General features: G+C 33.5%; 5 protein-coding genes and 1 pseudogene across 6 annotated transcripts; all 6 read right to left on the reverse strand.

Annotated features, from left to right (window-relative positions):
- Positions 1-3,047: 3,047 nt before the first annotated feature.
- LOC140871760 (1,4-dihydroxy-2-naphthoyl-CoA synthase, peroxisomal-like) lies at positions 3,048-4,944 on the reverse strand. The gene is made up of 7 exons (XM_073274449.1): positions 4,578-4,944; positions 4,309-4,431; positions 4,125-4,226; positions 3,853-4,038; positions 3,641-3,736; positions 3,429-3,551; positions 3,048-3,328 (listed from the first exon to the last, which is right to left on the reverse strand). The coding sequence occupies exons 1-7, from the start codon at positions 4,830-4,832 to the stop codon at positions 3,212-3,214; spliced, it is 1,002 nt and encodes a 333-aa protein (XP_073130550.1). The 5' UTR covers positions 4,833-4,944; the 3' UTR covers positions 3,048-3,211.
- A 6,054-nt stretch (positions 4,945-10,998) lies between these two features.
- Positions 10,999-12,833, reverse strand: LOC140871795 (1,4-dihydroxy-2-naphthoyl-CoA synthase, peroxisomal-like). The gene is made up of 7 exons (XM_073274505.1): positions 12,490-12,833; positions 12,219-12,341; positions 12,035-12,136; positions 11,766-11,951; positions 11,554-11,649; positions 11,337-11,459; positions 10,999-11,227 (listed from the first exon to the last, which is right to left on the reverse strand). The coding sequence occupies exons 1-7, from the start codon at positions 12,742-12,744 to the stop codon at positions 11,111-11,113; spliced, it is 1,002 nt and encodes a 333-aa protein (XP_073130606.1). The 5' UTR covers positions 12,745-12,833; the 3' UTR covers positions 10,999-11,110.
- Positions 12,834-18,926: 6,093 nt separating this feature from the next.
- LOC140871965 (uncharacterized) lies at positions 18,927-19,804 on the reverse strand. Its single transcript, XM_073274703.1, has 2 exons — positions 19,750-19,804; positions 18,927-19,657 (listed from the first exon to the last, which is right to left on the reverse strand). The coding sequence occupies exons 1-2, from the start codon at positions 19,802-19,804 to the stop codon at positions 18,927-18,929; spliced, it is 786 nt and encodes a 261-aa protein (XP_073130804.1).
- Positions 19,805-22,581: 2,777 nt separating this feature from the next.
- Positions 22,582-25,763, reverse strand: LOC140872123 (polygalacturonase At1g48100-like). 2 transcript variants are annotated; one of them, XM_073274882.1, is made up of 7 exons: positions 25,140-25,763; positions 24,397-24,528; positions 24,055-24,288; positions 23,766-23,810; positions 23,434-23,587; positions 23,157-23,347; positions 22,582-23,054 (listed from the first exon to the last, which is right to left on the reverse strand). In XM_073274882.1, exons 1-7 carry the CDS (start codon positions 25,620-25,622, stop codon positions 22,659-22,661), a joined length of 1,635 nt encoding a protein of 544 aa, XP_073130983.1. In that variant the 5' UTR covers positions 25,623-25,763; the 3' UTR covers positions 22,582-22,658. The 2 variants fall into 2 exon arrangements, with proteins under 2 accessions (XP_073130983.1, XP_073130982.1); XM_073274881.1 differs by having other exon boundaries at positions 23,434-23,641.
- Positions 25,764-28,181: 2,418 nt separating this feature from the next.
- Positions 28,182-30,360, reverse strand: LOC140872250 (putative pentatricopeptide repeat-containing protein At3g47840). The gene has a single exon (XM_073275063.1). The coding sequence runs from the start codon at positions 30,340-30,342 to the stop codon at positions 28,339-28,341; it is 2,004 nt and encodes a 667-aa protein (XP_073131164.1). The 5' UTR covers positions 30,343-30,360; the 3' UTR covers positions 28,182-28,338.
- Positions 30,361-32,250: 1,890 nt separating this feature from the next.
- On the reverse strand, positions 32,251-33,877 carry LOC140871879 (E3 ubiquitin-protein ligase BOI-like; annotated as a pseudogene).
- Between the last annotated feature and the right edge of the window lie 32,443 nt (positions 33,878-66,320).

Genomic DNA, 66,320 nt, shown 5'->3' on the forward strand with positions numbered 1-66,320 from the left:
TCATTAATTTATATTCCTCATGCTTTCTGAGGCATGTTCGGATGACTGAAAGTCATAAAATAATTCATATTTCTGAATATAAATCTCATTTCATCAATTTATATTCCCAATGCTTTCTGAGGCATGTTCGGATGACTCACAGTCATTTTCTGGATCACTTAGGATCTCCTTTATTATTCCGTTACTACGAATAGTATAGTTTGGATGAAGTTCTCTGGTTAATGCATCGGGTAATGAATTATCCGTTCCTTTGACATGTTGGATCTCGAACTGATAATGGTTCAATTCCAATTGCCATCTAATTAGCCTTGCTGCATTTCTCCCTGCATTTCTTGATATTTTCTTTGTTTTGAAATATGTTAAATTCATATTATCTGTTCTTACTAAAAACGGTTTAGAAATAAGATAAATTTCATAAGTTCTAATTGTGAATATTAAAGCTAATAATTCTTTTTCATTCGAATGATAATTTAATTGTGCACCTTGAAAAGTTCCTGATGTATAGTTGCATAATTCTTCATTATTTCTAGTAGCTGTTTTAGTAAGTTCTTCTAAATTTCTTTCTCCAGTATAAGCTTTTAAACATGCTCCCCAGTATTCATCTGAAGCGTCTGTTTCAATTATTATTATATCTTTATTTGAAGGAAAATATAATTCAGGAAGATTACTAATTATTTTCTTTTTAATAGTGTCTATGTAATTAGTATCTTCTTTCGACCATTTCCACTTATAATCCTGTTTAAGTTTTACCTGAAAAGGTTTTCTGATTTCTGCAAGTTTCTTAATGTAATTTTCAGAATAAGTTAATAATCCTAAAAATCTTCTTAATTGATCTTTATCCTTGATTTCACTAGGAAAATCATGAATTTTCTTAAGTATATGCGGTTGTAAACAATGTTTTCCATCTTCTATTTGTAATCCTAAATAATTTATTTTTGTTTTGAATAATTGTGCTTTCTTTTCAGAAAGTATAATTCCATCTTTATGACAAATATCTAAAACTGTCATGAGATCTTTATAATGTTGATCTAGTGTTTTTGAATAAATTAATATGTCATCTATATAAACGCAACAAAAATATATATATGATTTAAAAGATTCATCCATATATCTTTGAAAGATGCATGGTGCTTGTTTAAGTCCGAAAGGTAATACAGTCCATTGACACTGTCCTTTTGGACAACTGAATGCTGTAAGTAATTGTGTTTGTGGTTCTAGTTGAATTTGCCAGAATCCTGATTTACAATCTAAACTGGAAAAATATTTCATTTCTCCTATATAAGATAGTAAATCATTCTTATTTGGGATATAATATCCATCCATAATTGTTGCTTTATTCATCTTTCGATAATCAATTACAATTCTTTTTTTATCAGTATCTTTCTTACTGACATAAAAGGCTGGTGAAGAGTGTGGACTTTTACTAGGGATGATTATCTTAAGTTTTAATAATTCTTGAACTTCTTTTTCAAATATTTTTCCATCATCCATGTTAAATCTTCTTGGTGCTTCACGGATTGTGATATTAGGGTCTTTGAGTTTTATTGAAGCAATGAATTGTTTTCTTTTCTTAATTTTGTCCTGAGGATTTTCAGAACATATATCATGAAATTTCCTCATGATTTCTTTTTCAGGATTAATCGTTAAAATATTTTCTATTTTTAGTTCTATTGGATTTGTATTTCGTTTATGAAAATTCTTTGTAAATCCTTCATTTCCTACGCGAAATGCTGTTCGTATTTTGGGAATGTAAATCATTGATGATCATTTGTTTAAAGTTATGTGATCTTCAAATTGTGTAAAGGGAAGATATTCTCTTAAAAAGTTATTTCCTATTATAATGTCCATTCCTGGTTCTATTTGATATATAATGGGTATTACTAATTTTGTTTCTTCTATTTCTATTTTTAATTTTTCTGCTACTGTATTAAGCATGATTATTGATCCATCTCCTATTCGAACTTTTAATCCTTTATCATATTTCTTCCAATAATGATTTGGAAGTATATGCTTGCTTCCTAAACACATACTTGCTCCTGTATCAACATAAGCATGTATATGATATGGTTTATGTTCTTTGATTTTAATTTGAATTTTTATATATATATATTATTTGGATTAGTTTTGTTTTTATTATCGATTCTCATTTTTTATTTTATTTTAAGAGATAAGGGTAAAATTGATATTTAGAAACAAAAGTTTCTCTCTCCAGGGAGTTGAAAGTAAGTTTTATTTATGTAGGGATTTATAAATAAGTTATAAAGTGTTTTAGGGAGTGATTGACAATTAACCCTTGATTCAATCAAATATTTGTGATTTACTGCTTATAAAAATGTATTTAAAAATAATTACACTGAGAATGAAGAAATTTGTAACGTTTCCAATTTCAATAATAATAATTTATGAATTTATAAAAAATAAAGTAATATATCATGCTAATACGTGTATATATAATATATTAACTAAAATAACTTCATTAATTTTTAATTCTTTCTATTTGAAAAATCAATATTCTTTAAAATAGTACATTTTTCAAGTTGAATCCACAATTCGAGTCATGCATGTTAGACTAATTAGATGAGTAATTAAACCAAATATGTTTTTTTAAGAACGAATGATGGCTTTCGCTCTTTCAGTTTTTTCAAGTAATTAATTTTTCTAATCATACACTAATCCAAATATTAATTGATTAATAAATAATTCAAATATCATAAAAAAGTTTTTCGTTTCGGTTAATTGCAGGAAAAAACCGAACCAAAATCCGAAAATCTAAAAATCGAACCGAATTAACGTTTCGATTTTCAATTCAAACCGAATTTTCGGTTTTGGTTTAGGTGGTTATCCGAAATGTGAAAATTTTTCAATTCAAACCGAATTTTCGGTTTCGAGTTGTGCGGTTATCCGAAATGTGAACATCCCCAAGCGGGGTTGGATGATTTTACTTTAACAAATGATTTATGTATAATTGTAATTTAACAAATTCAGTTTCCTTATTCTATCCAAGATTTGGCAAATGCCCAAAGGAACTCCAACGAGCTAGCCTAGTATAATAGTAACATAAAACAATTTTAATTTGGTAAAATCGGAAAATTTTACATAACTCAAAACATATAACAAAGATAATTGAATTTATTGCTAAGAAGACAGAACGAACATCTTTGTTCCCTTCTTCATAGTACAAATTTATTGTTTGCCAAATCTAACGTGAAAATCAAGGAAGACGGGGGAATTTGGAGAAGTCGGGCTTCCTGTGTTGCAAGTACGAGTTCTTCCCCTCTGCACCTTCCTCAGTTCCATAAAACAGAAGAGTTCCATCTCCACCAAGTTGCTGTCACACAAGAAACAACAATATAATGTTATATTCTGACTGATGATTGAATTTTTAAAGAAGATTATCCGACGTGCTTTCAATAAAAAAAGTTTAATACCTGAAGTCCAGAGTGACCATCATCGACTGCGTTAAGAGCCGATTTCAGGACGCGAATTGCCATCGGACTGTTCCTCATGATCTCTCTGCACCATTTGATTGTCTCCTCTTCCAAATTTTCCAGCTGCAAAATACATATACATAGTTTCTTGTAAATCAATCATATATATATGTGCATCAAAAGGGAGTTTTATTACAATGTGGAGCACTTACTGGGACAACTTTATTGATGAGTCCCATTTTATCAGCTTCAGCGGCATTGTAAAATCTTGCCATGAACCACATTTCACGAGCTTTTTTTGGTCCAACCTATTCAGATTCAAACCATTTGTTAGGGAATGAAGGATCCCACAACTACTTTTTCTTGTAAAAATTTGATCTTGAATTCAAATTGAAGCTAGCATTCGAGTTTCAAAACTAATTACCAAACGATCCATAACAGAAGCTCCGTAGCCAGCATCAAAGCTTCCAACCTTTGGTCCTGTCTGGCCAAAAACAGCATTATCTGCTGCAATTGTCATGTCGCAAACCATATGGAGCACATGTCCACCCCCGACAGCATATCCAGCAACCATAGCAATCACCGGCTTTGGGAGACGACGAATTTGCACCTGATCAGTATTAATTCACAACTTCTTTTAGCAATCTATATATGCTTGTGTTAAACAGCAGATTCATAACTCATTGGGATTCAAACCTGCAAATCGAGGACATTCAGACGTCCGAAATTGTCGTAGTCGGCGTACCCATTTTTGCCTCTGAACGATTGATCACCTCCACTGCAAAAGGCTTGTGTGCCCTGTAATTTTTTGCGAGTTTCAAAATAAACATTAACTGACTATTACACAATAAATTGCGTTATATTTGCTATTTCTTTATACCTTTCCGGTGAAAATAATGACCCCGATAGTGTTATCGTCCCGGGCATCATTGAATGCCCGCATGAGCTCTTTCACCGTGTGAGGCCTGAATGCATTCCTCCTCTCTGGCCTGTTGATTGTTATCTGTTGCCCACAAAATATAATATTACACATTCAACAAGGTAATAACTTTACCAATCAGCAAAAAACTCCCCCATCTTTTGGGCTCTAGTTATAATTAACTCAAAAGTCTTGATCTTTCGTATATATATTTCAAGAAAAAAAAATACCTTGGCAATGCCTTCTCCGATGGATTTTTCGTAGATGATATCGGTGAACGGCTTCCCGGACTCATCGGGCACCTGCCTCCATTCCGGAATAAAGCCCGGAACTTCTCCGTGCACACGATGATAGGAATCGTTCAATCTTCCGCTGCAGTTGGACATGGCAATGCCCCCGCTTTCTGCAGATGGAGTGAAATGCCCTGAAACAGAGGCCATTCTCCTGTTAACAAGGTCGATATCCTTCTGCGTCATCCCTGCCATTGCTCTGTATCCCTTGAAATGTTTTGTTTCCAAATGATTCTGAATGCCGCCGGGGAATTTGACAAGTGGAGGACTGGAAGTTTGGAAGATTTGTGTTTGTGTTGTGTTCAGTCTCAAGTGTTGGAAGGTTTATATAGAGGTTGAGGAGAAGATAAGATAATTAGATTATTTAGATAAGCCTGCGATGTAATGCATGTGAAATTCCCAAATTGCCCATCCCTACTTTTGTTCGATGAATAAATTATTTTATAACTTTCATGACAATAATGTAAAATAAGGTAGGGTCAATATTCTTATATGGTGTTCTTTTATTTTTTACATTTAAAAATTAATAATATACAGAAGCGTGCTCCTTGTTGCAACACAACACTCTCTAGTCAAAATAGGAAGCACAAGCATGCTAAGTTTGAAACTTATTTAGTCAAGTATTATAACATAAATATTGCCTTTAGTCCTCTTTCTAATCTAAGCACATAAATATCTAATTACTCGACTCGCCCAAGTGAAATCCTGATTCAAGACTTCTTGAATATTGAGGTCTCATATTTGCCATAATTAGATCAATTATAGATATATATATATATATATATATGAAACTCGTAAAATAATGTTTACATTGAATTTATTCAATGTTTTTAATGTATAATATACTGCAATTGAATTTAATACATATAACTTGAAAATGCAACTACTTGGTTTAGCGTACCCCAAAAAAAAAAAAGTATTTTACAATTAAATTTTCTAGTTCTGTATTCCGCTTTTTGGCTTTGATTGTTGAATACGTACATTTTTATATTCCATGTCACGTAATCTTAACTATGATCGGTCAAGAATGGCGTTGCCTTATATTTATTTCTTATTGTGGCATTACAAGAATCATGTTGGTATAATGTTTTCTTGACTAGAATAGTGTCTCCATTCAAAAATGGCGTTTGAATAGATTAATTCATGGAATTTTTTTCATGCTTCGTGGTGTATCGGGATTAAAATTTTATATTTGCACGAAAATTTTCTGTAGTTTTTAGAAAAATAAAATTGGAGAGTCCAGATAGAGGCTGCTGCATTGACCGTTGGTGGTAGTCAGGAGCCATATTTCCAATTCCATATATTTAATTATTTATTATTATTACCATGAATTTATTTATGAATAGACGAATAGAAAGATTAAAATTAAATACGAAATTCAACCGGACTTGCAATGTATATTTTTTTTTCATTGATTTCTTAATTTAATGGGACAATAATTTTTTTGATTCAGCAATCTGCTTTATTTTGGGTTTTTGTTTATTAAGAGAGTGTTTGGCTAAGCTTATTAAAAAGAATTTATAAGCTCTTAGAGTTTAAAAATACGAGTTTATAAGCTGTTAGAACTTATTTTAAAAATAAGTTATTAAAGTGTTTGGGTAAACTTATTTTAAACAACTTAAAGATGTGATATGTTTGGTATTATAAGATCTTTTATTGTCAAAATTACCAAGAAGGGTATAAATTCTATGAAATAATGTTTCGAGTTATACATATACAAAAATAGTTTTAGAATAAACCTATATTAAAAAATAATTTTTTTTAATATTTTACTTTTAGAAAAATTTATGTGATTTGTAATTTTTTTTAAAAATAATTTTTAATATTTAATGAGTGGAGGATAAGATGGAGATTTATTAAAATAAGATTTTTTTTAAAAAAAGTACATTCCCCCTTACTTTTTTTAAAACACCTTATAAACTGTCAAACAACTTATTTTGATAGCTTATAAGCTGTTTTTTAAAAAAATTTACCAAACAAATTTTCAGAGCTTAAAAGCTCTAAAACAGCTTATAAGCTGTTTGAAAGAGCTTTTAATATCAGATGCACTAAATTTTAATTTACAACTATTTTGGTGTAATTGTTGTTATTGTCCCGATCATCTCAATGATTTCTCATGTCATACTCATATAAGCAATTTTCAGCGCAAATTAACATTTTTATAGTGCATGTCATATCAGTATTTCGGGTGAAATAAGATTAAAATAAAAAATATTATATTATTTAGTGAACCAAATCCCGAAGATTAAAAAAGTTATATTTTCCTAATATAAGTGGGGCAAAACTGGAAAAAAGATGGAGACTCTATGTTATGATGAATTTCAAGCTATTGATGGTCTTCATCTTGCTATCGATCATCGGATATGAGATATATATGTGTTTGATGTGCAAGATTGGATTAATCCAATCTCATCTTATGTTGGTTTCAATAATTATTTATCCTAAATCAATCAAAATCATTAATTACTTATTTCACATCAATCATATCATTAATATAAAATTACAATATTATCTTCACATATATTCTTTTATTTATATTTATTAATCCTTAAAAAGGTTAAAAATAAAATTTTCTATTTAATTTTAAATTTAATCATTTAAACCAAACATATTATTTGTAGTAACACAACTCTTGTTTTAAGTAATTAAAATGTTTAAGAATGTTTAAAGTATTAAAGCATGATTAAAAAATCCTTATTTGATAAAAATAAGTAGAAAATCAACTTCAGAACGCCCGAAAATGAACATGAGGACCCCAAGGACTCGAGTTCTTCGAAAGATTCGAACTACAAGCATGATAAGTTCGGAAGAAGAAAATGAGTTCGGAAGCAAAGGATTTTCGTAATATAAAAATTATAATATGTAACTATACTTTTCCCATTGGCGCTCTGAAAAAATTTCATAAAGAAAGATAAAATACATAACGATTCTTGAGCATGTTCGGGGATTAGGCTGCAGTTGAAAGAGCGAAATTCATCGGTTAAGTGCTCAAAAAATGGGGTGGGTTCGGACCTATTGAACGTGAGATCGGAGCATCCGAAGAGTTAGGGCATGCGCACTAATAAGGTGTGTGTTTAGACAAGTGAGATTTCATGCAAGATCGGAACATTCTAAATAGGGATCGGACCTTCCGAAGGTGTTCGGACCCACCAAACTCGGGATTGGAGCTTTCGAAGACAGGTGTCCAGAGAGGTGGTATGCATGGAGGTTCAACCTTCAGAACCTAGGATAAGCTTCCGAACATGCTCTATAAATAGGGGCCGAGACTTCTCATAGTGGTGTGTGTTTGGAGGTGAAGTTGTGTGATTCAGTATATGTTTCTTAGTGTTTTAGCTTTATTCTCGAGGGTCGGGCGATAGCGAGATGCTACGGGACTGTAACGTAGTTGTGCTTGGGTCAAGACCTTCGATATCAGCCGGCTTGACGACAGAAGCATGTATAAATAAGTTTAGACTCTTAGTAGCTTTTGGGAGTAGCAATTAGCCTAGTTAAGACTTTTAGACGAGTTATAGTGATATGATATTATCTTGGCTTGTAGGTCTGGACTATAGACATTTGTTCAACTAGACCAATAGTTGAGGTATGTAAGTACAAAATGAGATAGTCAGCTGAATATGCATGCTTATGCATGTGTTGCAATATTATATGTCATATGATGCATAATTATTGTTCATGATTTTGTATGCGACATTGACATTTTAGTGACCCGCTCCGGAATCACCTAATTACAGAGGCTTAAATAAGTAATTAAAACTTAAATAATAATAATTTGATAAAACTACGGAAACTAATTAAAACAAATGATAACCCGGCAGAATACAACCGATAAATAACTGCAATCCAAAATAATAATACAACCAAAAACACAGGAGGGTCAATCCTAACTAGCTCTGTTGGCACCAACTAAGTTCAAAATTCCCTGGTCACCAACTACAAACTGGTCCTCTAACCCGGGAACCTGCAACTGTCCCGTCGAATGGGGTATTTAATAAGATACACGGACGTGAGCTAACAACGCTCAGTACAGATGTATGAGTATATACATACTATGAATGGATAATGCAAGTGAAGGGTACCGAAAATCTATCATCGATAGAATACTACTCAGTCAAAGGTGTCATGGTATGTAGCACACTGGGCCGTCGCATCAGGAAGTACTCCCATACCATAAAACCGTGGACATATCTGGATCCAAAACTATGGTATCCATCCACAAAATATAATGAGGCTGAACGACCTCTCTATTGATTATATCAATGATAAAGACTCAACGTGATAATGCATACATCATAATATTCGTGATATAAACAATGCACATAAAATAAAATCACATTACAATCATATAACATGCATACTCAACCAGGATATCTCGGATAGTACGTCCGTACCTCAAATCATGCAACTCAAGCAACCTAGCCACCCGGGTACCCGAGTCGAAGCCTATAAACATATAATCACTATATCACTTATAGATTATTAAAAGCCTTAACTAGACTAATAGCTATTCACATATGCTAATCAGAGTCTAGTAATGATCCTGCATTCGTCGTTAGCCCTTTGATGACGATGACCTCAAAACCTAGACACAACTCCGCTACGATCCCAATAACGCCTCGTTATCGTTCGGCCTCCGAAAATTAAGTTTTAACCTCTGTTTAGTAGTGAATCCGGATTGGGTCAATACAAGTTACATAACTGAAAATATAAATTTACTATTAATATGACCAAAATTGGGAAACTTGCAAATAATAATAAGATCAAAAATGCAGTTCTCTCTACATATATATAAATATATAGGAAAATAAGTTTTTTGGTCCATTAACTTGTACATGTTTTGGTTTTGGTCCATTAACTTTTTCGATGTGGGTTTTGGTACATTAACTTTGCATTTTCAATGTTTTTGGTCCAACTGCATACGTGTCAACTTCTGATTGGTCCAAAATGATGATGTGGACCAATCAGAAGTTGGACGTATGCAGTTGGACCAAAAAACACTGAAAATACAAAGTTAATGTATCAAAACTTATATCGAAAAAGTTATTGGACCAAAACCCAAAGAAAGTAAAGTTACTAGACTAAAAAACTCATTTTTTCTATATAGGAATTATATATATGTATATATACATCTATATGTATTATACTATATTTTTTTTATTCATATATAATATAATAGTAACAATTTAATCAAGTCATTGGGTCGAGTATGAATATTGAATAGGACGTTACTAGATCTATCTTCATATCTAAACACGAAAATCTTTATACCTCATTATCCATATCCTCGTCCATTCGAATTGTGCATAAGATCATTTAATAGTTAGGAGAAAATAGTTGTCTCTAGGTTCAACATTATAAGATCAGTAAATTTTATCATTTTTTCATAATTTTCTCAACTAAGTTTTAGATATTAAGATAAATAAATTTTTGATTTATTTATTTATAATTTTAGATGTAAAATATCTTTAATAAAATAATTATTTTAAAAACAAAAAATAGTATTCATAAAAAACATGATATTAATATATTACATTATATTATGTACTAATTTTTTCAAATAATTTTAAATATAATTTTTGTTGTTTAAATGATGGTTTAAATAGTAAAAAAAAAAGAGGAAAAGAGATTTACTAAATATGTTGGAATTAGTTGAGAGAAATGCGAAGAAAGGTCGGTTAGATGTGTTAAAAGTATGAATAATTACATAAAATGAAATTTCTATTTATATAAAGTGTTAGGGTAAAATAGGTAGGATATTTGGTGTGATAGCCTAATAGTTATTACCAAAGTGAGATTAGTCTGCCATTTAACTATATATTAAATTTAGATTGCCCAATCCAAAATCTTATTTAAGGATTAATCATATCATATATGTTTGTGTTACTTGCTTATATAGTTATTATTATTATTTTACTGAATTTTGTAAGTTGGCGCGAGCATTAAACCAAGAAAAGTTATAACTAATTAACTGGAAAAAAATTCTTCAATAATTCTAAAATATGAGAGAGTTTCTCAAATATTTTTTTCTCTCTTTGGTGGATACGATAAGATATAAAAGGAAAACCAGAAAAAATAGTGGAAGAATGTGATAGAGAAATTTTAGGAAATTACAAGACTCCAAAACATGTTTAATCTATTGTGTCAATTCTTTATAAATGGTGTGCATATAATAAATATTTATTATAACCGAAACCAACATATATTAGTCGGCTGACAAACTGTTTAATCATTAAAAAATATGATTTTACAAAGTTTGCAAAGGCGCAAAAGTACGTGAATTTATTGTTTAAGAAGATGATATTAAGTTACAACAACACAAATGATGAAACAATTAATTTGGTGAAATCGGAAAATATAAATAACAAAATGCGAATTTATTAATTTATTGCTTAAGAAGACGGAACGAACATCTTTGTTTTGTTCTGTCTTAACTTATTGCTAATTCCCAATATAATGTCAAAATCAAGATAAACGAATCAAGGAAGACGGGGGAATTTGGAGAAGTCGGGCTTCCTGTGTTGCAAGTATGAGTTCTTCCCCTCCGCACCTTCCTCAGTTCCATAAAACAGAAGAGTTCCATCTCCACCAAGTTGCTGTCACACAAGAAATTAAACCACAATATATTATTATATTTTGATTGATGATTGAATTTTAAAGAAGATTATCCGACGTCCTTTCTATAAAAATTAAAAAGTTTAGTACCTGAAGTCCAGAGTGACCATCATCGACTGCGTTAAGAGCCGATTTCAAGACGCGAATTGCCATCGGGCTGTTCCTCATGATCTCTCTACACCATTTGATTGTCTCCTCTTCCAAATTTTCCAGCTGCAAAATACATATACATAGTTTCTTGTAAATCAATCATATATATATGTGCATGAAATGGAGGCCGGGTTTTATTACAATGTGGAGCACTTACTGGGACAACTTTATTGATGAGTCCCATTTTATCAGCTTCCTCGGCATTGTAAAATCTTGCCATGAACCACATTTCACGAGCTTTTTTTGGTCCAACCTATTCAGATTCAAACCATTTGTTAGGGAATGAAGGATCCCACAACTACTTCTTCTTGTAAAAATTTGATCTTGAATTCAAATTGAAGCTAGCATTCGAGTTTCAAAACTAATTACCAAACGATCCATAACAGAAGCTCCGTAGCCAGCATCAAAGCTTCCAACCTTTGGTCCTGTCTGGCCAAAAACAGCATTATCTGCTGCAATTGTCATGTCGCAAACCATATGGAGCACATGTCCACCCCCGACAGCGTATCCAGCAACCATAGCAATCACCGGCTTCGGGAGACGACGAATTTGCACCTGATCAATATTAATTCACAACTTCTTTTAGCAACCTAAGCAGAAGATTATGAATTCAACACTCAACATATGGGGATTCAAACCTGCAAATCGAGGACATTCAGACGTCCGAAATTGTCGTAGTCGGCGTACCCATTTTTGCCTCTGAACGATTGATCACCTCCACTGCAAAAGGCTTGTGTGCCCTGTAATTTTTTGCGAGTTTCAAAATAAACATTAACTGACTATTACACAATAAATTGCATTATATTTGCTATTTCTTTATACCTTTCCGGTGAAAATAATGACCCCGATAGTGTTATCGTCCCTGGCATCATTGAATGCCCGCATGAGCTCTTTCACCGTGTGAGGCCTGAATGCATTCCTCCTCTCTGGCCTGTTGATTGTTATCTGTTGCCCACAAAATATAATATTACGTACACATTCAACAAGGTAATAACTTTACCAATCAGCAAAAACTCCTCCATCTTTTGGGCTCTAGTTATAATTAACTCAAAAGTCTTGATCTTTCGTATATATATTTCCAGAAAAAAAATACCTTGGCAATGCCTTCTCCGACGGATTTTTCGTAGATGATATCGGTGAACGGCTTCCCGGACTCATCGGGCACCTGCCTCCATTCCGGGATAAAGCCCGGAACTTCTCCGTGCACACGATGATAGGAATCGTTCAATCTTCCGCTGCAGTTGGACATGGCAATGCCCCCGCTTTCTGCAGATGGAGTGAAATGCCCTGAAACAGAGGCCATTCTCCTGTTAACAAGGTCGATATCCTTCTGCGTCATCCCTGCCATTGCTCTGTATCCCTGGAAAACTTTGGTTTCCAAATGATTCTGAATGCCGCCGGGGAATTTGACAAGTGGAGGACTGGAAGTTCTGAAAATTTGTGTTGTGCTTGAGTTAAAGTGTTTGAAGGTTTATATAGAGGTTGAAGAGAAGATGAGATGAATAGATAAGCCTACAGTAATTCAGGCGAAACTCCAAAATTGCCCATCCCTGCTTTCGTTTGAAGAAATACTTTATTTTATAATTCTCATTTTAATAATTAAAATATACTAGGGTCAATATTCTCACTTTATATATATATTTTTTATAATTTTATAATTCTCAGTTGAAACTCCAAAAATGCCCATCCCTGCTTTCATATGAATATGTATAAAAAAAAATACATCAAAAATGTTGAAATAATACTCTCGGCCGTGTGGCATGGAACACGATTATTTTTAGATATAAAACCATAATCTTTGGTGCATTAACACAAAACACTCTCAAGTCAAATATAGGTAGCACAGGCTTGCCAAGTTTGAAACATAAATTGTATCAAGAAACAATATATATATTTTTGAAACTCTTAAAATAAAATTTAAATTCGATTTATTTGCTTTATATTATTTTTATGTAGTCACTGCAAATTAGAATTTAATACGCAGATTTTGAAAATGTAACTCCTACGTTTAACATAGTGAGAAATTATCTTAAAAAAAACATAGTGAGAAATTATTTCTTTAAGTGCCAATAAGAAATGCATACATTAAATTAATAATATTCATCAATATAGCTAGGGTGATTTTATGTTACACCGGGTGAAATACTTATTATTTTTTTTCACATGTCCGCATGAACATCACGATGTTTGCATGAACATTACACTAAATGACAAAAATAAAAAAAAAATTACAGACAGATCCGCATGATTTTTTTTCACCGTGATGTTCGCGCGAATATCTCAACAAAAACAAAAAAAAAAATATATTTCAACCAATGTAACATAGAATCATCGGTATAGCTACCATAACCTTCAACCGTTCTCAATTATTCAATATTCATTGTCTAGTTCCGTATTAATTTTTTTTTTCTTTTGTGGCTTTGATAGTTGAATATATTCAATTTTATATTCCATGGCTCGTTATCTTAAGTCTAATAATCAGTCAAGATCGGCGTTGCCTTTTATTCATTTTCTTATCATGACACCAAACAAAATGGAACAAGAATCATGCTGGTTTTATGTTTTCTTGAATTAAATAATTTTTCCATTCATAAACGGCGACTGGTTAAATCAAATTAATGGTTTAATTCTTTATATATTCCCTAAGATTTGCATAACTAATTAACTATGACTATAAATACATTCAACTAACTTTGAAATTTAAACTAACATACTTTTTATATTTTTTGTATCCATTAACTTTAAAAATTACATACAATTTTTCTCGTGGTATATATATATATATATATATATATATATATTCATTTTTGAATTTAAAGTGACAATCGTAATAAAAATAAAATATCATGGAGTTTGCATGTAATTTTCAAATTTAACGATAATAAGTTTTTCAAAATTGTTATAATTTTTTAAATTAAAATATATGTTGGGTGTAATAATTGTCCTTACCGAATACTGTGTTTTAACCAATGTTCTAAAAAGCGGTAGACGGTAGGCGGACGGTCACGCACCGCCTAGCGTCTAGACGCTTAGGCGGCGTCTAGGCGATTTTTTTAGCCTAAATATCTAATTATTCTAGTATAACCCATCTTAATATTTCTTCAATAATTTTTTTTTATCTAATTCTCCTGCCTAAGTGGTGTTTTTTTAAGTCTAAACATTTAATTATTCTTGTTCATCTTAATATTTTTCAATTAATTTTTCGTTATCGAATTCAACTCGAAATACATGACATATTTCACGTTTTCATCCGATACAAAATTGATAGACAAATATGTCAAATAATTTTTTTAAAAAAAATTAAAATTAAAAAATATATAAAATATTAATTATATGTTAATCTACGCGGCCGCCTAGACGAATTTTGAGGCGTCTAGGCGACGATTAGGCGGCCTAGACCGTCAATTAATGTAATAACTCTCAGAATCTTCAACTGTCTAAAAATCGAGGCGGTGGACAACCGCCTAACGTCTAAACGTCGCCTTTTAGAACACTGAAAAATACTGGTTTTAAGAGTTGCACCGACTATAACTTTAAGCGTTAAAGTATTCGTTCCTACCGTATATATTTAGTACAATATCTACCATAAATTATTTCATGGAAACTTGTCCATGCTTCATGTTGTATTGTGCTTTAAATATTAATTGTTTCAAGCATTTTTTTCGAGAGAGAATTGTTTCAAGCATTTTCAATAGAATTTAGAAAAACAAAAATTGGAGGGTCAAGTTAAAGGCTTAAGTTGACCATTGGTAGTACTCGGGAGCCACATTCCCGATTCTAAATCTTTTTCTTGAATTTTATTTATGGATGGGTGTATCTTACAATAAATAAATGAATAAAATTACACGATCAAATTATAATTAACGCGTGTGATTTATTTATAAATATATTTTCCGAAAATAAGTTTCAATTATAAAATTACAGCTAACACAATAACATTTTTTTTTGTTATATTAATATTATTTCAAATATTTTCTTTCAAAAAAATATTATTTCAAATATTATAACTATTAGTTTCACCTAATTTTTTTAAATTAAAAACTAGGCTAACATCCAAAACATGAATTCCATTTTTTGTTTTGATGGTCTTCACTTTATATTAGTTTTTTCTTACGAGTTTTAGATGATATATTTTGTCTATATTTTATTTCTAGAATTCATGTTATTTATATCATTATATTTATTGATGAAAAAAATATATATAAATCAATGTTTAAAAAGAGGTAGGCGGACGGTGACTCACCGCCTAGTGCCTAACCACTTAGGCGAGATCTAGGCGGTTTTTTTAAAAAACTTAAATAATAAATAACTTGGAATGTTAATGAGTTTTACTATAAAATATAATTTTTATGTCTTATATTTTTCAGTTTTTGTATGAAACTCTTATAAAATTTTAATAATAAATTAATAATAATAGCAACAACATAAATATTAATAGATATCAAGTCTTCATATGTAATATGAAATTTAATTTTTTGCTTGACTTTCTTTTCTGCGTTTCTTCTTTCTTTTTGTATATGTTTCTCGCTTCGCGTCTCTCTTTTAGTTTTTGATTTTTAATTTTTTTAATAAAAAATAGTAATCGCCTAGACGAATTTCTGCCAGCTAACCGCCTAGCGCCTAGGCGGTGCTTTTTAGAACACTGATATAAATATTACGCTTCAAGGGAAAAAATTATTTGTGCTTGACTTATGCCGAGCACCTAAAAAACTCAGATCCGACACTGGTTAACACAATACCTTACAAACGCATTGGATAATGTTGTCAATTAGAAAATATGTTGGTATGAAAAATCGAAATAAAAAAAATCACGAGTTTTAACTAACATTTACTTATTCCACAAACTCGGATTCCCCTTTTAAGTTATTACTTTAATTTAATTTTTTTTAATGAGTGTATTACTTTCACCTATATTTCATCTATGTTACCGTGGAGTTAGCATATTACTGACCGAAACACATTTTGTTCCTTAAAACTTCTTGATTAATCACTAAATTACTAAAAGTTTAATAAGAAATTATTATAAAATGAATTAAATAATTTAAATTTTATCTTAAATATTAATTTTACTATTTTTCCACACAAAAAATTTCATTGGTTTTTTTTTTTTTTTTTTTTTACTTTCGTTTCAAAATACCCCCGATTCCATTATTTTAAAACGTTATTAAATTTAACATATTAATTTTAGTTTATATAGAGGAGATAATAATAATAATAATAATAATAATAATAATAATAATAATAATAATAAGGTTACAGGGAAAAAGTAAATTTATTATACGACACAATACAAGAAGAAAAAAGACAAAACATTATAACAATATTTAACTAAAATAAAATTGGAATTTTTAAGACCACTTTTTGGGATAAAATTCAATTTATCTTACAAGCAATTGTCAAACAATTGTGAAGATGTCGAAATTCTCCTCCGAGTTCGGTCTGGTAGAGTGAATCTCCAAATCTTCAATAAACCGGGTCGGGTCGGGCACGATGGATTTCTGCACAGACACAAGCCAAGTTAGGGGGCGCCGAAGGTGTTTTCGGCGTGACCCCTCCGATGCCTAAGTCAGTACTCGAAAGTGAAAGAGCTTGACTAAAAGTAAGAACAAGAGAATATGCGTGCGTGAGTGTGTGAACAAGAAGTGAATAGAAGAGATGAATATAATGAATCCATAAACCATGAACCATACCTGTATTTATAGGGGCTTGGAGGGGTAGGTTACCTTGTCAAGGTAGAACATGTGTTAGAGTAGGACTCTAATTGATGAGTCTGAAATCATATCAAATCTTGGATTCATAAGATATTTTCCTTATCTGTTGCAGATCTTCATGTATCCGAGAGTACTGAAAGGTTCTAGATATTGGACCCTTCCTGGGTCCGGTTCGGGCTCCAACCATACCAGTTAGGGCTCAAGCCCATGAATTTATGATCATGAGCACATTCCCTAACAGGGCCATCCCAAACCGGGCTTCTCATAAAATAAGACTAGATGTGCCTCAAAGTATATTTCCAAAAATATGGATTATTGAGCTCGGGTTTGGCTTTTACTATGCCTAGACAGGGCTCGGCCCAGTGAGCTCAGCAGCTAGGGCTTGAGTCAAGGGCTCTTTCCTTTGTCTTGAATAGGTCCATCTAACTTGAATTGGTACATGGGGCATGATCGAATGAGCTTTGTATTGTCTTAAATCCTGTCTCATAACAATAATAGGTGATTTTTGAACCACGTTCTCTGATTATGGGTTGTCGGGTTCGGATCGGACCAGACCCAATTATTTATGGGGGCATCAATAGTACCTCCCTTTCTGGTCTAAAAGAAGTATGAATTTTAGACCAAGTGGTCTGGTTGGATCCCGAACCGAGTAGAAAAAATTTTCTCCGTACAGATCATATCTCGAATAGGAGTACTCTGTGAGTTTTCTATATGACAAAATATGACAAAATTTTGCAGAGTACTAAACATATTCCCGAGCTGGAATATAGCAAAATTTTGCTTAAGCATTAAACATATTCCCTAACTGGAAACATGATTTAAAGATCCACCAAGTGCAAAGTATATTCCCGAGCTGGAATAAGATTATGAAATTTTAACAAGTGTAAAGCATACTTCGAGCTGGAATTTTGCTAAAATTCAACCACAAATCGCATGATGCACGCCGAGCTGATTGGGCTTTTAAGTTTGATCATGAATTCCGTGTTGTATACGGAGTTGGTCGGGCTTTGCGTTTGACAACGAAGTGCGTGATAGGTGCCGAGCTTGGTCGAAGATTTTGAGATAACCACGAGTGGTGTGGGTTTACATATTGCCGAGCTGGTCGGGATTTTGAGATAACCATGAGTGACATAGATTTACATATTGCCGAGCTGGTCGGGCTTTCGAGATAGCCATGAGTGGCGTGGGTTTACATATTGCCGAGCTGGTCGGGCTTTTAAGATAGCCACGAGTGGCATGGGTTTACATATTGCCGAGCTGATCGGGCTTTTGAGATAACCACGAGTGGCGTGGGTTTAAATATTGCCGAGCTGGTCGGGCTTTTGAGATAACCACGTGTGGCGTGAGTTTATATATTTCCGAGCTGGTCGGGCTTTAGAGATAACCGCGAGTGGCGTGGGTTTACATATTTCCGAGCTGGTCGGGCTTTTGAGATAACCACGAGTGGCGTGAGTTCACATATTGCCGAGTTGTCGGGCTTTTGAGATAACCACGAGTGGCGTGGGTTTAAATATTGTTGAGCTGGTCGGGCTTTTGAGATAACCACGAGTGGCATGAGTTTATATATTGCCGAGCTGGTCGGGCTTTAGAATTCTTCGCGTTTGACAAAAAAACATGTCTTTTTCATTAATAACTCAAAAAGATATTTCCAAAATTTGAAAAATAACAAAATAACTTGGCTACTATTGTTAACAAAATTAAAAATAAAATTAATGAAATAACTCATAACCCATTGTGTTATGAGGCTCGGTAGTGGAGTAGGATTGTTCAGGCACCTATGCATAATATTTCTTCAAGTGTTGGGCGTTTCATGACCTCTTCACTTTTGCTCAGAATGGTCTGGACCATCTCGATCCTTTTTTCCGGGCCGATACCTTCCTCCTTGTCGCACTACCAATATATCTTTCATCACCTCATCTTGTTGAATTATCCTCTCAATCTCTTGTTCCAATTGTCGACAGTCATTGGTGAGGTGCCCATATTCATTGTGAAAATCACAATACTTATCAGATTTTGGCCTGCGAGGCCCCTGCTCACTCCATGGGGGTCTTTGTAGAAGTCTTTTTTCTTCGCATATTCGCAGGGCCTGAGTCTTACTCATCCTTAGAGGGGTGAAGGATGAGAATTGTCCAAGAAGCTCGGGTCGAGGAGTTGGTCCCATCTTCCGAGGCGTGTTAGGGATCATGGTGTCCTTTGGGCTTGGAGGCTTGTCTATCCCCCCATTCAACCGAGAAACTTGTATCTCCTCTAAAATCACGTATTTTTCGGCCCGAGTAAGCAACTCATCGTATGTAGACGCCGGTTTTTTGATCAAGGATTTAAGGAAATCCCTTGTAGTAAGTCCTTGGGTGAAAGCGCTGATGAGCAGATCAGTAGTGGCAGTAGGTACTTCAAGGGCCAAAGCACTAAATTGACGAATATATGCTCGCAAATCTTCTTGACCTTGCTGTTTGACAGCGAAAAGACTAAGAGTTGCCGTGGGGTGCTTTTTGCTACTAGCAAAATAGTGTAGAAAGGCCTTGCTGAAATCCTTGAATTCCTTGATGTCCCCTGGACGCAATAGGTTGAACCATTGTTGTGTTGGCCCTATCAGAGTATTGAGGAAGACCCGTCACTTGATCGGGTCAGAATATTTGTGCAACAGCGCAACATTCTCAAAACGGGACAGGTGCTCTTCCGGATCCCCTTTTCCATCATATTCCCCAACATGTGGAAACTTAAAGTTTTTGGGGAGTTCGGACTCCAGTATTTAAGCAGAGAAATGAATATTCCGGACCGGCGTGGCTAGGTATCCGGACTGCTTCTTCTTCAAGAGCTACATCTCTTCTTTCAATTTCTTGATCTCCTCCAATTGTGCGTTCTGATCTGGTGGGGGGATATTGGCTTCCCCCCTTGCAGCTGACGCTCGTTAGACAGCGGTAGTGACAAGTTGATTTATTTATGCGTTGACTCCGTTCGCATCAGCCATCTTAATTCTTTTTCTTGAAATTCCCATAGACGGCGCCAATTGATGATGTCGAAATTTTCCTCCGGGTTCGGTTTGGTAGAGTGGATCTCCAAATCTTCAATAAACCGGGTCGGGTCGGGCACGATGAATTTCTGCACAGACAGAAGCCAAGTTAGGGGGCGCCGAAGGTGTTTTCGGCGTGACCCATCCGATGCCTAAGTCAGTGCTCGAAAGTGAAAGAGCTTGACTAAAAGTAAGAACAAGAGAATATGCGTGCGTGAGTGTGTGAACAAGAAGTGAATAGAAGAGATGAATATAATGAATCCATAAACCATGAACCATACCTGTATTTATAGGGGTTTGGAGGGGTAGGTTACCTTGTCAAGGTAGAACATGTGTTAGAGTAGGACTCTAATTGATGAGTCTGAAATCATATCAAATCTTGGATTCATAAGATATTGTACTTATCTGTTGCAGATCTTCATGTATCCGAGAGTACTGGAATATCTAGATATTGAACCCTTCCTGGGCCCGGTTCGGGCTCCAACCATACCAGTTAGGGCTCAAGCCCATGAATTTATGATCATGAGCCCATTCCTTAACAAGGCCATCCCAGACCGGGCTTCTCATAAAATAAGACTAGATGTGCCTCAAAGTATATTTCCAAAAATATGGATTATTGAGCTCGGATCTGGCTTTTACTATGCCTAGATAGGGCTCGGCCCAGTGAGCTCAGCAGCTAGGGCTTGAGTCAAGGGTTCTTTCCTTTGTCTTGAATAGGTCCATCTAACTTGAATTGGTACATGGGGCATGATCGAATGAGCTTTGTATTGTCTTAAATTCTGTCTCATAACAATAATAGGTGATTTTTGAACCACGTTCCCTGATTATGGGTTGTCGGGTTCGGGTCGGACCAGAGCCAATTATTTATGGGGCATCAAATTGCTTCTAATAAACTATGATGTAATTTAAAGGCAAAAAAAATATATTTTAAAGAAAATTTCCGTAGTATTATGATATAATAATAATTTATTCCATATTCAGATAATGATATATATATGCCTCCATTTTGTGGCTGTGCTGTGCAGTGGCAGGCGCATGGCGGCATTATGGAATTTGAGTTTGGAGACGAATTGAAGACTGCCAATTTTGACATTCAAACATAATACTTTAAATAATTCGTGGTCATTATTTCTATTTTCTAATCCATCCCCGATTTTCGCCGCCACTTCGCCTTTCCTCGATCTAGCTATTCTTTAATTCAATTCTATGTTTATTTTGATGGATAAATTTTTTGATTGAAATTATGATCAAATGACGACTTACAATTTTGTCTTTTGATCATAATATATAATCTTATTTTTAGTTTGTATTTGTATAATTGAAATTATGATTTTATTGAAGAATGTAATTAATAATTATTAAATCACATGTAAATTATTTTCATTCACCAAAATTATTGAGTATAAATATTATTTAGATTTTAAAACAAAAATTAATAAATTGGGTAAAAAAAATTCCTTGAATAGGATAAAATTTAATGAAATGTATTAATCATATCTTAAATTATTAAATTTTTATTCATGTTTATAATTTCTAAATGAATTTTTCATATGTTATAATCAAATGAAATGTATTAAATATATATTAAAGTTTCATGTTTTATAATTTTTTAAATCGGGTTTTCATGATTATTTTTTGGGAAGTTAAGGATATTAATGTAATTTTTCTCAAATAAAAAAAATTAGCTAAAAATGATTATTTATAACACCTTTTATTTGTTAAAAATATTCAAGTTTTAAAGTTTAAATTCGATAAATATGGATGAGTTTATAAATTAATACATGCCCTAAAAAAACAAGTAAACATGAGACTGATAAGATTATTAATATAATCATATGCTTATCATAACTAGGGGTTGTTTTTTGGTATACCGTAACAAAAATATCAGTATGAAAAAAATTCATAACGGTACCAATACCGATATCGAAATTTCAAAATTTTGGTATGAAAAAAAAATCTATATTGATACTGTATATATACCAAAAAAATTCGATATACAAAAAAAATATCTTTATATCAAAAATATTTCGGTACGGTATCGGTATAATTCGGTATTTTTGTAAGGTATGTCGACCCTAATCATAACAGTAAACGTAATCTAAACATCCATGCACCATGAGATTCATCCTATACTTACTTTATGGGTAGCTTGAAATTTCCTCATATATACATGATTCTTGAATTTTGATGGGATCCGATTTGATGAATTATTCAATATAAATGCTTTCATTGTTTAATTATTTGAATTCGAATTTTAAATAATCGTTAGATGACAACATATAATTGTACAAAAAAAAAAAATTCTATCTTGAATTATTTTCACAATAATTAATTCGATTCTTGCATGAACAAACAAAAACTCACGTAATCTTAGGAAACGATAATTCCTATACTCACTAATAATAATAAATATAAAATAAAAAAAAAATCCTCACTAATCTCTTCACTAACTAATGGAAGAAATCAAGGGGCCAGCTAAGTAGCTAGTATAAATATATTGAAGCTAATTGTGATCTGTATATAAGCTAACTAGCTAGCCAGTTAGCAAGAATCATTATCCCCCGGATTAATGTTGCTGCTAGCTGGCTTTCCAATTTGCAAGCAATTCACCGGAGGACTTGTGGGAGACAAGAGCTTTCCGAATGCTTGCCAACAATAAGGATCATACATGTGATGCTGTTGTTTCTGAGGCTGAAGCTCTATTCCCGTCAATGTCACATCCGTGCACGGCGTGCTATCGCTGCACGCGAAGTAGACGGGGCTCACGGTGTATGTTCCCCGTATATTTTCGTAACTTATGCCCGATAGAGCCACTGCAGACGTTTGGTTCTTGCAGCTTCGCGCGTCGCAATAATATTGGTCGATGATGATAGGGAGTTGGACTTGGGATACTTGAATGTTTGAGAATTGTATCCCTTGCACAGATCCTAATCCACCCTGGAAACATATATATAATATATAATATATTGTTTAATTAATTTTCTTCGGGAATCATGACTTGTATTGCTACTTGCTAGCTAGCGCTATGTAATATTTTACCTGCCATGTTTTGATTCGGACACCATTGGTGGTGTCCCGCAAGATTACGTCTCTAACGGTGACGTTCGATACACAAGCCTTGGTGTTATCTTTTCCTAGGCCTCCGATGCTGATGCCATGTCCTGGTCCGCAGTTGACGTCATGTACGTATACATTGTTGCATCCAGTTTGTATGGATACACAATCATCCCCTGATTAACATGGCCAACACTTTACTTAATTAGTACTTTCACATACGAATAGTGAAAAATTAGGTAGTGCGTGCTTATTTACGTACCACAAGCAAGATTGGAATTACGAATAAGCACATCTTTGGAGTTCTGGAGATGTATCCCGTCCGTATTCGGGCTGTCACCGGGGGACGAGACGCTAAAATTATAGACGGATACTCCAATGCAATTGTCGAATTTTAGATGGCATTGAGGGCTGTTCTGTATTCTTATTCCGGTTACCGTCACATTGAAACTTCCATAGAATCTAAGTGCCTAATCAAGCATTAAGAATCATGCATGTTGTTCTCTTTTAGTTCCAATGGAATGAGAAATGACATTTTCTTTTTTAAAAAAAAAAAGGGGACACAATTAATATAATGTCAATGTTGGTTCTCACCGTAGGCTTTATGTGTGGCATTTTCTCTCCAGATGAGCTTGCCAACTGCAATTTTTGGCCCAAAAAATAAAAAAAAGTTGTGACAATTAGAAGGATAATTAAGCGACTCATTGTAAAGTACCCGGCCAATGTAGTTAAAGATATACTTGTAAATATGTAGTTTTTCAACATGTGTTGTTATAAAATATACTATTGCCACTTTAGTATATATATAAATTCTTGCTAACTTTAGGCATATGGGAATTAATTAATTAAACCAACTAACGAATTAAAAGATAAAGAATCATACTGAAATAGGAGGACTTTGCTGCATTAATGTTCCATTTGATGGGTTTATAAGTGTTGATGGACCATCCAAGGGATCATCTTCATACGAAGAACCTTGCCACCAAACTGCCCCGTTTCCGTCTATCGTGCCGCTTCCCGTTACCCTAAGTCCTACCAATTTTGTGAATTCAAGCCACTGAAGAAGACCAGAGCCCCATGCCTTTGAGCTTGTTGGGGCAACAATTTTACCATCTAACTGCCAAAAGTTAACAAACACATCACCTTGATCAACCAACTTTTTGGATAACATATATATGCTTAAAATAAAAGCATTTAATTTATAGTTTTTGTGTTTGTAGTTTACCTGAAAAACAATGTTGTGTTGACAATTTGGACCAGAAAATGAAATTGGTCCCACTAGAAATACATATTCTGCTGGGACATTGACGATGGAGGCTTCAACCTTGCAAGCAGCAGCCCATGCAGCTTCAAATGCCTGCATTAATGAATTTACCCATATGAACTCGATTGATCTTTTTCATTACTTTTAATCAATTCCTATAGTTTTCTATTTTATTACAACTTTATTATATATATATATATATATATATATATATATATTATTAAAGTAGTAATGTCAATTAAAGTTTTCAGGGGAATTGTCTTTTAATTAGTTTATGTCACAATTAGCACCTAATTTTTGTCCCGACCACCAAAATTCACCTTTTAACAGTTGTCTCGTGACAAGAGGAAACGTGATAATTATGTATTGATATTATTAAATCACTTTCGGGTTTACTATAGCGACTGAATATGACAATATGCATGCATCCAAAATGAAACGTAACATAATATTTGGATTGATCCAGTTGCTGCTGTCAGTGAGCTAACTTCTAGGGGAATTGGGGTCTACGAATCCGGACAATATTCTTGAAATTTCACATGATCAATTGTTAATGAATGTCAAACTAATTCTTATGAGAAAATGGAGCATGGACAATAATGTAATCTATTTAAAATAGTTGGTGCAGGGTTGATCTTGAAGTTAGGAGGTAATTAATTACCAAATTTTTGTACGCACTACAGATGTATATCAATTTTACGTACCTTTGTGTCGTCTGTGGTTCCATCACCTTTGGCTCCAAATTCCAACACATTATAAACAGTGGAACCTGCAGGTGGTTTTTCACCTTTGCTGGGTGGAGGAGGGCTAATTCCTTTATGTCCTCCGGTTGGTGGTGGCGGAATCATTGGCGGGGGACTTGTTGTTTTATGCCCTTCAGTTGGTGGTGGCACTAGTGGCAGTGGCAGTGGCGGCGGGGGCGGCGGCAGTGTCATAGCTAGTGGTGGTGGTGGTGGTGGTGAATGAGCTTCATGTGCTGATTTACCGGCATGGCCATGATGAAGATAATTGGAGCCATGTTTTCTGTCTTTCTTCTTGGATAGAGAAGCGGAGCTACTTATTGTATTTTGCCTCCAATGACTGCCTACCGATCTCCTTGCATTACAAATGCTTTCCATGCAAGAAAGCCATAAAAGAAGAGACACGGTAAGCGAAAATATGATGTTCTTCAAGCAAAAAGCACCCATTTTTTGTCTGTCGAAGTGCGTGGCTGCGTCGTGGCGGCTATGGTACTGGTGATGGTGGTGGTGGAGGGAGGTAATGTGTACTGTAAAGATGCATGGTTCTGTTGTTAGTATATATAAGGAGAGGATGTGTTTGAAGGTGTTGTATGTGGAAACGAGGACAAGAAACTAAGTTAGTTGATAAATGTTAAAAATTAAAGCTCTATTCTCTTGTTTTTTATCACTTGGAATTCCTTGTGGCCAATATTTTTGTTTAGGACCTCGATTTCTTATAGTCTGTCCAATTGAGCATGTTTTTATATTAACGTGATTACTCTAAATGTCATATATATGTTGTTAATGAAAAACTTCTGATAAAAAAGACAAGAGGAGTAGATAAATAAATAGGAATATTGTATTTTTGGTGTATTTGCTTCTTTGTCTTTTTGTTCTTGTGTGTATATTTCGGTTTTAGTTTTCTCTATTTTGATATTTGGTAATTTTAGTTATTTTGCATCGAAAATGATGACGTCGGTGTGAAGAAATCATTGTCCTATTTGGTATCACATCAGCGTTATGTCATAATAATAATCAAATTGTTAAAAAAAATAGCAGATTATGATCGAAATTAGACAATATAGAAGATTAAAATTGTAAATAGACGATACAAGACCAAATATATTGCATTTTCCCTAAATAAATTAATTACACACTTCATAATTATAATATATATAGTTCATGAGTCACGAAATCAATTTTTGGAGGATAGAGCTGATAAATATGTGCAAGCTAAGTTACGTTGTAATTACAAGATCAAGATTTAATAATTGGACAAGAGGAGCTGAATATATATAGGTGTGTTTGAAGAGACCATGTGTGATGCAATAGGAGTACTTTGAAATATTTACCTCACAAATTCACTATCCAGTCGTCAAAATAGAATGATCTTATATTCTTTTATAATTATGACAAATATCTACAATTAGTCGTATCTAATTAAAGGGAAATTCGACGCAACTGTCTCTATGTAGTATCAATGATCATGATTTGTCCACCCATGATATTCCATGTGAGACCCAGATAAAAAAAAAGTTGGCCGTAAAAATGGTCAAATCTTGATAATTGATGTTGTACATGGATAATACCCCTAATTAAAGTACATTGCACCATATCTGATCATAAGATGATGAAAAATGCTTGCAAAAACTCTGCTCGTACACACTTTGATATATCGAACATATCTCTCCTGTGCTATTAAATTCAACTGTTTATGATTATCTTAGTCTATAAATCCGGACAGCCAACGACCCGAAACGTCCCGATCGCCGGTTCTTGCGTCTCGGGTCATTTCTGCCGTACTTCTTAAAAAAAAAAATAACAGCAGTCTGTTAATTTTATGGCCGTCCGAAACCACATTAATTATAAATGGGATTATGTTGTGATATCATTGTTTGACGTAAAAGGCGAAAGCAGACATGTGAGCATGATCGATGTTTGGGTTGTATAAGTTAAAAATAACATGTATATATATATATATTTGGTCACATGCGACCCCATCACGGGTTTGATCAGTTTTTTATTCATGTTTTGTAACGATTTATTTATAAAATGCAACTTCAATAATATTACAACTTCGATTTTTTTTTTTAAAAAGAAAAACGACATAAATTAAACTTTTATAATATTTGATCGATGTACAAACGAGTACGTACGGAATTATACTTTAATGTTGTTAACTGATTGTGATTATGTTTTCTGGAATATGCCGATATATATATATATATAAGACAATCGATACGAGTAAACCGAATTCAGTTAATTTAGTTGTGTTTCTGAGTCCTCAACACTTGTTTCTTCTCTCCAATTGTTTATTAATTAATTAATGCATGTAAGGTACAAAAGAACAAAAATTTTAGAATCTTTTGACCAACAAATTCATGTTAAAGACATCCTGATACAAGTGATGTTAGGCTCCATGCATAGGGGAATTTTTAAAAATCTTCCATGTCTTGCGACCACATTTATATTGTTTGTATCATTGGCTTGTAGCTCAAATGGTACCTGAATTCATTCTAGAGAAACATATCCTTACCATATATTAAAAACATAAAAATTCTTATAAAAGCATCACATGAGTTAATTTTATATATGGATCTCTAATTCGACCTAATTTATATATTATGTTTTACGTCAAAATTATTATTATTTTTATTATAGATAGAATCTTTAAAGCACTGCATGCACGTTATTAATTTTGTAATTTATATCAAATTAATTGTGCATAATTTCTATGTTTTCAAAATAAATTATTTTAGTAAGGCGCCATAGGCCGGCCACTTAATTACATTGTCTGGTACCAACAAGATACGTGAAGACGAATCATACCAAGGCTTACGTTAGCAAAAAAAATATAAATACTTCTTTTTCCCATTATTAAATTTTAAACCTAAGTTAAATTTAATATTATTGGACGAGAATCAAGCGTGCGTCCATTTTTTGGCAGTAATAATAAAGAATGCTGCTAACCTTTGTGCTTGAGATATTCAAATAGTACTAAAAGTTATTTTAAATTATTAAAATTTTTGGGTTATATTCCAATAAATGAATACAAAACGGAAACCGTGAATGGCACTGGAAATGCAGCGATCCACCATGGCTAAAGTTTAGCATTTATGAAACATGTAACCATCGCTAGGTGTTCTCGCACGAACCCGAGCTCGGTATGGATGTTTCTGAAGTGCTAGCCATGATCAAGAACCTCGATAAAACTTTGACCTATATCCCTACTCATCTTTCTTGCCACCGCAACCTCCCGGAACTCTCTCGAAGTCTCAAAATCACCAATTTCATGATAGAAGTTTGATGCTTGTAACCAGAGAGCAGGATCCTCTGGCTCAAGGTCAATCAAGATTTCAGCAGCCCTTTTTCCTGTTTGTTCATTGTGATGAATCGCGCAACTCCTCAAGATCGAACTCCAAATTATGGAGTCACCCTGCCAAGGTGTATCTTTGAGTAGTTTTTCTGCTTCGTTTACCAAACCCGCACGGCCAAGAAGATCAACCATACAGGAGTAATGCTGCCTCTCTGGATGTAGGCCACATCGACTTTGCATCGCATGGAATACAGATCTTCCCTCGTCAACAAGTCCTGAATGGCTGCAACCCGTTAATACACTCAAAAATGTTACTTTGTCCGGTTTAAGGCCATTTTGGATCATTGTATCAAACATTTCAAGGCACTCGACTCCAAATCCATTTCGTGCCAGTGCGCTGATTATTGATGTAAAACAGATAACATTTGGGGAAGCAATTTGATTGAAAACCTGCCGAGAGAATTGAACACCACCTAATCTAGAATATGCATCAATCAAAGAGCAAGAGATGGTACTGTCATATTCGAAACCCGACTTTATAGAGCAACAATGCAGCAAAGTGCATCTTGCCGTGCTAGCAAATGTTGATACTGACAGTGCTTTCAAAGTTGTAGAAAGACTAGCCTCATCATATCCAATTTTTTCATCAACCATCAAACCAAACAATTCAATCACATCCTCTGTGAGACCAAATCTCAGTAAAGACGACATAAGACAGTTGCAACACTCGAGAGTTCTCACAGGAACACTCTCAAACATAGCAACCGAGCTCTCAATATCTCCACATTTTCCATACATATCGATTAAAGAAGACTGAACGAGTGTGCTATACAAATTTAACTTCAAAACGGAACCATGAATTTGTTTCCCCAAAATCATACTCTTTGTCGCACTTGATAACTTCAAGAATCCTAAGAATGAAGAAGCTGATGGCTTCTTACCAAAAAACTGCATTTCCCGAAAGATTTCAATAGCATCAACGGAGTAACCATTCCCTGCACAAACAGAAACCATGGAATTCCAGGAAATCACATCTTCGGGCGGGATGCAATTGAATGATTTCCATGCATCGATGAAACTCCCACAGGCAGAGTAAAAGTCAACCAAAGAATTGGCTACAAACAAATTTGAATTCACCAGTCCATTTCTGATAGCCAAACAATGCAGCTGCATTCCTTCATCAATAAACCTCTCACACCCACACCCCCGAATCAAATAACAAAACGTGAGCCCATTCGGTTCCACATTATCTATTTTCATTTCATCATACAATCTGAACAACTCTTTCGATCTCCCTGTATCACAAAACCCTCGTAACACAACATTCCAAGTAGCCAAATTTCTCTCTTGTAACTTACCAAACAATCTTAAACCGATATCAAAACGACCCATTTTCATATAAAGATCCACAAGGGCGGAGCCTATGTACAAGTTCATACTAAACCCAAGAACAATAACTCTACAATGAACTACAAGTCCATCTACATAGAACCCCTCTGAGCTACACAAACTTAGGACAGTTGAAAATGTCGATGAACTCTCTAACATGCCAGACCTAACCATTCGTTTATAAAGAATCAAAGATTCCTTCGAGAATCCAAAACGATAGTACCCTGAAATCATAATGTTCCAAGTGATTACATCACGTTCCCGCATTTCATCAAACATCTCGTGTGCAATATCTAACGATCCGGATTTCACTAAACCCGTGATGATTTTGTTATTGGCGCAAATATTCAAATTTCCATTACTACTGTGAGGAAGTGTGTGCAATCGTAGATAAGAATGGACGGATTCGACTGGCTTGAGTTTGTAAGAGCATTTACTTATTATTACTCTGCCAAAGGAAAACACCCATTTTTGGCATTTCATCGGTCATCAAATTAGCTGCAAAATGAAAAGTTCCTTTGTGGGATTGCAAACTAAAAAACAAATTATGAATTTATTCAAAAAAAAAAAAATCATGGTGTTATAAGATTGAGTGTTTTAGATGAATCCAAAATTATTTCCATGATTTCATATATTAGTATAAGTTGTTCTTATATTATATTATATTATATATTAGATTATTTATATATATTATGTAAAAAAAAATTCAAATGTATATATAAACTTTTTAGATTTATTATTATTAATTTTTTAATCAAAAGCTTTGTTTTCTCATTATCTATTAAATTGTTATTTCGCAACTTCGTCACAATGAATCAAGCCCTCGATTGCCAGATGTTAGCGGAAGTTGGTTCATATTTATCCGATATATTTGATATTTTATATTATCAAATTTTGTTTGATTTGAGTGATTTTTAGGGAGTGTTTGCAAAAGATTATGCAACGCAAGTGATTAAATTTTTAGATTATAAAAAAAGTTAAGAAAAATAAAAAGTTGGTAGTGTTTGGAAATAAATATGAAAATCTAAAAATCAAAGTTGGGTAGTGTTTGATAAATAAATTATTATAGTGATTTTAACTTTGACTTTTTTTTTATTAGAATCACTTTTGAAGAATCATAATCACCATATGACTAGCTTTTGGATTTTAATTAAGTTAAACATAAGCTAACATATAATTTGGGTTTAAGAAACACATAAAAGTAAATTTTGAAGTTATTGCAAACAATCCCTTAATCATGTTCGTTATTTTTTTTAATGAAAATATTGATGTGATACTGTGTTAGTATTAAGTTAACTTCATGTCGTATTTGCGTGGCGACTTTAAAAGGAAGAATTAAAATTATAAAAAAAAAATGATTAAAATTTGACATATAATGAATCGCAACCACTTTTAAAAGAGAGAAGCAAATGTGAACATCGAGAGAGAAGCAAATGTGATCATCTCTCGATGTTTATTTTATCACGTAGCTCCCATTTTTGGATCCATTCCTTGTTTATTTGCGCGTTCCATTGTTGCTGTCTTATAGTCGTATAGATCTCTTTAGTGGCTATGCATTTATTTTCTTATTTAATGTCGTAATAAATTACTTACCAATTCATCTCAATTCGTAAAACTTATCTTTCAAAATCTTACATATTCAACAAGCACAAACTCCTAAGATGATTTTACATGTCAATTTTGTTTGACAAATTTTCTAATCATCCGATTTATGAAAAATTATTATTTTTTTATGTCAAAATATTAATTTTTATTATATACATGGACCGAATTAACCCATTTCATGAATATAGATTCATGACACCAAGTCGTTTTTTTAATCATATATTTTTAATGATTTCGACTCGATTGCATGCGGACAACTCGAGGCGTGAGACTTAGAGAGTGTTTGCAAAAGATTATACTTTTGTAGAGTTGATTAAATTTTTAGATTATAAAAATGTTAAGAAAAATCAAAAGTTGGTAGTGTTTGAAAAATCAAGGTGAAAATCTAAAAATCGAAATTGAGTTGTGTTTGATAAATAAGTGATTAGAATGATTTTAACATTGACTTTTTTTATTAAAATCACTTTTGGAGAATCATAATCATCATATGTCTAGCTTTTGGATTTCAATTAAGTTAAACATAAGCTAACACATAATTTGAGTTAAGAAACACACAAAAGTGATTTTTTAAAGCCAAAATCTAACAAATCATTTTTTTTTAGTGATTGCAAACACTCGTTTAGTACTGATGAGCAAATCTTCAACACTTTGTGCTACATTTCCTACTATATCGTCCGGATCTATAACGTGTATCATGTTACTGGACAAAAGGAAGATAAATGGCAAATATCATATGGTATAGAAGATCGATAGCTCGAGATATAAAGTGAAAAATAGATATTTTAATGTAAAGTAGGCTTTTATATAACTTATGTGATTAATTGTTTAGGACAGATGCACCTCAAAGCTAGCATTTGTTACCATTCTGCACACAGGACAAGCACCCACAAAGCCTTCACACTCTTTACACAGACAAAGATGTCTGCAAGGCATTAACACTACAGATACCTGCTTTGATTTACAATATCTACAAATCAGAGCATCAACATATGCTGAACCAGATCTTTTACGCTCACCCGAATTGCTGAGAAAATTGTTCGGATCAATACAGGAGGCAGCATCATCAATATCATTCTCTCCAACTCTGTCTCCTCGGTTAGAAACTTGCTGCATTGCTTGCTCGAGACTGGTTTTCAAAGCTTTAGCCACTGATTCATTATACTTTGCCATGTCGCACCAACTCTGAGCTTCGGCTGTTAACTGTTTTGTACGTTCGACAAGCTCATTGTTCTTGCAAGTTGCGGCCTCCAACTCGAGGTTTTTCTGATGCAACTTCTTTCTACAGCTGTTCTCTAAATAAGTCAAGCATGAAGTGAAGTGTCTCTGCCTTATTTCTCTTAGCCCTTTTAACAGACTCTCTTCCTGTTCATGATGCAATATGATGGGCTCAAAATATGTGTACTTTTAGTAGAAACTGAAAAACAGAATGAGCTTTCTTTCAAGATTAGCAAAGAGTTCATTTTCTGTTGAGGAAAGACAAGTACATTTGGGACGTTTAGGTGAAAGGAAATGGACATATTAATGCGCGGAGTAGATTTCGACTACCTGGGTTCTCACATAATGTTCAAGTTCTTTTCTATTCTGATCAAGTTCTCTCTCGATATCAACGTGCAGAGACGAAAGTACCGATGATCCAATGGCCATGCTTCCACTTGCGGAAGAAAGTGTGGAGTTCCGTTCATCTTCATCGTAGGACAGCCTTAAACCAGTAGACACTGGATTCTTGTTGAAAATGTTGACCTTTTTATCAACTTCATCGAGACAGATTAGATTCGATTACAAGAAATATTCCAAGAAACGAACATATTGACCATATATGATCGCACAAACCAGTCAATCGGTCTTGAATTTGATTGATGAAACTTACCATTTACACACAACTGGAGCTGATTTGGGGAATCATCAGGAAACTGGAAATGATTGCTACCAAGAATAGGAGGCACTGCTGCATTGGTGTTATTTCTGAACATCGTGGAGTGCGTATAGTGTATACCTACAAAAGATTCACCTCTGAAGAGGGAAACATGATTTTTTAAGCACAATTTAATGACTTAATTGAACCAGATAGAAGTGTTAAAAACAGAAGAAAGATGCCCATTCTCCATACTCTTACCCCTCTTATGATTATAACACAGTTTACACTCAAGATGCATCACATTAGATTATCCATTCTTACTATTTCTTACATATTATTATTACGAATCCGAACAGGGATCCTATCAAACTGAAATTCAAAGAATTAATCAGCAGAGTTGAGATTGATCATTAATCATTCATTACCAAATAGCTTTCATCAAAACAAGAACACCTCGATCAGAAAAAAAAAAAAAAAAAACTCAGATCATCGTATATACTTTTATGAAAATATCCAAAAACAAGGATGAGAGTAACTCAGAAAGCTCCAAGATTTCAATTTGAAAAAGATAAAGATCACCTTCAGAATCAAGCCCTTTACTTCAATTTCAAGAAAATGAATCCCTCTCGATCCTGCATACAAAAATTCAACACGACTAATCTCATTCTTTCTGAGTTCTGGAAAAAAACATAAAAGAAAACCGAAGCTGAAACAAACATTTGAAAAAGGCAAAGAGATGATAACAATAATAAAGACCAACACTACCTCCACGGGATTACCAAGAAAACTCCGATCAGATCATCCGATGCAAGATAATAATAAAAAAAATGACGAAAATAAATATATATAAAAAGAAAGCAGCATCAAAGAGAAATGAGGGGTTGTTTGTGGGTAGGAGTGGAAGGAAGAATAAAGATGGTCAGAGTTTGGTTGGAAGGTGGAATGGTGTTTGTTACAACAAATGAAGTAGTAATAATAATGGAGAAAAGAAAGGAAAGAATCAATGGGAAGAAGAAGAAGAAGAAAACGTTGGCAAGAGGGAGAGAGGGGGCCACCACACAGAACGAGGGGCAGATTTCTGGGGTGGGTGGTTTTCACGCCCCTCCATTTCTTCCTCATTATTCAATTCATTTCACCATTTTCAACTCTCCTCTGTCTTCTCAAAACCTTTTTTTTTTTTTTGTTATTTTTATCATATTTTTATATCATGAATTGGAACATGTTAGGAACGCAATTAAAGTCTCTAGTTAGAAATGAATTAAAGTCTCTCCTTAGAAATGTATGGGGAAGATTATTAGTTACTAAGATGGAAATGTATCTCTATTAGTACTATTAGTACGAGATTTTTTGATAAAATATAAAAGCAAAATCATAAGAATTTATGTCTAAAGTCGATAATATCATATAATTGCTGAGATATATGGGTTTCATTGCACGACAAATGACTTCAAATATGTGGTTTAATCGAGCCATGTGAGTGGAGTCCTTGGATACCTAAACGAAGGAGATGAGGCTCTTGTTAAATCCATGATGAACTCTCAGGTGGTGCTCCAAGTATTAAAGGTATATACTATATAGTAAGAAGTGCAGTCCCAACGCAATGAATATGAGTAGTCAATTGAAGGAGGGATAGGCTTGAGGGGAGGTCTTGGCTATAATGTGGTCCTTCGTTTGAAGAGAGGATTATTGAGAATGTAACCGATAAACAAAATTAGATATTATATAAAAAAAACTTTAAAAATGATTTTTGATAATGATAATAATTATGAATGAATTAAATAATTGTTTTGTTATTTTAAAACTTTATGATGTTTATAATATTTTTTGAATATATATGTATATATAGGCATTTTCATTATTAGCCAAGCGCAAAGAATAGTTATATTTTTTAAAGTAAATAAATTCAAAAAATATAATTTAATGAAGTGCTTTTTTGAATGAAATGAAAATTGGTAAATGAATAATGGGTCTAGTATATGTAGCAGAGTAAAAATAATTTATTTAGCACGCGTTCATTTATGGGCGGTGGAAGGGAATGCATCAGGTCATCAAAAGAGACCATTATCATTAAGTTTTTCTCCGATCTGTATGTGGTTTGAGTTTATTCGCCACCACGCCAAATATTGGAAGATATTCAAGTCTTTAAATTACAAGTGGAGTGTCATATATATATATATATATATATATAAAGTTTTTAAGAGTTTTGATATAATAAAATTCCAATAATTTTATTTCAAACATTTCTTTTATAAAAATTGGATTTCTTTATAATTTTCATATATATTTTTTACGTATTTTATGAAATTATACAAATTTTGTCATTTTTATTATTTTAACAAAAATATTAATCTTATATAAATTTTCAACGCTCAGTTATAACAAGATAAAAAATAATTTTGATATAAAATATTTAAAATATAATAATAATAATTTTATAAATACATAATTGATAGTGTGAGCAACAAAATTTAGATAATTAAAAGAGATAATTGTTATAGGGAAAATATATTGTTATAATTTTATTGAACTTGAAAACAATGTTCTCTAAATATTCAAACATCAATTTGTATTAGTTTTGAAATTTTATTCCAAACACTCACCATGTTTTCCTGTCACTCTCTTCTCAATTATCACTAAAAGAATCACTTTAAAATAAGTAGAAACTCTTGTAAATATTCCTCTAATATGATGAATATATATGATCTAATTGTTGAAAATATATTATTTTATTATTGTTGAATATTGAATGTTGAATATTGAGTTGTAAAATGTTGAAAATTAGTGTGTGATGATGTAAATGATGATATATTAATTTTTGGACTAATATCAAATGTGGATCTATAAATAGGTCTTCATTTGTGATGAAAAACACAATTGAGTTGAGAGAAAAATATTATAAAGTGTAGAGTTTGATATATTTTGAGTTTTGGAGTATTTACTTTTTACCGTAAATTTTTACTTTTTCACAACACGTTATCAGCATGAAGCCCTAAAAGTCCTCCATATTTTTCCAAGCTCCAAAACACAAGAAAAAGGTAAAAAAAATAAGAATATTTATTTTTTATTTTATTGTTTATTTATTTGTTGTATATATATTTAATATATAATAACATGTTATTATCAGAAATGATCAAAAAAAAATTTAATTTTTAAAAACTTGTTATAAATCCTGGGAGGATGTTAAGACGACATCCCACACTCCCAGTAAGGGATACGACAAGTATAAAAGTCTCTAAGGTTTTTAAACAATAACGTGATATAATATATATTTATTATGTATATATACTAACTATATCAATATATAATTTCATGTTATTATATAAGAGGTTGTCTAGGACACTGACCTTATAATAACGTGATATGATATATATTTTATTGCGTATATTTAATTATGATTATTATTATATGCATTGCATCATTATCACGAATTTTTATTCAACACATACTCGTTTTTTTCCTTACCCCCAACGGTCACAAACGGTAACAAAACGGCTAGTTTTTGGTCTATAAATATGTTCACTCAAACTCTTTTTAAATCACACCAAAATTCATTCTTTCTCTCAAAATATTTTCTCGTTTTTCAAAGATTAAGATGATGGCATTTCTAAGGCTATTTTTCATAACGATTATGATCATCATGCTCACGAGTCTTGTACTCACCAGCGATTTTCCATCATATACTTTTTCTCTATTTGTACACGCACTTGTAATTTTCGTTCTTCCATTATTTTGTATTGCCATATTAATGGAAATTAACTAATAAAATGCATTGTTATTTTTCTAGTGCCACCATGTCAAATTTAGCAAAGATTGAATTCGTTGCGCTCGATATCACTGAAAAGAATTATATGTCATGGACTCTCGATGTAGAGATGCATCTTGAGTCATTGGGTCTAAGTGATACCATCAAAGAAATTAATATATCAACCTCACAAGATAAAGCAAAGACAATGATTTTCTTACGCCGACATCTTGATGAAGGGTTCAGAAAAAGACTCAATGATTTTATGGAAAGAATTAAAATAAAGATTTGAGCATATAAAGAAAGTGATACTTCCGACCGCCCGTGATGAATGGAATACGTTGAGATTCCAAAACTTTAAAAAAGTTAGTGATTATAATTCTGCGATGTATCGAATAGTCTCGCAATTAAAATTCTGTGGACTTTAAGTCACAAAGATGGAAATGCTTGAGAAAACATTTTCCACTTTTCACACATCAAATATAACTTTACAGCAACAATATAGAGTGCGTGGTTTTACGAGATATTCTAAACTCATTGCATGTCTTCTTGTGGCGGAAAAGAACAACGAATTGTTAATAAGAAATCATTAATCCCGACCCACTGGATCAACGGCATTTCTTGAAGCAAATGTCGTAATGAAAAATGAAAACCAAAATCAAAGACATAGACCAGATTTTGGTCGTGGACGAGGTCGAGGACGTGGGCGTGGACGTAAAAATGATCGCGGTCGTGGTCATGGGCGTGGATATGAAAATAATCGAGATAGTTACTTCAATAACTCATCTCAAAAGAACGTCACGAACCACCCACCAAAAAGGCAGCATGAAATGAAAATCACTCAAAAAGATCTGAGAGTGTTTGTTATAGATGTGGCACTCCAGGACATTGGTCACATATTTGTCGAACCCCTGAGCACCTATGTAAGCTCTATAAAGAATCGACAAAGGAAAAAGAAAAAGAGATCAATTTTGTTGAAAATAGTGATCATTTAATTGGTTCAACTAGTTTCAATGCTGCAGATTTTTTGAATGATTTTGAAGACATTGATTAAAATATTGGTGGGACTAGATTGTAACAAATTTGTATTTTTCATGCATTCTTGTATTATAAAGCATGTTATATTTTGCATTTGTATTGTACTTAAATTTTTTTTATTGCATTTTTGTGAAGTTTGATATGGAAAATGCAATGAGCAAACATGAAAATAATATCATGGAAATTTGCATACCGGATAGTGGTACAATGCACACTATTCTGCGAGATGAAAGATATTTCTTGGAAATAAAACCAACAAAAACAATGGTGAATACCATATCAGGTCCTATAGAATTGATTGAAGGTTGTGGTAAAGCACAATTTTTGTTACCAAATGGTACAAAATTTCTGATAAATGATGCTTTATATTCACCACAATCGAAAAGAAATTTGTTGAATTTTAATGACATATATTCTCATGGATATGATACTGAGACGATAACTGATGGAAATCAGAAATATATGTGTCTTACCACATATAAATCAGGAAAAAAATATGTGGTTGAAAAATTATCAATGCTTCCTACTGGATTGAATTATACACATATAAGTCCAATCGAATAAAATATGATGGTTAATAGTTCTTCAATATTAACAAATTAACATGATCGATTGGGACATCCTGGTTCAATAATGATGCGAAGAATTATTGAAAATACGCATGGTCATCCATTGAAAGACCAGAAGATTTTTTCAGAATAATAAGTTTCAATGTAAAGTATGTTCTCTTGGAAAACTTATTATAAGACCATCGCCAGCTAAAATCCAAACAGAATCACCCATATTTCTTGAACGCATTCAGGGTGATATTTGTGGGCCAATTCATCCACCATGTAGACCATTTTGATATTTTATGGTATTAATCGATGCCTCTAGCAGATGGTCACATGTATGCTTATTGTCAACTCGGAATGTGGCATTCGCAAGATTAATGGCTCAAATAATAAAATTGCGGAATCAATTTCGCGATTAGACAATCAAGAAAATAAGACTTGATAATGCTGGAGAATTTACTTCCCAAACTTTCAATGACTATTGTATGTCAATGGGAACTACTGTTGAACATCTTGTTGCTCATGTTCATACACAGAATGGATTAGCTGAATCATTGATTAAACGTCTACAACTGATTGCTAGACCAATGATTATGAGAAAAAAAACTCCCTATTTCTATATGGGGACATGCAATTTTACATGCTGCGGCATTAATTCGCATCAGACCAAGTGCATATCATAAATTCTCCCAATTGCAGCTTGCATTTGGTAAAGAACCAAATATTTCTCATCTAAGAATTTTTGGATGTATGGTGTATGTGCCTATTGCACCACCTCAACGATAAAAAATGGGTCCTCAAAGAAAAATCGGTATTTATATCGGTTATGATAGTCCATCAATCATTTGATATCTTGAGCCTCAAACAGGCGACGTGTTTACAGCACGCTTTGCTGATTGTCATTTTAATGAAGAAATCTTCCCAATGTTAGGGGAAGAAAAGAAACACATCGAAAAAGAAATCACATGGTATGTACCATCATTGTTACATTTGGATCCAAGGACCAAACAATGTGAGAAAGATGTACAATAAATTGTGCACTTGCAAAGAATTGCAAATCAAATGCCAGATGTATTTGCAGACACAAAAGGGGTAACAAAATCATATATACATGCTGTAAATGCCCCTGCTCGAATTGAAATTCCAAAGAAACAAATTGAAGATACTCGTGATGTCATAAAACGCTTGAAGCGTGGAAGGCCAGTCGGTTCCAAGGATAAAAATCCTCGGAAAAGAAAAGGCATAGAGAAGCACGATTATCATAAAATAGAAAATGGTGTTCCAGAAGAAACACCTGATGATGAAAATGTTCTGTCAGAACCACAAACTGACGAGAATCGTGAAATCTCTATCAATTATATTAATACTGGAAAAATATGGAACCGAAAATACATTGAAGATATTGATGAGATATTTTCTTATAATGTGGTTTGTGACATCATAAATGAAAATGAGGATCATGAACCAAAATCTTTTGGTGAATGTAAAACTCGTCATGATTGGGTCAAATGGAAAGATGCCATCCAGGTTGAATTGGATTCGTTGAATAAACGTAATGTTTTTGGACCTATAGTCCTCACACATGAAGATGTAAAGCCCGTTGGATACAAATGTGTTTTTATTCGAAAGCGAAATGAGAAAAATAAAATAATCAGATATAAAGCTAGACTTGTTGCACAAGGTTTTTCTCAAAGACCTGGAATTGATTATGAAGAAACGTATTCTCTTGTTATGGATGCAATTATGTTTCGATATTTGATTAGTTTGGCAGTGTCTGAAAATTTATAAATGTGTCTTATGCATGTTGTTACAGCTTACTTATATGGATCACTTGATAGTGATATATACATGAAAATCCCTGAAGGATTTAAGATGCCTGAAGCACAAAGTTCAAAACCCAGAGAATTTTATTCTGTAAAATTGCAAAGATCATTATATGGGTTAAAGCAATTCGGCCGAATGTGGTATAATCGGCTAAGTGAGCACTGGATAAAAAAGGGATATGTAAATGATCCAATATGCCCTTGTGTTTTCATCAAGAAAACAATATCCGGATGTGTAATTATTGCTATATATGTTGATGATTTAAACATCATTAGAACGAATAAAGAAATTCAAGAAGTTATGATGTACTTGAAGGAAGAATTCGAAATGAAGGATCTTGGAAAAACCAAGTATTGTCTGGGTTTACAAATCGAACAAAAAGAATGTGGAATTTTTGTTCATCAGACAAATTATACAAAAAAGATCCTTAAACGTTTTAATATGGATAAATCAAATCCATTAAGTACTCCAATGGTTGTAAGATCATTAAACATAGAAAATGATCCATTTCGTCCATGTGAAGATGATGAAGTTATTCTTGGTCCAGAAGTACCATATCTAAGTGTCATTGGTGCCCATATGTATCTTGCAAATTGCACTAGACTTGATATATCTTTTGCTGTAAATTTATTGGCAAGATTCAGTTCATATCCAACAAAGAGGCACTGGAATAGAATTAAACATATATTCCGTTATCTACGAGAAACGACAGATTTGGGACTTTTGTACTCAAAAGACACCAATCAAAGTATCATTATTTATGCTGATGCTGAATATTTATCTGATCCATATAAGGCACGTTTCCAAACCGGATATGTATTTACTCGTGGAGGCACCGCAATTTCTTGGCGTTCACAAAAACAAACACTCGTAACAACTTCATCAAATCACGCCGAGATTATTGCATTACATGAAGCAAGTCGTGAATATGTATGGTTAAAGTCAATGACCAAACATATTCAAACATCGTGTGGATTGACAGTAGACAAGAAGCATGTGACACTATATTAAGATAATGCTGCATGTGTTACTTAAATGAAAGAAGGATACATCAAAAGTGACAGAACCAAACATATACCCCCAAAGTTCTTTGTCTACACTCAAGAGCTTGAGAAAAATAAAAATATTGATATCTGTTATATTCAATCAAGTGAAAACTCATCAGATCTCTTCACAAAGGCACTTCCCACGACGATATTCAGAAAGCATATATACAACATTGGGATGCACAATCTACGGAATATGTGAAGAATCACTCATGTTAACATGAGAGGGAGTTTACGTGGCTGCACTCTTTTTTTCTTGCTATGGTTTTTATCCCACTGAGTTTTTCCTAGTAAGGTTTTTAACAAGACAACATAAAACACGTAATAAAGACAATCATCATATGACGATCATCATCACAAAGGGGAGTGTTGAAAATATATGATTTTATTACTGTTGAATATTGAATGTTGAATATTGAGTTGTAAAATATTGAAAATTAGTGTGTGATGATGTAGATGATGATATATTAATTTTTGGACTAATCTCAAATGTGGATCTATAAATAGGTCTTCATTTGTGATAAAAAACACAATTGAGTTGAGAGAAAAATATTATAAAGTGTAGAGTTTGATATATTTTGAGTTTTGGAGTATTTACTTTTTACCGTAAATTTTTACTTTTTTACAACACTAATCAAAATATTTTTAAAATAAAAAACGAAAGTGTGCGGTAAAAAATTACTGTTCTAAAAGGCGCCGCTAGACAATAAGTTGTTACTCATTGTCTCGATTTTTAAAAAATCGATGGTTCTAGGCTGAGTTGGAAAAACGACCACCTACGCGGCTAACAAACTTCCTAGGCAGTTCAAAATTTTTTAAGAAAAAATTATATTTAAAAAGAGTTATTTGCACCAGCCACCCCTGTGACATATTGAAAATGCAGACTTCTTCCCTGTGAAATTTTAATAGGCATCTTCAACCCTAACTTTTTAAAAAATTAGCACACTCGCCCCTTCAGATGAGTGCTTGTTGCGCACACGCCCCTCATGAGACTGGGAAAAGATTTTGATATTTTTTTTGCACCAAATACCCCTGTGAAATATTAAAAATGCATATTTGACCCCTGTGAAAATAATTTTTAAATCTATTCAACTCATAATATATAATTTTTATTAAAATCTAATTATAAAATATTTAGAAAACATTTTTCGTTTTATTAATTTATTTTTAATTTTAAATTTATTATGATTATATAATATTTTTTAAAAAATATTATTTGTTTATCTTGTTATCATTATTTTATTAAACTTTCTTTTTGTTTCCAACTTCTCCATTAAAAATGCATTCATAAACGAGATTTAAATACCTAAAAGTACCAAAATATTAAATCAAAATGATAAGTGAATGATAAGTACTAAACATTTTTAATTTTATTTATTTTTATTTTTAATTTTTAATTTTTAATTTAAAATTAATTTATTTTTAAATAAAATTATTACTTTATCTCGTTATCATTATTTTATCAAATCACTTCGTTTTTTCAACTTCTTCATTAAATATGATTCATAAATAAATATTTAAATATCTAAAAATATCAAAATATTGAATCAAATGATAAGTTCATGAATGTTACTTTTTTGATGTAGAATTATATTAGCATGTTATTTTTTTTTATTATTTATTACAAATTGTGCAATGCATATTCTCGAAAAATTTAAATTTTGGTTCAATAATATATAGTTCTAAATCAAAAAAATAATATGTTTGAACTTATCAGTTTAGTTCAATATTTTGGTACTTGAAATTATTTAAATATTTGTTTATGAATGCATGTTTAATGGAAAAATTGAAAATACGAAGTGAATTTAATAAAATAATGATAACAGGATAAAATAATAATATTTTTAGAAAATAATTAATTAATGATAATACATTTAAAATAAAAAATAATAAATAATAAAACAAAAAATATTTTCTAAATATTTATAATTGTATTTTATTAAAAATTATGTATTATGGGTTGAATAGATTTAAAAATTATTTTCACATGGGTTAAATATGCATTTTTAATATTTCACAGGGATATTTGGTGCAAAAAAAATATTAAAATATTTGTCCAGTCGCATGAGGGGCGCGTGCGCAACAAACACTCATGTGAAGGGGCGAGTGTGCTGATTTATTAAAAGGTTAGGGTTGAAGATGCCTATTAAAATTTCATAGGGGAGAATTGTGCATTTTCAATATTTCACAGGGGTGGTTGGTGCAAATAACTCTATTTAAAAATATTAATTAACTTTTTTTTGCATGTTTTGTTGACATATACGCATATAAAAAATTTATGAACATCAATAAGCATGGTTGAAAAAATATTAATGAAAATGTTGAATACTTTTTTTATGCATATTTGGACTTATTTTTGATATTATAAAATATTATGTATATTTTTTTAAAACACAGTCTAATAATCATTTAGACGACTGACTAGGCACCTAGATGCTAAACGTTCGGTGGCCGCACACCCGCTTACACCTAGCGTTTTTTAGAATCTTAGAAACGTGGCATGAGTTTTTCCCGATAAATTGATGTTAGGGAATTTTCTACCTAAACTAATGTATATAAGTGGCATTTGAACCCAAAATCTCATGGTTTTGAGATTCCACTCTTATAATTAGACTAAAAAAAATCCTTCGTTAAATATATCATGAAATTTTTATGAGCGTATTTTGGTACTAAAAATTTTACGATGCTTTGGCTTTGCTACAAGAAAAATACACGTCTTGGAAAATCCAAATGAGAAAGAAGCAAATGAAAAAAACAAAAGATTCCTTGTTACGAAATAAATAGTAAATACTGACATATACGTTGGGCTGTGGGAGAACATATTATTGGATTGTGGTCCGTGGATGATGGGCCCAGTACCACTAACCAAACCCACTCTATTACACACACACACGGTTTTTGGCGGGTGAAGTGTTGTCATTAATTTTAAATTAATTTGGAAAAATTAGCATTTTGGTCCTGTAAGTTGACTTCTTTTTTGTTTTGGTCCTATATGTTGGCTTGTTTTGGAAAAGATCATGTAACTCAATTTTTTTTTTTGAATTTAGTCCTATATGTTGGCTTATTTTGGTTTTGGTCCTGTAAATTGGTTTGTTTTTTGGTTTTCGTCCTGTATGTTATCAGAATTTGAAATTTAGAAGTTGATCTCTAATTATTTTTGTAATAAATATTTTTTATTCTTTCATGTTTTATCTGCTTATTGGTTTGAGATAATTACAACTAACTAATAAAAAAATATTTTTTTACGCTTAAACTTTTTTAATCTAAATAATTTAATAAAATCTAAAATATGTTAATTTAATGTATTAAATATAACATACTTTTGTTCTTTTAAAAAGTAACAAACAAACATTCATTTATATCATTCTCAACTGTAACTTTGATTTTTTTATTTATTTGGCACTAAGTGTTCGCCCACTTAGCACCTATTAATGATCATATAAATAAGTTCCAACCTAAATTAACAAAATTAGCTAAAAAACTAAAAATATATTTAAAACATACTTTCGTTCTTTTAAAAAGTAACACTCTAATATATTTTTTTATCGTTCTCAACTATGGTTGACTTTTTTTGTTCCGCTTTTCTCGAAAGCAGAGCTTTTTAGGTATGTTTCACTTTTATCACGCTTAATCGCCACTTAAGCGTGCTTTTTAGAACACTGCAAATAAGCAAAATTTTGTTGCTCCCTCCGGTTTCGGCGACGGAGGAAAAATACAAAAAAAAAAAAATCAAGTTATTGTACCTTTTAGAACATAATTATTATTTTAAAAAATAATTAGAAGGTCAACATCTAAATTTTAAACCTAATTTATTTGATTATAAAATCATAAAAAAATATTTATTATAAAAGCTTAAGCGGTGAAGTTGGAAAGTCAACTTCTAAATTCTAAATTTAATTTATTATTTTAAAATAAAAAATATAGGCGCTTATTCTAACTTAACCGAGCTTAATTTTGTCTAAACCGTATCTTTTCCATGACCAAAATAAAAAAACAAGTCAACTAATAGAACCAAATCCAAAAAAAATCCAAATTCCTGTACTTTTTTTCAAAACATAACTTGTATAGGACCAAAATCAAAAAGTAAGTCAACTTATAGGACCAAAACCAAAACAATCAACATCTAGGACTAAATCCAAAATAAAAACAAAATTACAGGATCTTTTCCAAAACAAGCCAATATACAAGACCAAAACCAAAATGAAGCCAACATACAGGACTAAAATGTTAATTTTCCCAATTAATTTAATGCGGAAAGGATGTTAATCTTTTTAATTAATTAATCTATATCTATACTATTTAATATTTATAAAGACTGAAGGTCTTTGAGTAACTATTTTTTGGTGTATCATGACACACCTAAAATAACTTTCAATTCCCTTCAAAAAAAAAAAATAACTTCCAATTTTACCTTTTATCCACATTTTTCTCAATTTCTTTTTTTCTTCCACTTTTTTTTTTATTATATTAGCATATTAAATTATTATTATCTTCTCAATAACTAATTTTCTAATTTTAATTACTAAATAATATATTATTTTATAAATAAAAATTCATAAAATATTTATATATTATATCACATACGCAATTGCGTGTGCTTCTGTTTCTAGAATCAATTAAGTTTGAGATAAATTTACGATTATATATTAATTTAATTTCAAACAAAACCAAAATTTTTGGACTAATTAGTTATTTTATATGGCCTCTTCTTTTCCTTAGTTTTTGATTTGAGTTTTTTCTATTTATCAAAATATACTCAATTTGTATTGTCATTCACATTTGTAAAATTAATATGTTTATTGCTCTTGGTATTTTTCAGGAAACGATGTACAAAAATTTTACCATCTTTCGTTTTCTAAAAGATGCCCTGTGCAACGAAGTACTAGTTTTTAATTATTTTCAAATAGTATATTTTAATCCTAACTCAACCGTCGGCTTCAAAATTAATCTATTCAGTAGCTGCAAAATATATTTCTTTTATTACAATGCCAACTTACTTTAGTTTCCTATATGCGATTTTAAAAATTATGATAAATAATATCCTTTAAATGATTGGTTTTATTTCATTAATTAATGATTTCAATGGGAAATTCCTAAAATAAATATCTAGAATGATTTTTTTAAGCTTATCTATAATGTTAATTACTCAAAAAATCGTGGTTAAATTTGTTAATCATTAAACGCAAAAATAAATAGAAAAAAAATTAAAAAATAATCGTTATTTTTATTTTTTGTTAACTTATTTTTTTTTTTATCAAATTTCCGTAACAGATGATTTTCCGTTTTTATTTTTTTATTAAATATCTTTGTTATTTTTGTATTATATCTTACAAAATTAAAAATTTTAATTAAGCATAATATCTTAAAAAATACTAATGTGTAAAAGAAAATATTTTTCATAGTCATAGTTAATACATTTGTGTATATTAAAATTTTACAAAATAAAAAATAAAAATAAATAAATTAATATTTAATATTTATCTACATAACGTAAATAAAATTCAAATGATATCTTTATACAATAAAATCAAGTTGTTAAGATCTGTGATAGCTGGTTCCTGTATTAGGTCATTGATCTCTAAGGCACATACATCTACATAGCCAAGATCTTCACACTTGCACTGCCACTAATGAGTCAGTCGCCAACTGAACATCGCAAAATCTTTTGTGGTATAGTTTATTGACAAATCCAATTTGTTAATAAATGGGTTGGTTTATTTGTTTTCCGAATGCCATTAGAAGTCGTCCTTGTTCACCCACACCGTAGCTGCTTAAATTCTCATTCACACAAGCATCCACATTTAATTTTAGAGCACTGCTGTTCGGCTTGCTCCACTTTCTGTGACCAGCTTGTCTCTCATGTTTATCCTCTGTCTCCACTCTTCGAGCATCATTAATTATATATGATAATTATTATATGTTTCCATATAAATTTCAATAACAAGAATACAATAATAAAAAAATAAAATAACTATTGGTAATATTCATATATTACTAAAACAAGTAAGCAAAAAGTTTTTTGAAAGATCTATTTAATTAAGTATCAATTACAATTCTCTAACTAAAAAGAATTCGACGTTCGTTTAAATTTTCAAAATCTTCAATGATAGCTTCTATGCTCACATTTCTAGCAATTTCTTTCTCAATATATATCATTAATACGTCTGATAGAAAAATCATCCTCCATTTTGCTCCGAAGCCTTGTTTTCACAATATTTATCGCATAAAATGATTGTTCTATAGTAGCAGTGGAAACCGGAAGAGTAAGCACAAGTACGATCGCTCTAAAAACAAGGTTGTATGTGACAGATTTGTTGGTCTTCACCAATCATTGACATAACTCTGAAATGTTTGAAAGAATTTTATAGTCAGACCCTTTGACTACATTATACTCGTAATGCTTCAACTGAATCTCCAATTGCTCTTTTTCATCTCTCGTAAAATCTTGTGCATAAAATTTGTCAACTAGTTTACATATATCTGCAATTTTGAAAAACTCCACCACATTTTTAGGATTTAAGGAATTACTTTGAATAAGCAACTCCATGGCATCATCACTAAAGCACCCATTAATTTCTTGCAATTGTGAATCTATCGTAGCATAAAAGAGGTCTACTTGATAATTATGCTCAATAGTGAAATTGCCTTGTCGAAGACAGGCTCGACCTCGTCCATCAATATATGGAGCATTGAAATCAGGAATATCAATGTTCCAAACTTCACAAAAGGACTTCACTTCTACAAGCAAATCATCCCATTTGTTATTCCTCATCCGCTGTAGTAAATTTTTGGTAGATAATACAAGCTCCATTGCATTTATTATATACTGAGACTTAATTTATTAAGCTTGACAAAGGATTCTGTGATCCCTATAATCTCTTTCATAAGATGCAAGATAAATTCAAAATTAAAAGAAGTCATTAATCATAAACATATGTAGTATCTGCTCATTGAGAAGGAATTCCATCCTCCATAACATTAAGCAACACTGTACACGATGCACTGAACAACTTATTTAGGCCTGCCAATGATCTCAAATGAGAACTCCAACGCATATCAATAGCTCGCTGTAAAGTACATATCTAATTAAGTCCACGCCCTGTCTTGAGTTCATTAATAGCAATCAAATGTGCAATATCATCTGCATGAGCATTCTTCAATTCATCATTGCGTTTACATGAAGAATCAACAATATTAACTATAAAGGTTAATTTATCAAAAAATTGATGAATAAGTGTCACATTTTTTGATGCTGCAACTAAATCCAGTTGTAACCGATGAGCAAAACAATGAACATAATAAGCACTTTTGCACTATTTTACAATCAAAGTTTGTAATCCATTAAACTCGCCCCTCATATTACTAGCACCATCATAACCTTGGCCTATAATATTTTGAACATCCAAATTATAGTGAGCCAAAACATAATATATAGCATTCTTTAAAGTCAAAGCAACAGTATCAGATACATGAAAAAATCCCAAAAAAACGTTCTTGAATGAATCCATTAGTATCGATAAACCTCAATAATATAGATTTTTGCTCTCTTTTTGACTCATCTCGGGAGTCGTAAAAAATTATGCAATACTTGAAAAATCCAATTTGTTAACGAATTGAATTTTTCACTCTTAGTGTAAGCACATGAAGTATTTGTTTTTGAATATCATGACTCGTATACTTGACATTCTTTGGAGCTCTCGCAATTGCCTTTGAAAGATCGTCAATATACATGGTTAGCACATCCAAGAATTCAAGAAAATTATCACGATTAGATGAACTAGATTTCTCATCATGACCTCTAAATGGAATTCCCTGAAGTGCAAGCAATCATACCACATGTATGTGAGCCTTTAACCGAATATGATTGGTTGTATCTTTTTCAGCATTAAAATTTTCAAATCTCCTTGATATATGTTGTGGTTGGTTCATCAAATCATCACATGCCTTTTCAGCATTACGGTAGAGTGAAGATACATTATCTTTTCTTACATGAGCTAAGAAAGCAAAAGCTTTTCCATTCCTTACTTTCTTCCAATTACAAAACCCATCAACAGTAAATGCATTTTGACTTGAGCACCACAATGACTTGTGAAGATAAAACATGGAAAGCAATATACCTTATATTTAGCGGGTGGATACTCCAACCAAGGAAATTGTTCATATCAAGCATACTGAAATCTTCGAGGGTGCTTAATATTTTTATTAGTGGATATTCTCCAAGAATAGGTTGATATGCCTTTAGATTCAAATAAGTTCGACGAATCTCTTCTCGTTGGTTATGATGATATTCCCAAATTTGTCGACGCAATCATGGATCATGCTCCAAAGAAGCGAGATCAACCTCCTCACTTTCTATATTTTTGAATCTTTTAGGAGGAATTTCAGATGGAAGATCATTTTTTTATCTTGTTGATGATGCCATAACAACAGTTGTATCTTGTTCATTTGCTCTCTTCTTTTGAAAAAAACTTATCAAGTGTAACAGATTTTTCTATTTGAAGTATACTAACCCTGTGACAACGAAAAACTCAAATTTAGCTATTCAAATCTTTCCAAGCTCATCCAAAATTCAACCTTGCAAATTAAATCACATCATTCAAGCATAAATCCGTATAGAGATCACAACTCTACTAAGTAAACACAAAACTAACCAGATATACAAATTAAATGTCAAAAAATTTATTAAAAAAAAACAGACACAAAACCTACCTAAAATAAAAAAATTAAACAAAACACTGTTTATCATCAATTTATTTGTTACAATTTTCTATAGTTTCATGTGTGCTTTTAAGGTTTAATACTTTAATTAATTAGTCTAAGTGAGAGTTAATTAAAATCATGTATTGGACCCACGTTTATTTTTGTTTTAACATCATAACTCCAACAAATTATAATATTATTCTTCACACATTTATATGAAAATTAACCCCAAGAAAAAGACATAAATTTCTGTGGTAGCATTTACCTTTCGAAGCTAAAAAAAGACCGAAATAGATATGAATAATAATAAAACCTAAGACAATCTAACCAAATTTCAATAAATTAAATCGTGACATTTGATTATTGATTAACTTGTATTACCGTGTAAGTTCCCAATTTGTGATATGAAGTTATAACCAAGAAAAGATGACAAGTCGTTCTCCCCCAATTTTATTTTCCCCAATTTTCTGTCCAATCAAAGGCGATCTGATGATTGTTGTTTTATAAAATTTAAGTTTATCAGGTTTTAACTTGGGTCTTTACAAATGACCTCTAAATTTGCTTAAATTTCAATAACAAGAATACAATAATAAAAAAATATAATAACTATTGGTAATATTCATATATTACTAAAACAAGGAAGCAAAAAGTTTCTTGAAAGATATATTCAATTAAGTATCAATTATAATTCTCTAAGTAAAAAAAATTCAACGTTCGTTTAAATTTTTAAAATCTTCAATGATAGCTTCTTTGCTCACATTTCTAGCAATTTCTTTCTTAATATATATCATTAATACGTCTGATAGAAAAATCATCCTCCATTTTGCTCCGAAGCCTTGTTTTCACAATATTCATCGCAAAAAATTATCCTTCTGTAGTAGCAGTAGAAACTGGAAGAGTAAGCACAAGTACGATCGCTCTAAAAAGGAGGTTGTATGTGACAGATTTGTTCATCTTCACCAATCATTGACATAACTCTGAAATATTCGAAAGACTTTTATAGTCAGATCTTTTGACTACATTATACTCGTAATGCTTCAACTAAATCTCCAATTGCTCTTTTTCATCTCTCGTAAAATTTTGTGCAGAAAATTTTTCAACTAATTTACACATATCTGCAATTTTGAAAAACACCACCGCAATTTTAGGATTTAAGGCATTACTTTGAATGAGGAACTCCATGGCATCATCACTAAAGCGCCCATTAATTTCTTGCAACTTTGAATCTATCGTAGCATAAAAGAGGTCTACCTGATAATGATGCTCAATAGTGAAATTGTCTTGTCAAAGATGTTGGAAAACTGGCGTTCAGATCAATCACGATTGATACCCGGTGCAGCGAAAGTTTAAAAATTTTATTATGGAACAATTCCATAGTGTGGGTATCAACCGTTTAACGATTAAATTATAAGTGTGTGTAAAATTAAATAACAATTATTAAATTTTACCTTCAATCTCGAAGCGAGATTATTGGACTCCAACAGATTTCTCTGCTCTTGTTGTCTCTCCCAGGAACTGATGAACTCCTTCAATCAGGTCCACGAATGGAGGTTTAATCCCTCTGATAGATTGCACTAGAAAATCTATCAGAAGTTTTCTGCGAAGAGAATAAACGAATTTGATTCGCTATTCCAGACTGCAATTCAAAATCACAGACCGGAATTTCTCAGACAGAGAGAGGGAGGGTGTTCGGCCGAAATATTTGAGAGAGAGGCTAGGGTTTCGAAATTTTTCTCTCAAAATTATGACCTGTTGTGTGTAATTTCTGTACTGCAATAACTTATTTATAATGCCGGCCACTAACACCTTAGGGCCCATTAGTCATAAGTTGAGGCCCGACAAGCAAAGCCCGCATGTTCAGAAATTAATATAAAATTCATCGTGACTCCGATTGATAAACCGATTTTACCAATGTGCACAGAAACCATTTCTGCACATTTTAAAGTCAAGATAAATTTTCCTGAATCCGAATTCAGTGGTTTCCAAAAATGTACATCCTTATGTCATTTTAGGAAATCCTACTCCCTTACTCTTATTTAAGAAGTCCAACTTCTTTATTCATTAAATTTAATTCTTTAAATTTAACTATCTCAACGGGGATTAAAACTCCATTACACTGTGTGACCCTCAATGGTTCAGGGATACAGCTAGCCGTGGGCTCACAACTCCTTGTGACTCGGAACAACGATTTCCGACTTGCCCAACGAATCATGGTAAAGCGCCTAGCAACATCGCCCCATGATTCCCTAGGTATCACTGATAGTGCCTACAAGAACCAGTAGATTTTGGTTAGCGTACAGTACGGTCCCTTCATCCATATATCCCGATCGAATCAACAACCATTGGTATATCGAGAGTCGCTCAAGATTCGATAACTATGCAATAAATCTTGAAGATCAAATTAGTGACATCGCATGTGCTACTAAGAAACCATTTCTTAAATCACATCAAGTACTCTGGCCAGAGATTCGTCACACTAATATCTTCTCAGATCGCATAGGATATCCACACTCGCAAGTATGTGGTGAATCCTTGACAACAATGCATCGACTCCTATATGTGTTGTAACTGTACCCAATCCCGACACCTGATGACCCCCATAGAGTCGGTAAACGAGTCAAAGCACAGTACTAGCATATAGAGTCTCCATGATGTTTCAAGTAATAAGGACTAATGGTGTACAACCAAAACCGCGGACTTAATCCACTCGATAAGTGATAACCACTTGGAAAGTCCGGATAGGGTAGTTCGATTATTCATCCTATGAATATCCATTTGCATGCTTCGAACATCTCCATGTTCCCTACCAATGAAACGTGGTACTCCGCATCGCAAATGCTAGTCTTAAACTCGAGCGATCCTTATCCTTATTATCGGACGGCTCAATCGACTAGGAACAGTTTAGAATATACAGTGACTATAAGATGTATTTCATGATAGACATCCTCATGTTCTACCACATCTTACATACACTATAGTATATTCAAGGTCTTTATCAAAACAACAATAGTATATCATAATATAACAATATGAAGAAAGATAAAGTCATTGCCATTAAAAAATGTAAATTATATTAAACAAAAGATTGTTTATATAAAGAGTCATCAAAGCCCATAGCCACAAGTTGGCTCACTGGGCACCCACTCTTTCAATCTCCCACTTGCCCTATAGCCAACTAGTCATACTACGTAGACCCATTGCTTCGCGATGTTTGTCAAACAATGGTCCTGGCAAGGGCTTAGTAAGCGGATCATCGATATTGTCTGCAGAGGCCACTCGTTCGACAGTGATGTCTCCTCTTTCCACAATCTCCCGGATGATGTGGTATTTCCTCAGTACGTGTTTGGATCTTTGATGAGACCTTGGTTCCTTTGCTTGAGCAACGGCACCCGTGTTGTCACAGTACACCGGGACTGGACCAACAAATTCAGGAATGACGCCCAACTCTTGGACGAACTTCCTCATCCAAACGGCCTCTTTAGCAGCAGCTGATGCTGCAATGTATTCAGCCTCAGTGGTGGAATCCGCTGTGGTGTCCTGCTTGGAACTCTTCCAAGAGACAGCACCGCCATTGAGCATGAACACAAATCCAGAGGTTGACTTCGAGTCATCCACGTCACTTTGGAAGCTAGAGTCGGTATAGCCTTCCAATTTCAGATCTCGTCCTCCATATACCATGAACATATTCTTAGTCCTTCGTAAGTACTTAAGAATGTCCTTCACGGCTTTCCAATGCATTTGACCAGGATTAGCCTGATATCTGCTCGTGACACTCAGAGCAAATGCTACATCCGGTCTGGTAGATATCATACCATACATGATACTACCTATAGCTGACGCATATGGTACATGTGTCATATTCTCTATCTCTGCATCAGTCTTGGGACACATAGACTTGGATAAAGAAACTCCATGACACATGGGTAGATGTCCTCTCTTGGACCCATCCATTGAAAACCGTTTCAATATGGTGTCGATGTAGGTTGATTGAGTGAGTCCTATCATTCTCTTAGATCTATCTCTATAGATCTGTATCCCAAGAATGTAGGATGCCTCACCCAAATCCTTCATCGAGAATCTACCTGATAACCATATCTTTGTTGACTGCAACATCCCTACATCATTCCCAATGAGTAGGATGTCATCAACATAAAGTACTAAGAATGTCACAGCATCCTTAACTACTTTCTTGTACACGCACGGTTCCTCCGGGTTCTTGATGAAACCAAAATCTTTTATTGTTTCATCAAATTTCTGGTTCCAACTTCTTGATGCTTGTTTTAGACCATAAATTGATCTCTGAAGCTTGCATACCTTATGCTCGCTTCCCATGGATGTGAACCCCTCCGGCTGCTTCATATAGATTTCTTCCTTAATGTCTCCATTAAGAAAAGCAGTCTTCACATCCATTTGCCATATCTCATAGTCATACCATGCAGCTATGGCAATAAGGATTCTTATGGACTTGAACATTGCAACTGGTGAAAAGGTTCATCATAGTCAACTCCTTGTCTTTGAGTGTAACCTTTCGCCACCAATCGCGCCTTGTAGGTCAATACCTTACCATCAGGCCCAAGCTTTCTCTTGTAGATCCATTTACACCCTATTGGAACAATTCCATCAGGAGGATCTACTAAAGACCAAACTTGGTTTGTATGCATTGAATCCAATTCAGACTGCATAGCTTCAAGCCATAAATTTGAATCCGCATCAGAAATTGCTTCCTTGAAGTTTCTTGGATCACATCCAATGTCGGGTTCATCTTGATCCCCTTCAAGAAGAAGACCATATCGAACAGGAGGTCTAGAAGTCCTCTCGGATCTTCTAGGTTCAGGCGTGTCCAGTAATGGTTCCTGAGGCGTAGGATCGTTATTTTGTATTTCGGGTTCTTCTCGAACTTCTTCGAGTTCCATCATCTCGCCTTTCTTATCCAATAAGAACTCCTTCTCCAAGAAGGTGGCATTCCTAGAAACAAACACCTTTGTTTCAGCAGGATAATAGAAATAATATTCGATTGAATTCTTCGGATACCCTACAAAATAACATAAGCTGGATCGACTATCCAACTTATCTCCCACTGTCTGCTTCACGTAAGCAGGACATCCCCAAATCCTCAAGTACGAATACTTAGGAGCTTTGCCATTCCATAACTCGTATGGTGTTTTGTCCACTGCTTTAGTGTGGACGTTGTTCAACAACAATACCGCCGTTTCAAGCGCATAGCCCCAAAACGAAGGTGGAAGCTCAGTGAAGCTCATCATGGATCGAACCATGTTCAACAAAGTTCGATTACGACGCTCCGATACACCATTCAGCTGTGGTGTCATAGGAGGAGTCCACTGAGAGAGAATCCCATTCTCTTTCAGATAGTCCAAAAACTCGGTACTCAAGTATTCTCCACCTCGATCCGATCGAAGTGCTTTAATACTTTTACCTAGCTTGTTTTCTACTTCAGCCTTGAATTCTTTGAACTTTTCAAATGCTTCAGACTTATATTTCATTAAATATAAATACCCATACCTTGAATAATCATCAGTAAAGGTAATGAAGTAGGTGTGGCCATGTTGAGTCCCAACTCTAAATGGACCACAAACATCTGTATGGATCAAATTCAACAGATTTTGACTACGCTCAGGTTTCCCCTTAAAAGGAGATTTAGTCATTTTCCCTTTTAGGCAGGATTCACAAGTAGGTAGAGAGTTAATATCAGACATATCAAACATGCCCTCTCCCACTAGCTTGTTCATCCTCCTTGAGGAAATATGACCTAGTCTAGCGTGCCAAAGGTTTGCCGGGTTTTGACTATCGATTTTCCTTTTGTTTGTTGTCGCCGGTTTATCAACATAATTTATTGGAACGTCTTTTAGTTTTAAGTTGTATAGATCGTTTTCAAGTTGTCCATTTCCAATCAAACATTCATTCTTGTAAATATTGCAAATCCCATTCACAAAATTGCAAGAATAACCATCTCTATCTAGCATAGAAACAGAAATAATGTTTTTAATTAAATCCGGAACAAATAAAACATCTCTTAAAAATAACTTAAAACCGTTCTGCAAAATTAAACAAACATCTCCAATGGCTGTAGCTTCAACTCTGGAACCATTCCCGAGCCTCAGCTGGGTCTCACCCATTCTAAGCCTGCGACTTCTTGTCATCACCTGCAAATCATTGCAAATGTGAGATCCACATCCGGTATCCAATACCCAAGAAGTAGTATTAAGTGAAATGTTTATTTCAATATAGAACATACCCTTTGCAGTTCCCAACTGCTCTAGATATTCCTTGCAGTTGCGCTTCCAATGACCGGGCTTCTTGCAGTAATGGCAAACATCCTTGGATTTTCCATTGTTTGAAGCCTTTGTCTTGTGCTTCTTCTCGGGTTCGACTTTCTTGGGTGGGGCAGAACGTTTCTTACCCTTCGTACTTGGCCCCTTCTTAGCAGAAGATGAGGAGCCCACCAAGAAAGCTGGTTTATCCTTCTTTAGTGTGGATTCATATGTCACAAGCATATTGACCATCTCTTCAAGGGTGGCCTCTATCTTGTTCATATTAAAATTTACCACAAATCCGTCAAACGAAGAAGGAAGAGACAGAAGCAGTAAATCCACGTTGAGTTCATGCTCCAACACCAAATCAAGAGTTGCTAACTTCTGTATGAGCCAAATCACTCGTACCCCATGATCACGGACCGAAGTCCCTTCACGCATGCGACACGTCATTAGCTCCTTAACAGTAGCGAACCTTTCAGCCCTCGATTGAGCCCCAAAAAGTTCCTTGAGTTGAGCGTGAATGTCAGCAGCATTCACGGTGTCCTCAAATCGCCTCTGGAGTTCATCAGACATCGAGGCTTGCATATAGCATTTGGTCTTGATGTCATGGTCCCACCATGCATCAAGTTTGGCCAATTCCTCCGGACTTACGTCAGCTGGTGCTTCCTTCGGAGGTGATTTTTCTAACACGTAGAGCATCTTCTCCGAAGTCAAGACAATCTTCAACTTCCGGAACCATTCCGTATAGTTTGCGCCAGTCAACTTGTTTTGTTCGAGGATCGAGAATAATGGATTACGCGAATTCATTGTATGAAATACTGAAAAGAAAAACAGACATATATCAATGATTGTTTAAGCAATTTACTAAGACATAAAATAGGCGAATTTAATTTTATGAATCTCACTCCCACTATTTTAACGATTTCACTACCCTCTAGTGAAAACGGGAAACTTTTTCCTTAGTGAGAACATGGAGTCCAATTGACAAACTTATGGTCCCGAATAATATCAGTCAACCATAATTCTCAAAAGGTAGAGCCCAATTGCTTCCAAAGCAACCCCCATGTATTTACCTCATGTCCAATAAGGGCCCAATAATATGACGCCGTTTATAGTGACATGTCAAGATGACCCATCAATATTAAGTTGTGATAGACGGTCGCCATGTGGATCCCCCAATAATATGAGCCGATCCCATGGGAGTTCCACCCAACTTACAACATGTGTCGATCCAATGTACAGCTTTCCGACGGACGGGCCCCCCCAATAATATGAGCCGGACCGTATCCGCGGGTAGCATCACATACATTGACCGTTGATGGAAGGTAGGAACATTTAAACAAATTTAAATTTCCTTTATTTATCTTGATATCAATTTTAAATCATATTTAAAATGAGGGATTTTTAATTATGAAAATTTGTCTCATCATTTTTCAATTTATTGTATGCTTGCCGGATTCATACAATTATGTCTAAAACATGCATACAATCATAATATCATATATTATATATAGGATGATCGATTCCATTTCTAATTGACTCGTGGTTGCCAATCACGAGTCTTAGTCCAATCCTAGGTAATATGCAGTATGCAATGCAATCCTATTACATTAGCTTCCAATTTACATTTCTTCGTCTTTATTGTCTGCTGGGCCCACCATCTTCAAATCTTGATCTCCCACTAAATCTAATGTATTTACAATAAATAGCAATGACAAGTAGGGGATACATTTTAGGGGTGGGAACGGGCCATAAACCAAGCCCACTTTTATTACATATGACATTCATATTGGGCCATAAACCAGGCCCATTAATAAAACCAACAACAATAAAACAAATGTAAATTCCTAACATACACCTACAAAATTGGTCATGGCAATCGATCATCCTTATCCAATAACATTTAATTCAAAATTAATTTATTGGATATCATGCATATGACAATTTAAATTTAAACAGGATAAAATCATATTTTATATATAAAATCATATTTTACATATAAAATCATATTTTACCTTTTATTAAATAAAATCATATTTTATCTACAGAATCTAATTTTATAGATAAAATCATATTTTACTTAATATATACATAAGATCAAATCTTATCATCAATTGTACCAAAAATAATTGATTTCAAAATTCAATTTAAGGATAAAATATTAAAATTTTCCAAAAATTCAAATTTATCCAAAAATCAATTTTAAAATTTTCGGACTCGAACAATTCGATCCGATGCCTCGTGAACCAATCAAAAACAATTTTTGACCGGACCAAAAATAAAATTTTAACACATTAAAATTAATTTAAATAAAAAATAATAATTTTTCCCGCGGGCCGCCCGGGACACTCCCGGGCCGGCCCGCACCCGTGGGCGCGGGCCGGGGATAGCCCGGGACACTCCCGGGCCGGCCCGCACCCGTGGGCGCGGGCCGGGGCAGCCCGGCTGCCCCTTTAGGGCAGCGACAATCGCTGCCCTGGCGGCGCCGAGCGTCGCCCCTGGGCGGCGCCGTGCGCCGCCCTGGGCAGCGCCGAGCGCTGCCCTGGAGGCGCTGAGCGCCGCCCCTGGGCGGCGACGTGCGCCGCCGTGGGCGGCGCTGTGCGCCGCTCGGGGCAGCGATCCAATCGCTGCCCGGGTTTTGCCCGAAAATTTTTTTTTTTTTTTTATTTAAAATATTTATTTTGTTTTAAAAAACCAAGACTCAAAAATTTTTGTACAATCGATTAATTTAATCGTTTGATCTGAGCAACCTGGCTCTGATACCACTGTTGGAAAACTGGCGTTCAGATCAATCACGATTGATACCCGGTGCAGCGGAAGTTTAAAAATTTTATTATGGAACAATTCCATAGTGTGGGTATCAACCGTTTAACGATTAAATTATAAGTGTGTGTAAAATTAAATAACAATTATTAAATTTTACCTTCAATCTCGAAGCGAGATTATTGGACTCCAACAGATTTCTCTGCTCTTGTTGTCTCTCCCAGGAACTGATGAACTCCTTCAATCAGGTCCACGAATGGAGGTTTAATCCCTCTGATAGATTGCACTAGAAAATCTATCAGAAGTTTTCTGCGAAGAGAATAAACGAATTTGATTCGCTATTCCAGACTGCAATTCAAAATCACAGACCGGAATTTCTCAGACAGAGAGAGGGAGGGTGTTCGGCCGAAATATTTGAGAGAGAGGCTAGGGTTTCGAAATTTTTCTCTCAAAATTATGACCTGTTGTGTGTAATTTCTGTACTGCAATAACTTATTTATAATGCAGGCCACTAACACCTTAGGGCCCATTAGTCATAAGTTGAGGCCCGACAAGCAAAGCCCGCATGTTCAGAAATTAATATAAAATTCATCGTGACTCCGATTGATAAACCGATTTTACCAATGTGCACAGAACCATTTCTGCACATTTTAAAGTCAAGATAAATTTTCCTGAATCCGAATTCAGTGGTTTCCAAAAATGTACATCCTTATGTCATTTTAGGAAATCCTACTCCCTTACTCTTATTTAAGAAGTCCAACTTCTTTATTCATTAAATTTAACTCTTTAAATTTAACTATCTCAACGGGGATTAAAACTCCATTACACTGTGTGACCCTCAATGGTTCAGGGATACAGCTAGCCGTGGGCTCACAACTCCTTGTGACTCGGAACAACGATTTCCGACTTGCCCAACGAATCATGGTAAAGCGCCTAGCAACATCGCCCCATGATTCCCTAGGTATCACTGATAGTGCCTACAAGAACCAGTAGATTTTGGTTAGCGTACAGTACGGTCCCTTCATCCATATATCCCGATCGAATCAACAACCATTGGTATATCGAGAGTCGCTCAAGATTCGATAACTATGCAATACATCTTGAAGATCAAATTAGTGACATCGCATGTGCTACTAAGAAACCATTTCTTAAATCACATCAAGTACTCTGGCCAGAGATTCGTCACACTAATATCTCCTCAGATCGCATAGGATATCCACACTCGCAAGTATGTGGTGAATCCTTGACAACAATGCATCGAATCCTATATGTGTTGTAACTGTACCCAATCCCGACACCTGATGACCCCCATAGAGTCGGTAAACGAGTCAAAGCACAGTACTAGCATATAGAGTCTCCATGATGTTTCAAGTAATAAGGACTAATGGTGTACAACCAAAACCGCGGACTTAATCCACTCGATAAGTGATAACCACTTGGAAAGTCCGGATAGGGTAATTCGATTATTCATCCTATGAATATCCATTTGCATGCTTCGAACATCTCCATGTTTCCTACCAATGAAACGTGGTACTCCGCATCGCAAATGCTAGTCTCAAACTCGAGCGATCCTTATCCTTATTATCGGACGGCTCAATCGACTAGGAACAGTTTAGAATATACAGTGACTATAAGATGTATTTCATGATAGACATCCCCATGTTCTACCACATCTTACATACACTATAGTATATTCAAGGTCTTTATCAAAACAACAATAGTATATCATAATATAACAATATGAAGAAAGATAAAGTCATTGCCATTAAAAAATGTAAATTATATTAAACAAAAGATTGTTTATATAAAGAGTCATCAAAGCCCATAGCCACAAGTTGGCTCACTGGGCACCCACTCTTTCAAAAGACAGGCTCGACCTCGTCTATCAATATACGGAGCACTGAAATCAGGAATATCAATATTCCAAACTTCACAAAAGGACTTCACTTCTACAAGCAAATCATCCCACTTGTTATTCCTCATCCGCTGTAGTAAATTCTAAGTAGATAATACAAGCTCCATTGCATTTATTATATACTGAGACTTAATTTGTAAAGCTTGACAAAGGATATCTGTGATCCCTATAATCTCTTTCATAAGATGCAAGATAAATTCAAAATTAAAAAAAGTCATTTAATCATAAACATATGTAATATCTGCTCATTGAGAAGGAAGTGCATCCTCCATAACATTAAGCAACATTGTACACGATGCATTGAACAACTTAATTAGGTCTGCCAATGATCTCAAATGAGAACTCCAACGCATATCAGTAGCGCGCCGTAAAGTACCTATATGATTAAGTCCACGCCCTATCTTGAGTTCATTAATAACAATCAAATGTGCAATATCACCTGCATGAGCATTCTTCAATTCATCATTGCGTTTACATGAAGAACCAACAATATTAACTATAAAGGTTAAATTATCAAAAAATTGATGAATAAGTGTCACATTTTTTGATGCTGCAACTAAAGCCAATTGTAACCAATGAGCAAAACAATGAACATAATAAGCACTTTTGCAATATTTTACAATCAAAGTTTGTAATCCATTAAACTCGCCCCTCATATTACTAGCACTATCATAACCTTGACCTATAATATTTTGAACATCCAAATTTTAGTGAGCCAAACCATAATATATAGCATTCTTTAAAGTCAAAGCAGCAGTATCAGAAACATTAAAAACCCCAAAAAAACTTTCTTGAATGAATCCATTAGTATCGATAAACCTCAATAATATAGATATTTGCTCTTTTTTTGACTTATCTCGGGCTTCGTAAAAAATTATGCAATACCTAACAACTCCAATTTGTTCACGAATTGCATTTTTCACTTTTAGTGAAAGCACATGAAGTATTTGTTTTTTAATTTCATGACTCGTATACTTGACATTTTTTGGAGCTCTCGCAATTGCCTTTGAAAGATCGTCAATATACATGGTTAGAACATCCAAGAATTCAAGAAAATTACCACGATTAAATGAATTAGATTTCTTATCATGACCTCTAAATGGAATTCCCTGAAGTGCAAGCAATCGTACCACATGTATGTGAGCCTTTAACCGAAGATGATTGGTTGTAACTTTTTCAGCATTAAAATTTTTGAATCTCCTTTATATATATTGTGGTTGGTTCATCAAATCATCACATGCCTTTTCAGCATTACGGTAGAGTGAAGATACATTATCTTTCCTTACATGAGCTAAGAAAGCAAAAGCTTTTCCATTCCTAACTTTCTTCCAATTACAAAACCCATCAACAGTAAATGCATTTTGACTTGAGCACCCCAATGACTTGTGAAGATAAAACATGGAAAGCAATATACCTTATATTTAGCGGGTGAATACTCCAACCAAGGAAATTGCTCATATCAAGCATACTGAAATCTTCGAGGGTGCTTAATATTTTTATTTAGTGGATATTCCTCAAGAATAGGTTGATATGTCTTTAGATTCAAATAAGTTCGACGAATCTCTTCTCGTTGTTAATGATGATATTCCCAAATTTGTCGACGCAATCATGGATCATGCTCCAAAGAAGCGAGATCAACCTCCTCACTTTCTATATTTTTGAATCTTTTAGAAGGAATTTCAGATGGAAGATCATTTTTATTTGATCTTGTTGATAAGGTCATAAAAACAGTTGTATCTGGTTCATTTGCTCTCTTCTTTTGAAAAAACTTATCAAGTGTAACAGATTTTTCCATTTGAAGTATACTAACTCTGTGACAATGAAAAACTCAAATTTAGCTATTCAAATCTTTCCAAGCTCATCCAAAATTCAACCTTACAAATTAAATCACATTATTCAAGCATAAATTCGTATAGAGATCACAACTCTACTAAGTAAACACAAAACTATATACAAATTAAATGTCAAAAAATTTATTTAAAAAAAACAGACACAAAACCCACCTAAAATAAAAAAATTAAATAAAACACTGTTTATCATTAATTTATTTGTTACATTTTCTATAGTTTCATATGTGCTTTTAAGGTTTAATACTTTAATTAATTAGTCTAAGTGAGGATTAATTAAAGTCATGTATTGGACCCACGTTTATTTTTTTTTTTTACATCAGAATTTTAACAAATTATAATATTATTCTCCACACCTTTAGGCTACGTTTGGTACCTGGTATTAGAAGGGATAGTGGGTTCTAAATTGGTTCAATCTCACGTTTGGTAGAATTTTTGTTAAACCAACCTAATGAAGGCGGGAAGGGATTGAGCCACTTAAAGAAGGTTAACTAAACCTTCACGCCACCTATGTATTGAGAATCACTCTTTTTATCCTAAGGTCATTTTTTATGAATACCCCCACTATTTCTATTCCAAGCTGATTTTCTATATTGCGGAAAAAACAACACATAATTATATATATATATATACAATTATGCAGGGGAAAATGGGGCGCCAGCTATGTGTCTTATTTTCTTTCTTTTTTAAAGTTTTATTTGAGTTTTTTTATTTTTTAAAAAACACACACACACACTTTCCCCATTCCACCGCATCGGAGAAGAAGAACTCAAGGGGGCTGCATTTCCACCGACCGACCATCTTGCATTTCCACCGATCGACCATCCACGTCCAGCCACCCCTTGCTCCACCATCGTGCCTCGCGCTTTTTCAGCCTTTTGGACATGGCGAGGGAGTTGCTGAAATGCTTGGATATTCTTCCTTCGATGAGTTTTCGGGTGGTGATGGTGGGCGGTCGTCGGGGTGGTCGGCGAAGGGTGGCAGCAAGACTCGTCGGCTATTAGCTGTTGCAGATCTTGATTTTTTCTCTGGATCGATCTCTTGGTTCGGCAGCAGATCTGGGGAATTTTTCTCATAGTTGCAGACCTTGGAGGTGTTGGGCGTAAGGGGGTGGCCGGCGAGTGGCAGCCTTCGGTGGTGGAGAGTCCGGCGTGACGGTGGATGAGGTGATGGTTGGCCGGGTGGGGTGGTTCTTGGGATGATGGTTGTTCATGCCTTTTATAGTTGATTTTATTTTTATTTTTATTTTTTTAATAAAATTAAATTAGTTTTTTAAATGTGTATCTTATCTAATATTTTATTGTACAGATTCCAATATTTTCTTCTGAAATTGACACTCATATCAAATTTCTTTTACGTTTTTATTAATAAAAAAATTATAAAAAAAATTATGTTTGGGAACCATGCCCCACGCACGAGTGACATGTACTCTTTTATTTAGGGTTTGTGTGGAAAGCACCCCAACACAAGGAAAAAATTTTTAATTTTTTTTTTATATAAATAAACAAGGCTGTAGCTGGCGTTCGAATTCGGATGCCGGCTACAACCTTGGGAGCTGTAGTTAATCCAATCAAATTTCAATAAATTAAATCGTGACATTTGATTATTGATTAACTTGTATTACCGTGTAAGTTCTCAATTTGTGATATGAAGTTAGAAACAAGAAAAGATGACAAGTCATTCTCCCTCAATTTTATTTCCCCAAATTTTTGTCCGAACTCCAAAGGCGATCTGATGATTGTTATTTTATAAAATTTAAGTTTATCAGGTTTTAACTTGGGTCTTTACAATGGACCAATAACTTTCTTTGTAAAAAAAGAGGCAGTGAAAAAGAATCAAACACGGGTCTTGTGTATTTGTTTGAAAGTGTTTGACCATTAGGGTAACCGCAACGGTAGGTTTTATATATATATATATATATAAAAGTTGGGTATTGCAGGTTGCCTGCATTGCAACCTGCAGGTACAGCTCCCAAGGTTGTAGCTGGCATCCGAATTCGAACGCCAGCTACAGCCTTGTTTATTTATATAAAAAAAAATTTAAAAATTTTTCCTTGTGTTGGGGTGCTCTTCACACAACCCCTAAATAAGAGAGTACATGTCACTCGTGCGTGGGGCATGGTTCCCAAACATAATTTTTTTAATAATTTTTTTATTAATAAAAACGTAAAAGAAATTTGATATGAGTGCCAATTTCAGAAGCAAATATTGGAATCTGTACAATAAAATATTAGATAAGATACACATTTAAAAAACTAATTTAATTTTATTAAAAATTTAAAAATAAAAATAAAATCAACTATAAAAGGCATGAATCTGTTTTCAATAATCATTCCAATTTCTCCTTGAAACACCTTCGTATATTTTTCTTCATAAATCAAATGACATATCAATTCTCTGGTTCATTCAACAATAATTTAGGTTCTCCAAATACAGAAAAAAAATTCAAACTTTCAAAATTCACAATCTCGTTCTCGTCTCAACCCTCGTCCTTCTGAATTTCCTTACTCATCTTATTTATCACAAAATATTCCCACTGGTTCGAATGTTGTTCCTAATTTTCCACATAACATTCCAACTGGTTCGAATATCGTTCCTAACCCTCAATATGATGTCACACCATTCTCATGTATTCCCTTATCCACCACCATGGAACATCTCACCAAGTGAATCTCAAAACTTTGGTTTCGGAGAATCTGGATCCGATAGAGAGCCAACAACACGAATTTTAAGGTTTGGTTCTCAAATTCCTCAACATTCGACGCAACCTGGGATAGAAAATATTAACCTCGATGATGATGATATAGGTGCAAAAGAAAAAAAATGTTCCTCGTAATAAATGTAAGGTGATGTGGTCAACTAAGGATGAGAAATGCCTTGCTAGAGTTTGGGGTACTATTTACTACCAACGGCCCAAAAGTTGGCAACGCACAAAAAATTAAGCATTTCTGGCAAAGTACCGTCATATATTATAATGATAATCAACCCGTGGGAACACCAATGAGAGAATGGAATGCGATAAAATCGCATTATTATCGTGTCATGCCTGATGTTGAGAATTTTTCGAGATGATACAACAATTTTCTCAACAATCAGGCTAGTGGTCAAAGTGACGCTGATGTTTTAGTTGCTGCACATGATATGTGGAAAACGTCAAACAAGAATAAGACATTCAAATACGAACATGTGTGGAAGATTGTAATGAAGGGCGAGAAATGAGCTTCTCAATCACTTGGGCATCAAGCTAACAAGAAGTCGAGAACATACGAGTCAAGGTTACATACATCTTCAACCAATTCCG

The sequence above is a fragment of the Henckelia pumila genome, unplaced genomic scaffold, assembly GCF_033568475.1.
Source record: "Henckelia pumila isolate YLH828 unplaced genomic scaffold, ASM3356847v2 CTG_461:::fragment_3, whole genome shotgun sequence".
Classification (NCBI taxonomy): domain Eukaryota; kingdom Viridiplantae; phylum Streptophyta; class Magnoliopsida; order Lamiales; family Gesneriaceae; genus Henckelia; species Henckelia pumila.

Excerpts from the sequence above, each read along its gene's own strand:
- LOC140872123 (XM_073274881.1), bottom strand. The coding sequence starts at position 25,622 with ATGGGTGCTTTTTGCTTGAAGAACATCATATTTTCGCTTACCGTGTCT. Across the intron at positions 24,529-25,139 it reads GAACCACAGACGACACAAAG|GCATTTGAAGCTGCATGGGC; the intron begins GTACGTAAAATT and ends TCATTAATGCAG. Across the intron at positions 23,055-23,156 it reads TCCGAATCAAAACATGGCAG|GGTGGATTAGGATCTGTGCA; the intron begins GTAAAATATTAC and ends ATATGTTTCCAG.
- LOC140871965 (XM_073274703.1), bottom strand. The coding sequence starts at position 19,804 with ATGATGGAAAAGGGGATCCGGAAGAGCACCTGTCCCGTTTTGAGAATG. Across the intron at positions 19,658-19,749 it reads CGTTTTGAGAATGTTGCGCT|GGGACATCAAGGAATTCAAG; the intron begins GTTGCACAAATA and ends TATTGCGTCCAG.
- LOC140872250 (XM_073275063.1), bottom strand. The coding sequence starts at position 30,342 with ATGAAATGCCAAAAATGGGTGTTTTCCTTTGGCAGAGTAATAATAAGT.
- LOC140871795 (XM_073274505.1), bottom strand. The coding sequence starts at position 12,744 with ATGGCAGGGATGACGCAGAAGGATATCGACCTTGTTAACAGGAGAATG. Across the intron at positions 12,137-12,218 it reads TCATTATTTTCACCGGAAAG|GGCACACAAGCCTTTTGCAG; the intron begins GTATAAAGAAAT and ends AAAAAATTACAG. Across the intron at positions 11,460-11,553 it reads TCATCAATAAAGTTGTCCCA|CTGGAAAATTTGGAAGAGGA; the intron begins GTAAGTGCTCCA and ends TGTATTTTGCAG.
- LOC140871760 (XM_073274449.1), bottom strand. The coding sequence starts at position 4,832 with ATGGCAGGGATGACGCAGAAGGATATCGACCTTGTTAACAGGAGAATG. Across the intron at positions 4,227-4,308 it reads TCATTATTTTCACCGGAAAG|GGCACACAAGCCTTTTGCAG; the intron begins GTATAAAGAAAT and ends AAAAAATTACAG. Across the intron at positions 3,329-3,428 it reads ATGGTCACTCTGGACTTCAG|CAACTTGGTGGAGATGGAAC; the intron begins GTATTAAACTTT and ends CTTGTGTGACAG.